The following is a 72,089-nucleotide window of genomic DNA, read 5'->3' as shown; positions in this document are numbered from 1 at the left end:
CACTCCTCAGCCCAGCTCTGCATCATATCTATTGTCAGCATGGTTTTGTCAGGGGCAGGTCACAACTTACAAGTCTTATGGAATCTTTTGAGAATGTGACGAAACACCTTTATGGCTCATTCAGAAAGTATGGAGGCATGGGATACAGGGAAACCTGTCTGTCTGGATATGGGATTACTGGCCCACAGAAGACAGAGGGTGAGGATAGATAGAAATCATTTATCCTGGAGCTCAGTGACCAGTGGTTTTCTGCAGGGAGTGGTTACAGGACCCTCTGCTCTTTATGATTTTATGAATAAGTTGGATGTGTGAGTGGAAGAGTTGGTCAGTAAATTTCCCAATGACACAAAGGTTGGTGGAGTGGTTGATAGTGTGGGGGGCTGTTGTAGGTTGCAACGGGACATTGACAAGACGCTGAGAAGTAGCAGATGGAGTTCCATCTGGAAAAGTGTGAGGTCATTCATTTTAGAAGATTGAATTTGAATGCAGAATTCCTGGTTAATGGTAGGATCCTTGGCAGTGTGGAGGAACAGATCCACAGATCGCTCAAAGTTGTCACCCAAGCTGATCGGCTTGTTCAGAAGGAATATATTGTGTGGGATTTCATTAGTTTGGGGATTGAGTTTTAAAGCCGTGAGGTTATGTTGCAGCTCTATGGAGCCCTGGTTAGACCGCAGTTGGAATATTGTGTTCAGTTCTGGTCCCTTCATTACAGGAAGGATGTGGAAGCTTTAGAGAGGGTAAAGAGGAGATTTACCAGGATGCTACCTGGACTGGAGAACATGTCTTATGAAGAAAGGTTGAGGGAGCTAAGGCTTTTCTCATTGGAGTGAAGAAGGGTGAGGGGTGACATGGCAGAGGTGAACAAGATGATGAAAGTCAGAGATAGAATGAATAGAGAGAGTTTTTTTTTACCCTGACATAAATAGCTATTACAAGGGGTTATAATTTTCTGGTGATCAGCAGATGGTTCAGGGTAGATTTCAGAGGTAGGTTCGTTACATATAGAGTGGTGTATGTGGAATGCACTGCCAGCGGTGGCAGTAAAATTAGATGCACGAGGGACATTTAATATACTTCTGGATAGGCACATGGATGATAATAAAATGAAGGGTATGGAAGTTAGAGTCGTAGAGATGTACAGCATAGAAACAGACACTTCAGTCCAACCCATCCATGCCGACCAGATATCCCAACCCAATCTAGTCCCACCTGCCAGCACCTGGTCCATATCCCTCCAAACCCTTCATATTCATATACCCATCCAAATACCTCTTAAATGTTACAATTGTACCAGCCTCCACCACTTCTTCTGGCAGCTCATTCCATACACGTACCACCCTCTTTGTGAAAAAACTGCCCCTTAGGTCTCTTTTATATCTTTCCCCTCTTTTCCTAAACCTATGGACTTCCCAACCCCAGGGAAAATACTTTGTCTATTTACCCTATCCATTACCTTCATAATTTTGTGAACCTCTATAAGGTCACCCCTCAGCCTCCGACACTCTAATGAAAAAAGCCCCAGCCAGTTCAGCCTCTCCCTTTAGCTCAAAGCCTCCAATCCTGGCAATATACTTGTAAATCTTTTCTGAACGCTTTCAAGTTTCCCAACATCTTTCCAATAGTAAGGAGACCAGAATTGCACGCAATATTACAACAGTGGCCTAAACAATGTGCTGTACAGTCGCAACATGACCTCCCAACTCCTGTACTCAATACTCTGACCAATAAAGGAAAGCATACCAACGCCTTCTTCACTATCCTGGATTCACTTTCAAGGAGCTACGAACCTGATCCTCAAGGTCTCTTGGTTCAGCAACACTCCCTAGGACCTTACCATTAAGTGTGTAAGTCCTGTTAAGGTTTGCTTTCCCAAAATGCAGCACCTCGCATTTATCTGAATTAAACTTTATCTGCCACTTTTTTTAAATCTTACAGTCGGATAAAAGATTGGCATATCATCATGGCCGAAGGGTCTTGTTCTGTACTGTTCTGTGTTCTACGTGTCGTATGGTAAACTGGGTAATAAGCTCAGATCTGTGTAACAGGTTATGACATTCAGGAGGATCTAGTCAACTGTACAGAAAATTGCGCTTGATGGTAGGAGACAGAGGGTGATGGGAGACATGTTATTTTTCTGACTAGAGGCATGTGACCAGCGGTGGAGTGTGTCCCCTGTTGTTTGTCATTTGGAAAAATGGTTTGGATGGGAATATTGTTAAGTAAGTTTTTTGGGTGACACCGAAATTGGTGGTAAACTGGACAGTGATGAAGGGTATCTGTGATACAACAGGATGGACAGTACTGCTGGGATAGTGGGCTGAAGTATAGCAGATGGAGTTTAATTAGATAAATGTGAATTGTGTTATTTTAGTGAAACAAACCAGGGTGGGACTTGTCCAGTTAATGTTAGAGCCTTGGGTCGTGTTGTCAATCAGTGACACAGGTACACAGTTCTTTAAAAGTGGTGCCACAGATAGACAGGCTGGTGAAGAAGGCATTTGGGATGGTTTCCTTCACCGGGCAGAGCATTAACAGTAGGAGTTGGGATGTCATGTTGTATCTGTACAAGACATTGGTCAGGTCACCATAAATGCATTGTTGATCAGTGGGAAGAACTCATCTGGTTCACTGACCTCCTTTTGTGTAGAACATCTGACATTCTAACTTGGCCTGGACAACATGTGACTGCAGACCCACGACAACATGGCTGACTCTGAGCTGTCCTCTGTGTATTTAGCAGTGACACCCACATCCCGTGAATGAATAAATAAAAATACATAGGTCCCTCCCTACCTCTGCAAACCCCTCCAGCTGCAGCAATTCAGATTTGCTTTGTAACACCGTTCAGGTCCTGACCCCTCTCTGTAAGACTCTCACCACCTCCAGCACCTTCACCCCTCCATGTTCCTTTTGTGACATTAAACCTTACACTGATTCCCTTTCCCATTGCCCAACTCCTGCGAGCAGACCCTTTGCAATCCCTTTAACACTTACTCCTAGAACATTCTCTCACTTCAGGATTTTAAGTACTTTTTGGTGATCTTCTCAGCCTCATAATGTAATATGATCCGTTTTGTCCTGAATGAAGGGCCGGTGGGAATTTCTTGCTGAGATTTTGTCTGTTTCAGTGGAATGTTCTTTTCTTGAGTGATTTACACTTCCTTCAAACTGTTCATTTACAGGCACATATTTCAGTCTGTTTCGCCTCTTTACCTTGGTCAGTTCTCATCTCAAACCCATGTAATTGGCTGTTTTTGTTTCCAGTTATAGCTTATCCTTTCTGTGGTTCACTTTAAAACTTTATATTTCTTTAAACTGCACTTTATCACAATTTCCCTGAGGATCTCTCCAGGTGACATTACTCATTCACTAAGTTTGATCACACAATGGTCGCTCTGAGATAGTTATGTCCCTAGCCAGTTGCACAATTTGTTATTAAAAAAAAAACACCGAAAAGGTTTTTTTCTGAACTCCTCTTCCAATATCACTGTTGTCAGTGTGGCTGTCCCAGATGATGTGAATATTGAAGTTTCCCAAAATTATCACAATGTGTTTGCTAAAAAATTCCAATGAGTTCCTGTTTAATGCAGTGATGAGCAATGGAATGTAGTTTGATGGCCTAAAACTGTTCTGCTGCTTGTGTCCTTGGCAAGTAGTCACCAGAATTTACATTCAGACTGACTCTACTTCATGATCTGATGCCAAATGCTTTCACTGTAATGCCTTTGTTATCAATTATTTTTAGCGTTACCCATTTTGCCTGAGTTTGCACAAGGTGGTGAAACATTGAATATTTATGTCCACCTTTTGTTCGCCCTGTAACCACGTCTCTCTGGTATCTAAATCTCTTATCTCTGTGTCAAAAATCCATCTACCTTGTTGAAGAGACATTATCCCATTCCAAAAAAAACATAATTTACTCTTTCCTACATTTTCCTGTCACAACCCTATTCCCTGATGTAGTTAAACTCTGTCCCATCCTGTTCCTTTCTGCTTGCCTTCAGTCACATTCCCAGCTGCTCCCATACTTCACATTTTCTCTTTGCATTTGGAAAGCTCGTTTCACCTGAAGCCTGTCCTAGCATCCTCTGTGTCAGTTTAAAACCCTGTCCCATAAACCTACCGACATGATTGGCCAGGACACTGGTTCTGGTACAGTTCCAGTGGGACCATCCTAATGGATTATTTATTAAATCGGGTATGGGATGTGGGTGTCTCTGGCTGACCAGACTTTCTTGCCCAGCCCTAGCTGCCTTCGCGCTAAGTAACTTGCTCGGCCATTTCAGAGGGTAATTGAGAGGCAAACACTTTGCTGTGGGTATGTCGTGTAGACCACGTGATGATGAGCAGATGTCCTTCACGAAAGGAGAAGTATTTAGTATTTTTGTACATCAGCAATGGTTTCATATTTATTTATGGATTGTTAATTACTATTTTAAAAATTATTAATTTCAAACTCCACCATTTCTGATGGTGGGATTCAAACTCTCTTCCACTGAACATTAGCTGAGGTTTTGGATACATACTCTAGCAATAGTACCACTCGGCCATCACTTCGCCTGCTCACTGGTTGTTCATCCCTGAGCACTGATACATGAAGCTAAACCCATTCTTCCAACATGACTGTGTGATCCTGAAGGCTTGCAGCACTCTGGTGATATCACTCAGTCTCTCTCCATGTGGTATCCCTCACTGTGTGGGTCTAATTGCTGCCTCTATCAGCGCCTCCCACTCTTCCAGTTATTCCAGATCCTGAGCCAACAGAATTCTCCACTCCAGAGAAATGCAACAGCACAACCCAGGGATGGAGTAGAATTTTCCAGATATCTTTGGGGCTCATTTCCATTCTCCATGTGTAACCCTCACTGCATCAGTCTAAGTTTCTATTCTGTCTATTTCTCCGTCTCCTGTAGGTATTTAGCAAGTTCCTTACTCAATCGACCTCCCAATTGCTGGAGGTCTCGTCCAACACCTCATTGAAGATGATTGGTCAGCCAGAGAGACAAAGGGCAGGGAGATGTGGAGTCTTCAATAAATCCTGCAGTGAAGTAAGAGCAGGGAGCAATGAGAGGGCTCCATATATCGGCTAACAGGACATGACATAGATACAGTGCTGGAGGGGGAGCACAGTACAGTACAGACATACCCCAGACTCAATCACCACCTCTACTTTAATTTACGGTGCACTGAGACAGCATGGTGAGTTCATAGCTATTAATCCAGGCCTGCGCTGTCTTAGTGAGCATGAGGACAACAGAGGGGAGAGAAGGCCTCCGACGAGAGGTTGGGAATGCTGCCTGGGATCTTTTTGTTCTGTGTTCTCCCTCCATCACTTTACTAAGACTCACTACTCTGCAACTCTGTGCCTAAGGCATGGCTTGTGCACCAGTGTCTTCAGTCATTTTTAACTCCTATTATAGTTCCTCTCCCTGTAACTACCTCCTTTTCCGATAGTCCTCCACATATTTGAAATGTACTGCATTCCAGACTACCATCCTTATCGCTATAAATTGCCTCAGTGTCTACAACGTGCTGTATTTCGGTACTGTCATCTTCTTTAACTGGATACAGAGTGATACAGCACGGAAACAGAACCTGTCGTACAACTCATCAATGCTCTCCATGTTTCATATACTGAATGAGTCTCATTTGCCTGCGTTTGGCCCTTAGCTCTTCAAACCTTCTCCTCTCCATGTACCTGTCCAAATGTGTTTTCCATGTTGTCATTGTTCTTGTTTCTCCCATGTTCCCCTGGCAGTCCGTTCTGTCTGTGCACCATCCTCTGTGGATAATGTTGCCCCTCAGCTCCCTCTTTAAATGTTTGCTCTCTCACGTCCCGTTTGTACTCTCGAGTTTTGGTCTCCCTTACCCTTGGCTATTCACCATTCTTAGGCCCAATCCTTGTGGCACTCCACTGGTCACAGACCTCCAGTCTGATAAGCAAACCTCCACCACCACCCTCTTCCTTCTACCTTTGAGCCAGTTCTGTATCCAAATACCAATCCTCCCTGCATATCGTGAGATTGAATCTTGCTAATCAGTCTCCCATGGGGAACCTTGTCGAATGCCTTACTGAAGTCCATATAGATCACATCTACCGCTCAGCCCTCTTCAATCCTCTTTGATACTTCTTCAAAAAACTCAATCGAGTTTGTGAGACATGATCGCCCACGCACAAATCTCTATCTCTACTCAGTCCTTCCTTTTCCAAATACATGTAAATCCTGTCCCTCAGAATTCCCTCCAACAACTTGCCCACAACCGACGTCAGGCTCACTGCTCTATGATTCTCTGGCTTGACCTTACCACTCTTCTTAAACAGTGACACCATGTTAGCCGACCTCCAGTCTTCCAGCATCTCACCTGCGACTATCAAGGATACAAATATCGGAACAAAAGGCCCAGTTATCACTTCTCTAGCTTCCCACAGAGATCGAGGGTACACCTGATCAGATCCTGGGAATCTATCCATCTTTATGCATTTCAAGACATCCAGCACTTGCTCCTTTGTAATATGGACATTTTGCAAGGTGTCACCATCTATTTCCCTACATTCTATATCTTCCATATCCTTTTTCACAGTAAAAGCTGATGCAAAATATTCGTTTAGTATCTCTGTCTTTTAAACGTTGCAATTGTAACCACGTCCACCCTTCCTCAGGAGGTTCATTCCACAATCGAAACACCCTCTGTGGAACAATTTGCCCCATGTCTTTTTTTTGAACATCTCTCCCCTCTAACCTTAAAAATGTGGTCCCTCCTCTTGAGACTCCCCCATCCTACGGAAAAGGCAACTACCATTAAATCGGTCTAAATCTCAATTTTTAAAATAAACTTTTATAACATCACATCTCAAACTCCAGGCTGCATTGAAAAAAGACTCAGCCTATCCAGCCATTTTGCAGAACTCAAGCCTTCCATATCCAACAATGTTCTGGTTAATCTCTGCTGAACACCATGCAGCTTAATAATATCCTCCCTATAACTGGGTGACGAGAACTCGACAGAGTAATGCAGAAGAGGCCTCATACATGTCTGCACAATCTCAACATGACATCCCAAATCCTCCACTCAATGGACTGAGCAATAGTCAGGCATGTCATATCCTGCGGTTCCACACACCAATGGTCTCATTGATTTTTAAGGGACACTATTTTGTCTCGAGTTACTCTTTTATTCTTAATCTATTTATACAATCACTTTTGGATTCTCCTTATCATTCTCTGCTGAGGCTATTTCATGTACCCTTTCTGCATTCCTGATTTCTACCCAAAGTGTATTCCTAAAGTCTCTGTGATCCTCAGGGATTCCCTTGATCCAGCTGGCTATACCTGACATCTGCCCCCTTTTCCTTGATCAGACCCTCAACAGACAGCCAATGTTTCCTAATGCTGTCAGCATTGGTCTGCACACAAACAGAAACACGCTGGTGGTGATCACTCAAAATATCTCAGTTTTAAAATATTCTCACTTGCCAGACTTCCCTTTCCCAGCAAATAGACTAGCCAATCACCTTTTGCGAGTTCCTGGCTAATATTATCAAGATTAGTCTGGCCCCATTTTATAACTTGAACCTGTGGACCAGCCCTGTCCTTTTCCATCGCTATTTTCAAAGTAAAAGACTTGAGTCACATTGTTAAAATGCTTTCCCACTCACACCTCAGTCCCTTTCCCGACCTTGTTTCCCAAGGGGAGGTTAGGTTTTGCCCCTTTCTCTTTTCAGGCCATTTACATATTGATTGGGAGTTTTCTGGAACACAATTACCAAATTCCCCCCTTGCAAACACTGAACACTGGCTGTCCCAGTCTAGGTTTGGAAAGTTTAAAACCCCAACCATAAACAGCCCTATTATTATGATTGATATCTGAGATCTCCTGATATGTTTGTTCCTCAATCTGCCACTGATTATTCGGGGTCAGTAGGACAATTGTGTCAGAGTGATAACACATTCTTATTTCTCAGTTCCACTAACATAGTGTCACTGAGTGATCCCACAGGAATATCCTCTCTAGGTCCTGATGTAATGATTCATGCAATGAAAACCCACAACCACGCGTAAACTCTCTTGCCTCCCCTTCGATGCGTCCTGTAGCATCTCCACCTTGAAACAATGAATTGCCACTCCTGTCCCTCCCTCAGCTTTGTTTCTGTAATAACTATACTCTCCCAGTCCCATGTTCCAATCCATGCCCTGAGTTCATCTTCCTTAGCTGTCAGGCCCCTTGCATTGAAATAAATGCAGTTTAATCATCAGTTCCCCCTCCCCCATTTCTGCGATGTTCTTGCCTCCCTTTTCTGCGGAAATTGCTGTTTTTAACTTGTGCACCAACCTCAATCTTCTTTCTGGCCTTATGAATGTTTAAGGTGCAACACCCTGCCGGATTAGATTATAGCGTCTCAAGCAGCTCTAACAATTCGCCCCATCAGGATGTGGGTCCCCCTCCTGCTCCCAGTTCAGGTGCCTTCCCCACCCTGACAACCTGTGCTGACACCTTCAGACATCCAGGGACTTGCCCACCAAGGTCCCGTTTTTACTCTTTTCTCCAGGAGGACCTACCCTTCATGATGCATATCCTTCGCTTATGAGACTTCCCACAGTGCATTACCTCACAGTTATCAGAAGTAAACTCCATCTGCCATTATTCAGAGTGTGTACAACTCTGAGCATGACTAACTTCATCCAGTCTCCCCAACTGTCCCTACCTCTAATTGTCCAAAGAATGCACAACCTCCTATTGCGTTAACCTCCTCCAGTCCCTCTCATGGACACCATCTATGTAAGCTTCTCCTGTTCCTGACTATATTTTCCTCCTGTTCCAATAAACCCTTGTGAACTTTGTGACCTTTTGCAATCTCTGCAGTGGTCTGTATTATCAGTCTCACTGTGCCTGGAACCTGGCTTCAATTCCAGCCTTGGCCCACTGTCTGTGTGGACTTTGCATGTTCTCCCCCTGACTGTGTGGGTTTCTTCCGGGTGCTCTGGTTTCCTGCCATAGTCCAACATTTGCACGATACGTGATTGGCCATCATAGATTGACTGTAGTATTTAGGCAAGTGTGGTTTAGGTGAGTTCACCATGAGGAATGCAGGGTCTATTAGACAGGGTGAGGGATGGGTCTGGTTAGGATGCTCTTTAGAGGGTTTGGTGTGGAATATTGGGCCGAATGGCCTTTTTCCACACTGTGGAGATTCTATTCAGGTTACTGCCCAGTCCTGTCAACCATCCCTGTCTCTTGAACCTTGCCTCATCCCCAATACTCTCCTGGTATTTGTAATCTCCAACAGACTCTAAAACACTCCTTGGCAATGTAAGCTTCTCCAGTCCTGACCACGATCGATATGACTGTCACCTCTTCCTGCTTTTAGAACCCTCCCTGTAACTGTTGACATTCGTTGCATCACTCCCAATCACTGTTCCATCCTGAAACCCCCAAAAACATTTATATCTCTGTAAACTCATCTGGACTGTCTATACTTCCTTTTGACAATCCCGTTCTGAGACTTTCTATACATCAAAAAAGTCCTGAAGTGTAGGTAATCCTTATTATTGTAACCTCCCTTCAGCCTTACAGCACTGAAGATCTGTAGAAGCTCTGTTCAAACCGACAGCCATCTCTGTGGCTGTAATCTGCTCCACTCACCAGAATTCATTCTCTCTGAGCTCTTCTGTAGCCCATTAAACACTCCCTAACACTGTCTCTGTCAGTGTAACCTTCTCCAAAAACACAACCTTCCCTATCTGTGTAAATCCCTACACCAGGCCCTATCCCTATAAGCTCCGTCTAACAATACAACCCTCCATGTTTGTGTATTCACCTTCAGTCCCTACTCACCTCCCTATCTGTGTAACCTTCTCCATGCATTTTTGCTTCAGTCTCTTCAACTGTTCCTGTCAGTGTAATATCTTCTGGACCTGAAAAGTCTCCCTCTCTTTAACATTCTCAGGCCACACAACCTTCACTATCCGTGACCTACTCCTGTTGGAGAACCCTCCCTCTGTGAACTGCTCCAAATCTTCAACTCTCCATAAGCTCCTGTAGTCTTACAGCCCTCCCTGTCTACATAACCTCTTCCAGTCCCTAAAACGCCATCAGTCTGTGGAGACCCTACCACCATCCCTATCTGTGTTATCCTCTCAGGTCCCTGCAACACTCCTGATCTGTCGATCCCACTCCAATGCCTGTGCCTCACTCTGTCCTGTTCCGATAAGACTCATTCACTATGTAACATCCTCCCCTCACTATCACCCACACTGTCAAGTTAAGCTCCTCCTGTATCTTCATCCACCTACCCATCTGTATAACCTTCTCCAGCTCTTCCCCTCCATCTGTGTAAACATCACTCTCTACTCCAACCCTCCCTAACGCAGGAACTTCCTTCTGTTTGTGCTATGCTCCCTTATCTTAGGGTTTAAACTAATTTGGCAGGGGGATGGGATCCGGACTTGTAGTCCAGCAAGTAAGCTAGCTGTGTGTCAGGATGTCCAAGACTGAAGGGAGGCTGTGGAGAAGGTAGCACTGACAGGGACTACTTACGGACACAGAGATGGGCTCAAGTGCGTATACTTCAATGCAAGGAGTATCAGAAATAAGGTGGGTGAACTTAAGGCATGGATCGGTACCTGGGACTACGATGTTGTAGCCATCACGGAAACATGGATAGATGAGGGACAGGAATGGCTGTTGGAGGTTCCTGGTACAGATGTTTCAGTAAGATTAGGGAGGGTGGTAAAAAAGGAGGGGGGGTGGCATTGCTAATTAGAAATGGTATAACGGCTGCAGAAAGGAAGTTTGAGGGGGATCTGCCTCTGGAGGTAGTATGGGCTGAAGTCAGAAATAGGAAAGGTGCAGTCACCTTGTGGGTGTTTATTATAGGCCCCCCAATAGCAGCAGAGATGTGGAGAAACAGATTGGGAAACAGATTTTGGAAAGGTGCAGAAGCCACAGGGTCGTAGTCATGGGTGACTTCAACTTCCCAAATATTGATTGGAAGCTCTTTAGATCAAGTAGATTGGATGGGGCGGTGTTTGTGCAGTGTGTCCAGGAAGCTTTTCTAACGCAGTATGTAGATTGTCCAACCAGAGGGGAGGCCATACTGGATTTGGTACTCGGTAATGAACCGGGACAAGTGGTGGGCTTGTTAGTGGGTGAACATTTTGGTGATGGCGACCACAATTCTGTGACTTTCACCTTGGTTATGGAGAGAGATAGGTGCACACAACAAGGAAGTTTCTACAATTGGGGGAAGGGAAATTACGATGCTGTAAGACAGGATTTGAGGAGCATACGTTGGGAGCATAGGCTGTCAGGGAAGGATGTGGTGGAAATGTGGGACTTTTTCAAGGAGCAGATACGACGTGTCCTTGATATGTATGTACCGATCAGGCAGGAAAGAAATGGTCGTGTGAGGGAGCCTTGGTTGACGAGGGAGGTTGAATGTCTAGTAAAGAGGAAGAAGGAGGCTTACATAAGGTTGAGGAAACAAGGTTCAGACAGAGCAGTGGAGGGATACAGGATAGCCAGAAGGGACCTGAAGAAAGGGATTAGGAGAGCTAAGAGAGGGCATGAAAAATCCTTGGCGGATAGGATCAAGGATAACCCCAAGGCATTCTATGCGTATGTGAGAAACCTGAAAATGACGAGAACGAGGGTAGGTCCGATCAAGGACAGTGGTGGGAGACTGTGTATTGAGTCGGAAGAGATAGGAGAGGTCTTGAACAAGTACTTCTCTTCAGTATTTACGAACGAGAGGGACTGTATTGTTGAAGAGGAGAGTGTGAAACGGACTGATAAGCTAGAAGAGATATCTGTTAGGAAGGAAGATGTGTTGGACATTTTGAACAACTTGAGGATAAACAAGTCCCCCGGGCCTGACGGGATATATCCTAGGATTATGTGGGAAGCAAGAGAGGAAATTGCAGTACCGTTGTCAATGATCTTCTCGTCTTCACTGGCAACGGGGGTGGTACCAGGGGACTGGAGAGTAGCGAATGTTGTGCCCCTGTTCAAAAAAGGGAATAGGGATAACCCCGGGAATTACAGGCCAGTTAGTCTTACTTCTGTGGTAGGCAAAGTAATGGAAAGGGTACTGAGGGATAGGATTTACGAGTATCTGGAACGGCACTGCTTGATTAGGGACAGCCAGCACGGATTTGTGAAGGGTAGGTCTTGCCTTACAAGTCTTATTGAATTCTTCGAGGAGGTGACCAATCATGTGGATGAGGGTAGAGCAGTGGATGTAGTGTACATGGATTTTAGTAAGGCATTTGATAAGGTTCCCCATGGTAGGCTTATGCGGAAAGTCAGGAGGCATCGGATCGAGGGAAATTTGGCCAATTGGATAGAAAACTGGCTAACCGGTCGAAGTCAGAGAGTGGTAGTAGATGGTAAATATTCAGCATGGAGTCCAGTTGCAAGTGGAGTTCGGCAGGGATCAGTTCTGGGTCCTCTGCTGTTTGTAATTTTTATTAATGACTTAGATGAGGGAGTCGAAGGGTGGGTCAGTAAATTTGCAGATGATACAAAGATAGGTGGAGTTGTGGACAGTGAGGAGGGCTGTTGTCGGCTGCAGAGGGACTTAGATATGATGCAGAGCTGGGCTGAGGAGTGGCAGATGGAGTTCAACCCTGCCAAGTGTGAAGTTGTCCATTTTGGAAGAACAAATAAGAATGCGGAATACAGGGTTAATGGTAGGGTTCTTGGTCAGGTGGAGGAACAGAGGGATCTTGGGGTCTATGTACATAGATCTTTGAAGGTTGCCACTCAGGTGGATAGAGTTTGTAAGAAGGCCTATGGAGTATTATCGTTCATTAGCAGAGGGATTGAATTCAAGAGTCGTGAGGTGATGTTGCAGCTGTACAGGACTTTGGTTAGGCCACATTTGGAGTACTGTGTGCAGTTCTGGTCGCCTCACTTTAGGAAAGATGTGGAAGCTTTGGAGAGGGTGCAGAGAAGATTTACCAGGATGTTGCCTGGAATGGAGAGTAGGTCGTACGAGGATAGGTTGAGAGTTCTCGGCCTTTTCTCGTTGGAACGGCGAAGGATGAGGGGTGACTGGATAGAGGTTTATAAGATGATCAGAGGAATAGATAGAGTAGACAGTCAGAAACTTTTTCCCCGGGTACAACAGAGTGTTACAAGGGGACATAAATTTAAGGTGAAGGGTGGAAGGTATAGGGGAGATGTCAGGGGTGGGTTCTTTACCCAGAGAGTGGTGGGGGCATGGAATGCGCTGCCCGTGGTAGTGGTAGAGTCAGATTCATTGGCGACCTTTAAGCGGCATTTGGATAGTTACATGGATGGGTGCTTAATCTAGGATAGAAGTTCGGCACAACATCGTGGGCCGAAGGGCCTGTTCTGTGCTGTATTGTTCTATGTTCTATGTTCTATGTTCTATCTGTGAAACTGTCTCCAACCAAACTTGCTACCTCAATCTCTCAAAAAAGAAATCCAGATTCCACAGCCTCCATGTCTAAATAACCCCCAGAACCTAAGCTTTCCTATATCTATAAACATCTTCAGTCACATTCCTAATGTCCTCGTGTCCTGATATACCTCCCTACCTCTGTAACCCCCACCACCCTCCAGTACCCTTCTGGGGAACACGGCAGAGGAAAAAAGATTTGTAGAGTCTGGACCATATTACGGAGGCAGAATCCTGGGAATTACAGATTTGTTCTAATGTCTGTGGTGTGCAGATTATTGATGAGGACTCGAAAGACAGGAGTTATGACTACGTGGAAAACCACAGTTGAATTAGAGATTGTCAGCATGGGTTTTTGAGGGGTGGGTCATGCCTCACAAACCTTATTGAATTATTTGAGGATATGACAGAATACTTAATGGCTCATTCAGAAAAGAAGGATGATTGGGATACTGGGACATCTGTCTGTCTGGATACAGGATTGGATGGCCTAGAGAAGTCAGAGGATGGCAGCAGATGGACAGTATTGAGCCTGGAGCTCAGTGACCAGTGGGGTTCTGTAACAATCGGCTCTGGGACTCTGCTCTTTGTGATTTTTTAAAATGACTTTGATGTGGATGTTGGAGAGTGGGTTACTAAGTTTGCCAATAACATGAAGGTTGGTGGAGTCGTGGGTAATGTGGAGGGCTGTTGTCGGTTGCAATGGGACATTCACAGGATGCAGAGCTGGGCTGGAAGTGGCAGATGGAGTCAAATCTGGAAAAGTGTGAAGTGATTCATTCTGGAATCTCGAACTTGAATACAGAAGACAGGGTGAAAGGCAAAATACTTGGCTGTGTGGAGGAACAGAGAGATCATGGGGTCCATGCCCATAGATCCCTCAAAGTTGCCACGCACGTTGGTAGGGTTGTTAAAAAGGCATATGTTGTGTTGGCTTTCCTTAGCAAGGGGATTGATGTTAAGAGCCGTGAGGTTTTACTGCATCTTTATAGCATCCGAGTGAGACCACACTTGGAATATTGTGTTCAATTCTGGTCCCATTTTTACAGGAAGGATGTGCAAGTTTTAGAGAGCTTACACAGGAGATTTACTAGTATGCTGCCTGGAATGGAGGGCAATTCTTATGAAGAAAGGTTGAGGGAGCTAATTTTTTTCTGATTAGAGTGAAGAAAGGGGTGGGGTGACTTCGTAGAGGTGAACAAGGTGATGAGAGGCACAGAGAGAGTGAATAGTCTGAGACTTTTTCTCCTATGGCAGAAATGGCTATGATACAGCTGCATAATTTTAAGGTGATTGGAGGATGGATAAGAGGATAGAGAATGGTAGGTAGTTGGATGGACTGCCAATGGTGGTAGTAACATTAGATACATTCGGGACATTTAATAGACTCTTGGATAGACACATGGATAATAGTAAAATGAAGGGTATGTAGGTTAGTTTGATCTTACAGTCGGATAAAAAGTTGGCATAGCATCATGGCCGAAGGGCCTTGGGCTGAACTGTTCTGTGTACTATGTTCTGTGTGGTAAACTGGGTAATAAGCTCAGATCAGTGTAAAAAGGATATGGCATTCTAGAGGAGCTCGTGAACTGGATACAAAATTGGCCTGTTGGTAGGAGACAGAGGGTGATGGGAGACATGTTTTTCTGACTGGAGGCATGTGACCAGCGATGTAGTGGGACCCCTGTTGTTTGTCGTTTGGATGGGAATATTGGTTTCCTGGTAAGTAACCGTCTTGGGTGACACTGACATTGGTAGTAAATTGGTTAGTGGAGAAGATTGTATGATACAACAAGATTAACAGTACTGTTGGGATAGTGAGCTGAAGAATAGCAGATGGAGTTTAATTAGATAAGTGTGAAGTGTTCCATTTTGGTGAAACAAACCAGGGTGGGACTTGTACAGTTAATGTTCAGGCCCTGGGAAGTGTTGTCAGTCAGTGACCCAGGGACGCTGGTACACCGTTATTTGAGTGTGGTGAAACAGATAGACAGGCTGGTGAAGCAGGCGTTTGGGATGGTGACCTTCATTGGGGAGAGCATTAAGAGTAAGAGTTAGGATGTCATGTTGTATCTGTAAAAGGCATTGATTAGGCCACCATAAAAACATTGTTGATCAGTGGGAAGAACTCATCTAACGTCCTTTAGGGAAGGACATTAAATATTCTAACCTGGTCTGGCCAACATCGGACTCCAGACCCACAGCAATATGATTGACTCTGAGCTACCCTCTGGGTAATTAGCAGTGGGGTCAAAGAATGTTTGTCCAGGCAGTGCCACCCACATCCCATGAATGAATAAATAAAAATGCATATGTCCCTCCCTATTTCTGCAAACCCCTCCAGTTGCAATGATACGTACTGGCTTTGTTACACCGTTTAGACCCTGACCACTCTCTGTAACACTCTCACCACCTCCAGCACCTTCACCTCTCCCTGTTCCTATCGTGTTACTAAACCCTGACCGGGCTCCCCTTCCCACAGCCCTCCTCCTGCTAGCAGACCCTTTGCAAACCATTTAACATTTACTCCTAAAACACGCTCTCACTTCAGGATTTTAAGTACTTTGTGGTGATCTTCTCAGCCTCCAAATCTAGTATGATCCCTTATGTCCTGAGTGCGGGACGAGTGGGGATTTCTTGCTGAGGTTTTTACTGTTGAAGTGGAATGTCCTTCTGTTGAGTATTTTACAATGTTCCTTCAAATATATTCTGCTGTCCAATTACAGACACAGGTTTCAGTCTGTTTAGCCCGTCTACCTTGGTCAGTTTTCCTCTCACAAACATGTAATTGGCTATTTTTGTTTCTAGTTGTAGCTTGTCCTTTCTGTGAGTCACTTTAAAACTTTATATTTCTTTAAACTGCCCTTTATCACAATTTCCCAGAGGATCTCCCCAGGTGACATTACTCATTCATTAAGTTCATTACACGGTCGCTCTGCGATAGTTATGTCCCTAGCCAGTTGCACAATGTGTTTTTCAAAGAAACACTGAAAAAAAATTAACCGAACTCCTCTTCCAATATTAATGTTGACTGTGTAATTGTCCCAGATTATATACAAATATTGAAGTTTTCCGAAATTAGCACAATGCCTTTGTTAAAAAATTCCAATGTGTTCCTGTGTAATGCAGTGATGAGCAATGAAATGCTGTTCGGTGGCTAAAACTATTCTGCTGCTTGTGTCCTTGGCAAGTAGTAGCCAGAATTCACATTCAGACTGACTCTACTTCATGATCTGCGGCCAAATGCTTCCTCTGTCATGCCTTTGGTATCCAATTTGTTAGCGTTACCCATTTTGCCCGAGTTTCTGCAAGTTTGTGAGCTATTGAATATTCCTGTTCACCCTTTGTTCGTCCTGTTACCACGTATCTTGGAGTTTAAATCTCTTTCACCTCTGTGTCACAAATCCATCCACCTTATTGAAGAGACTTTGTCCATTCCAAAAAATGCGTAATTTATTCTTTCCCACAATTTCCTGTCACAAATCGATCCGCTGATGTATAGTTTTAGTTAAACTCTGACCCATCCTGTTCCTTTCTGCTTGTCTGCAGCCACATCCCCATGCTGTTCCTATGCTTTACCTTTTCTCTTTGGATTTGGAATGCTCCTTTCATCTGTCCCTGCATCCTCTCTGTCAGTTTAAAGTCCTGTCCATAAACCTACTGACATGACTGGCCAGGACACTAGCCGCAGCACAGTTTCAGTGGGTCCATCGGAATGGATTTTTTAAAAAAGTCAAGTATGGGATATGGATGTATCTGGATAACCAGCCTTTCTTGCCCAGCCCTAGCTGCCGTTCAGCTGAGTAACTTGCTCGGCCATTTCAGAGGGTAACGTTTGCTGTGGGGATGTCATGCAGACCACGTGAGGGTGTGCAGATGTCCTTCTTGAAAGGCGAAGTATTTGGATCTATTGTACATCAGTAATGGTATTCATAGATTGTCAATTACTATTTTTAAAATAATTTATTTAAGATCCCACCATTTTAGATGGTGGGGTTCAAACCTTCCTCCCCTGAACATTAGCTGAGATTTTGGATACATGCTCTAGCAATAACACCACTAGGCCTTCACCTCGCCTGCTCACAGGCTATTCATCCCTGAACACTGATACCAGTGCATCATGGAGCTAAACCTGCTTTTCCTTCATGATTGTTTGATCCTGATACCTTCCTGCACTCTGGTGATAATACTCAGTTTCTCTCCATGTAGTATTCCTCATTGTGGGTGTCCAATTTCTGCCTCTGTCAGTGTCTCTCACTCTTACAGATCTACTCCAGATCCTGAACCAACAGAATTCTCCACTCCAGGGAGACCCAACAGCACAGGCCAGGAATGGAGACTGGGATTTTCCAGATCTCTGTGGGACTCACTGCCATTCTCTATGTGTAATCCTCACTGCATCAGTCTAATTTTCCATCCTGTCTATTTCTCTATCTCCTGCAGGTATTCAGGAAAAAGAGTCTTCCCAACTACTGGGTACTTCGTCCATCACCACATTGAAGATGGTTGGTCAGCCAGAGAGACAAAGGGCAGGGAGATCTAGAACCTTCAAGAAATCCTGCAGTGAGGTAACATCACTCACAGTGAACAGAGCAGAGAGCAGTGAGAGGGCTCCAACCATTGGCTAACAAGACATGACTTAGATACAGTGCTGGAGGGGGAGCACAGTACAGACATACCCCAGGTCAATCACCACCCCCTACTGTAAGTTTTGTTGCATTGAGACAGCATCGGGAGTGTCACAGATATCTATCCAGGCTTGTGATGTCTTAGTGAACATCAGTATCACAGAGGGGAAAGCAGGCTTCCCATGAGTGTGTGGGAATGCTGTCTGGGATCTTTCTGTTCTATGTTCTTTCTCCAACACTGTACATTTACCATGTCTCGTGGACCAGTGTCTTCAATAATTTTTAACTCCTATAACAGTTCCTGTTCCTGTAACCTCCTCCCTTCCTGATAGTCCCTCCACAGATTTGAAATATACTGCATTCCAGACTACCATATCCATGGCTGTAACTTGCTTCAGTGCCTACAACATGCCTTATCTCAGTAGTCTCCTCCTCCAATAACTGGAGAAAGAGCCATGCAGATCAGAAACGGTTCCTTCGATCCAACTAGTCCATGGTGACCACGGTTCCTGAGCGAGTCGCATTTGCCTGCGTTTGGTCCCTATCCCGTCAAACCTTCTCCTCTCCATTTACCTGCCCAAATGCCTTTTCCATGATGGAATTGTACTTTTCTCTACCACTTCAGCGCAGCTCATTCAATATGTGCACCATTCTCTGTGTGGAAATGTTGTCCTCTGGTCGTTTTTAAGTATTTCCTCTCCCATCTCATATTTCTGCCCTCTATTTATGGATTTGCCTACACTGGGGTAGAGACCTTCACTATTCACCCTACGTATACCCCTCATGTTTTAATAAACCTTTATAAGGTCAGCCCTCAGGCACCTACACCTAATGGAAATACGAAGGATAATGATACAAATATCTCTGCCACGGTCCCCACTGTGACTTTGCCTAAACGTTCTGGGATACACTTGTTCAGGACCTACCTTTCCTACCTTTCTCTACCTTTGTGTTCTAAGACCTCCGTCACTACCTCTTCTGTAATGGGGATGCTTTACAAGACATCTATGTTTCTTTCTTTTGTTTCCTAATCTTTGTCCACAGTACTTTCTGACATGAAATATTCATTTCAGGTCGCGGCCATCTCCTGTGGTTCCAGGCATGGATTACCTCATTGATCTTTGAGGGGCCTTATTGTCTCTCTAGTAGCTTTTTTGTACTTGTATGCTGTAGAATGTTTTTGGATTATCCTTAACCTTATCTGCCAAATCTATCTAATTTCACCCATGTTGCTTTCCAGCTTATCCAGCCTCTGTGTTTCTGTCAAACCCTGCAGTATCAGGAACATCTTCGTCAATCTTCGCTCCATTTCCAGTTTCAGAATCTGCTTCCTAAAGCAAGAGGATCAGAATTCTATACAGTACTCCAACTGGAGAACCAGCAATGTCTGATACAGCCGGATCATGATGGACCAACTCATGTACTCAATGCTCTGACCCATGAGGGCTAGTGTGCTAATCTGCTTTCCCCTTCCTGTCCACCTGTGATGCCACTTCCAAGGAACAATGTAAATGCAGCCCTTGGTCTCTCTCCATTCGACAACACTGTCCAGAGCTCTGCTATTAATTGTATTAGTCGTCCCTGGTTTGCCTTAACAAAATTAAACACCTAAATTCATCTCCATCTTTTATTTCTTAACCCACTGGCTCAATTGGTTAAGATCACCTTTGATAATTGTATTCACTGCCCACTATAACTCTTATTTTACTATCCACAAACTTAGGAACAATAATTTATATATTCTTGTTTATGTCAATAATACACATGCCTGACCCCAGCACCAATGCTTATGGCACACCGCTGGTCAGAGCCCTTCAGTCTGCACAACAACCCTTGCCCACCATCCTCTGTCTCCTACTGTCAAGCCCATTTTGTGTTTGTCTTGCTCTCCCTGATCCCATGTGATCCAACCTTACTAACCAGTGCACCACGCTAAACCCTGTCTAAGGCTTTGCTGAAGTCAGGATAGACCACGTCTTCTGCTCTGCCTTCATCCATCTCCTTGGTCACCTCTTCAACAAACTCTATCAAGTTTGAGAGACACCCCTTTGTCTGCACAAAGCTATGCTGACTATCCCTAATCAAGCGTTGCCTTTCCAGATGCATGTAAGTCCTGTCCCGTGGAATTGCTTCCATCTACATTGGCACCACTGACATCAGGCGAATTGGTGTTTATGTCCCCAGCTTTCCGTCGCAGCCTTTCCTAAATACTGGCCCAACATTAGGCAACCTCCAGGCTCCGGGCTCACCACCCGTGGCTGTCAGTGATAGAACAATCGTTGTAAGTTTCTTCCCTAACTTACCCCCAATGACCTGGGATATACTTGATTAGTTCCCAGGGAGTTGTCTAATTTTAATGTGTTTGAAAACCTTCAGCACCTCCTGTTCTCCAATGTGGACTCTTTTGAAAACATCACTGTTTATTTCCCTGCTTTCCAGTGTGTTTTCCACAGTAAGTTCTGTCGTGAAGTGTTTGTTTCGGATCGCACTCTTTTCCTGTGGGTTCACACACTGATGGCTTCATTAAAATTTAAGGGGTCACATTCTGTCCCGAGTTATTCTTCTGTTGTTAATATACTAGTAGAATATCTCTGGATTTTCCTGAACCTTCTCTGCCAAAGTTCTGTCAGTTCCCCTTTAGGCCCTCATGGTTTCCATCTTTCGAGTAATACTACACCCACTATGTTCTTCAAGGGATTGACTCAATCCAGCTGGATGTATATGACATGTGTCCCCTTTTTGTCTTGACCAGCACCTCAATATCCCCAGTCATCCAATCTTTCCCACTTGTGTCAGCATTGTCCTTCACACTAACAGGCATATGCTGGCCCTGAAATCTTAATTTATCACTCTTTTGAGAGAATCCCACTTGCCCGACGTTCCTTTACTTGCAAACAGCCTCCACGAATCAACTTTTGGACAGTCTTGCCTAATACCTTCTGGACTGGCGCAAGGCCCGTTTTGATCTTTAACTTTTGGACCAGGCCTGTCCTTTGCCATCGCTATTTTCAAACTAATAGAATTGTGGTGACTTGGCAAAAGTGCTCCCCCACAAACACTTCAGTCCCTTTCTCTACCTTGTTTCCCGAAGGGAGGTCAGGTTTTATCCCTTTCTCCAGTCGGGCCAGTTACATACTGATTGAGAGAGTTTTCTTGAACACACTGAACAAATTCCTCCCATCCCAGCTGTGAACACTCTGGCAGTCCAAGTCTAGGTTTAGAAAGTTAAAATCCCCGACCATTACATCCCTATCCTTCTTACAGATATCTGAGATCTCCGACATACTTGCTGCTCAATTTCCCGCTGACTACTGCGGGCCTGTAGTACAGTCATATCAAACTGATTATTCATTCTTATTTTTCAGTTCCACTAATTTAGCTTCACTTGGCTATCCTCAGGAATATCCTCTCTCAGTGCTGCAGTGATGTTTTCACTGATCCACTCCCCCTACTCTCTTGTCTCCCCTTCTATCCTTCCTGTTGAATCTGTCATCTGGAACAATGATCTGTGAGTCCTGTCCGTCCCTCAGCTGTGTTTCTGTAATTCCTGTGATTTCTTAGTCCCATGTTCCGATCTATGCCGTGCGTTCATCTGCCTTACCTGTCAGGCATTTTACATCAAAATAAAGCTTATTTCATCAGTTTTCCCTCATTGCCTGCCGTGCTCTTACCTGGTTATCAATTGAAACTACTCTGCTGAAATTTTGCCCCAGCCTCAACCTTCAGACTGAGCCTGAGACCACTGTGAACAACGGCCTCACCTTTCACATCTTTTGCAAACCTCCGAATGAAAACTTCTGCTTTCACATCTGAGTGATTAATGCCCCTCATATGTTCCTCCCCATCTCTGTGATATTCTTCAGTTACTGCATTTCTCATTCTTTATCTCCAGAGCTTCCATTCCCCCTGATCGATATTGATCCCTTGCAGCATGTTTAACACCAGTAGCAGCCTCCAACTCCTCAATGCATCCTGTCCCTATAACCTCCTCAAATACTACAGCTCACTGTCTTTGTAATATCTTCCATAATCTGCAATCTTGTTGATTTCTGTAACCTCCTCCAGAACAGCACTCCACGTCTCTGTGTATCTGATGGGAGTGCTGCAAACCTGCCTTCACAGTCCTCAGTAGCTCTCTGAGCTCCTACAGACCTACAACCCTCAGTATCTCTGGCTCCTCCAATCCCTACACTTCTCCCTGGATCCAGACCCTTCAACCTTCCTTTCCCCCACAGCTCCAACTGTTGTCTATGTCAATGTAACTCCCAGCACCAACGATCCTCCCGGGCTCTATAAACTCCTCCAGCTCCAATTATCACACCCACTGTCTACAATCAGTGCCTACAATCCTCCCTTTCTCCTAAAACTTCTGGAGCTCCAACTGCCACCAATATCTGTGCAATCTCCAGTCCCGACAACCCTCCCAGTCTCTGTATCTCCTGAAGCACCAATCGGCACACCTATCTGAGTAATCTCTAGTCCCTATATTCCCCACTATCGCTGTAATCCTTCAAGACTGATAACCCTGTAAATCTCCTTGACATCATTCAGCCCGACAACCTATCTGATTTCTAACCACCAACAGTGATCTCAAACCACACGAACTCTGTAACATCCTCCAGTCTCTACAACCCAGCTTTTCTCTGTTAGCTTCTCTGGTGTCTGTATTCCCCTTTATCTCCAGTTACAGATCCTTGCTCAGTGAAACAATGTCTCAGTACCGAATCTGTAAGAACACCAGAATCTCAGTGTATCAATAAATTTGCCTCATTTTCTAAATTTTAACGACTGCAAGTTCAACCTTCTCCACCGCTTCTCATCAATATCCCTCCACTTTGAAGACCAGCCTGGTGAACCTTCTCTGGGCTGCCTTCAATGCAAGGACATTTTCCCTCCAGATAGGGGACCAAACCTGTTCACAGTATTCTCAGTGTGGGCAGACTGAAGTCCTCTATAGTTGTTACAATCCTTCCCTATTTTTATTCTGCATTCCCTTTGAAATCAATGACAGCATTCCATTTGCCTTCTCGATGTCCTGCTGTCCCTGTATGCCATCTTTCTCAGATTTATACACGATGATTCTCAAGTTACTCTGTGATGTAGCTTTCTGCAGTTGATCTGAAACCAAGTGGTGACAGCAATAATCAGAAACAGGAAAGTGCTGGAATAAATGGTAAACAATATGCCAGAAATGATAACTGCACACTTGGAAACCTACAGAAAAACGGCAGTCCATCAGACCATCATGTATAGGAGCAGAATTAAGCCATTCGGTCCATCGGGTCTATTCCGCTGTTTGCTTATGACTGAATTGTTTTTCAACCCCAATCTCTCACTTACTCCGGGTAACACTTGATCTTCTCACTCATCAAGAACCGAGCAATCTCTGAGTTAGATACACTGAATCACTTAGCATCCACAGCCGCATAATGCAGTGAGTTCCACTGATCCATCAACCTCTTGCTGAATTAATTCCTCCACATCTCTATTCAGAAGGGCCGTCCCATCACTCTGAAGCTGTGCCCTTGTCCCCTAGTCTCTCTTGCTCGTGGAAACATCTTGCCCCCGTCCACTCCATCCAGGCCCCTCCGTATTTTGTATGTTTGAACAAGGTTCTACGCCGCCGCCGCCTAAACTTCATCAAGTGCAGACCCAGAGACTTCACCTGCTCCTCAGATGACACAAAATTCATCGCTGGGATCTTTCTTGGAAACCCATTTCTCATACCCCTTCACATTCGTTGTCCAGACTCTTAATGTATAATGTGTAGCGTGTCATCCCAAAACTGACCCCTGCGCAGCTCCCTTATCACCCGTTCCCATCGTGAAAAAGACCCCTGTCTTCACACTCTCTGCCTTGTGCCAATCAGACAAATCCTCTTTCCATGCTCAGCATGTTGTTCTGAAACGGAAATTTCATTTCACACCCACTACTGGATTTTCTTTTCTGTCTGGCTGTAAACACCTGAGTTTCACCATTACCTTCCCACCTGTAATTCCCTGTAGAAGGTAGTGGGGAGCTGCCTGCCTGACCCATTGCAGTCCTTTGGGTGTAGGGACAGACACAGTGTTGGGAGGATGGAGCGTGGAAATGTTGGTGTTCCCATGCACCTGGAGCTCCTGTCCTTCCAGGGAATAGTGGTTCCGGGTTTGTGAAGTGCTGTTGAAAGGGCCTGCCTGAATGATCACAAGGCTACTTGTAGATCTTTTATTCCTTCATTCATTCATGAACATGTGCTTTGTTGGCTGAGCCAGCATTTATTGGTGATTTGGGGTTGTCCCTGAGAAAGTGGTAGTGACCTGCCTTCCTGAGCCACTGTACCAGCCGTTGGAACTGTTGTTATCTGGGTCCCATCCAGCAGGCGCTACTCCTCATGTCTGCAACTGCATACAGACAATGCCACTCTCCCTTTCATATCCTACATACTCCCCGCCATATAAATCTGACAGTTCCTCATAATATCTCATCTACTCCATTCTCATCTGTGCTAGAGATCATTGAAATTTATTAATTCTTGTTTAAACTTCTGATCACATGAAATCTCTCCCTTTTAAAATGTGTAACCCCTTCAGCTTCTGGAACACTCCATATAACTGTAATCAATGATAGCACAGGTTCCCATCCTAAATCTCTGTAATTACGATGGTTGTGTGTGCCAAAATGGCACTTTTCATCCTCCTTATCCATCTCAGGACTTCCAGCCCCTATAATCCCAATATTTCGAACGCTCCCATTTTCTGCACCACCACATGTCCTGAGGGTCCTTGAACACCACCAGTGCTCCAAAAGTTTATATTCCCCCAAGTTACTGCAAATCTTCTAACTCTGTAACATCCAACAGTCTCGACTACCATACAACACTTGCTGGCTCTCAATTTGTATTTGTTGAAGTCTCCACATCTCTATAAACAGCACAGAAAAAGCTCTTTTGACTCTACATAGCTCCGTCATGAACAAGCCACTATCTCTCTATTTCCTTCACCTTCTTCAGTGTCTACAACTCTTACTGTATCTTCCAATAACCTGCTTTCGAAACTGCAGGTCTGCCTAGCTCCCCAGATAACCTGTTCCATCCCATACAGCTCGCTCAGTCACAGTAACACCCTCTGCTCTGTCTAATCCTCCTTTTCCCCACTGTTGTCCAGGCACAACAGCGATTCTGTAAGGCAGCTGTGTGGAATGGGATGTTATAAATCTTAGCTGAGGCTTGAGACCTACCATTACCTGGGAGTCACAAAGGGAGGGAACTTGAGAGAGAGCAGCACAGATGGAGAGAATATTAATCAGTAGCAAAGATCCAGGCCGACGAGGACTTGGAGTTGGAGAAGCAGCAGAGCAGGAGGCTCGAAATCAGCACCGAGTCACAGAGGGAGTGACCATGTGACGGAACAACTTGGAGCAGGAGCATGAGGCTAACATAACTGGGAGTTGCAGAGGCAGCAAAGTGGGAGGATATAAATCAGCACTGAGGATCGAGGCCTAATCATCCCTGGGAGTCACAGAGACGGTGACCCTGTGAGGGAGCGGAGCGGAGTGGAGTGGGAGCTGGAGGATTACACGTACCTCGGAGTCACAGAGATAACTTTCTGCTACTGGGACCTGCCTGCACTGAGTTTTGAAGAAGTACAAGAGCCTTTACAGAAAAGGCTGTAAATTCATTGGCAGATAATACACCGTGATTAGCGACTGTCAGTAAATTGATAGAAGTTAGCAAATTTATTTTATCAGCTTCTGAAATAAGGGTTGAACTGCGAAATAAAAGGGAGACGTGAAATTCTCAGCCAATATATACATTACCCTCAGTAAGCCACAGTTGAATAAGGGAGTTAAACATATTGTTTTTTTTTTCGCTGATGTTAACTTAATTCTAAGTAATTAATTAAGTTGCATTTTAAGACATGACAAGACATGTTTGTCAGATGGAAAATATGTTCTGTTACGTTGGGAAATAATAGCCCCTGCTCGTGTCCTAGATGAACACTGGATCTTGGAGCTCAGATCGTGACTAGAGACACTGTGGGACATCTGTGATGCTGAGATTTAGGTGGATAGCACACACGCAGAGTAGATCACCCTGCAGACATGACAGCCAAGAAGAAGAAAAGGAATAGGGGACGAGACAATCAAAGAGAAACATTCAGGGAATGGAAGAATATCCTGATATCTCCCTCCAAATTCAGTTTCCTGGTTTGGAAGTTAATGAAGGTGCGGGCTGTTCAGGGGAGGGCAGTCGGAGCCATGTCTGCGGCACCACAAGCAGCCTGACTGTACAGGAGGGGAGGGAAAAGGAAGGAGGATCAATAGGCACAGGGAAGTCAGGAAATTGAAGAAGGTGTCAGTGTTTCTGTAATTCCAGGATAGTGGGGTTAAGAATATTGCAGGACATCCGTCTGGGGACAATGAGCAGTCAAAGGTCATGTCCATGTTGGTAGGAATGACCTGGGTAGGAAGGGTGAAATGGTCTGGGAATCAGAATTTAGGGAGCTAGGTGCATGGATAGCTCAAATGTAGCTATCCGTTGGTAACTGCCACTGCCGTGTCCAAGTGAGAACAGAACTCGGGGTTTTAGGTAGATGAGAGTGTGACTGGAACGATGGTGCAGCAGGAAGGGCTTCATATTCCTAGGTCACTGGGATTGGTTCTGGGGAAGGCAGCAACTGTACAAACTGGATGGGCTAACGTGACAGAGCTGGGACTGAATTTCTTACGGGGTGTTTGGAAGGGATTGAAAATAACTTGGTGTGTGCTTAGGATACAAAAAGGAATAGTCGAGGAGACTACCAAGATTGTCAAAATAATTGGAGATACAGTTGGCACTAATTTACAACAACAAGTTTAACAGTGGAATTTGGAGTAAGAAAGAAAGCTTTAATCTGAGGTAGTCTGCACGGACATGAATTATCAGAGTTTGGGGAGTTACAAATGCAGGTTGGTGTGTGGAAATCTGATGGACTAATCACTGAGAGCAGGCTCAAGAATGGCAGGAATGGGTGTTAATATGGCTGGGTATAAAGGATTCCAAAATAATGGAAGGGAAGGGAAAGGATGAAGGGTTGACGTATTGGTTTAGATTAGCGTTAGTGAAGGATTCCAAGAGAAAGAGGATCCGTCATGGGACATAATGAATTTGGCTGGAGCTACAGAACAAAGAGTGTACAATTAAACTATGACGTTCCAGCAACCATTGGAAAGGTTGGAAAGAATAAATATGCAGGGTCATTTGAGAGCGATGACTATACTAATGATTAGTTACACTGAGAAACTGAATTTCTCCAGATATTGACTCAGTTACTGTTGGTGCGGATTCATGAGGGGCCAACGCCCCTGGATTACATGAAGGAGAGCTCACTTCAGCAGTATGTGCCCAGCCCAAGAGAACATGTACAGTTGGACCTGGTCCTTGGGAAAGAGGTGGGGCAAGTGGATTCAGTGTCAGTAGGGGAACATTTTGGAGCGCAGCGATCATTTTATTGTAAAGTTCAGGATGATGGTACATAAATGAGGAAAACCCTTGATTATCCAGTTCTCAGTTGTGATCACACTGCAACCCCATCTCATAATCCCATGTCGATCTCACTTGGTTCACTCTATTTAAAGCTACAATTTCACTGGCCTTATGGAAAAGTTCCCAACATCATTCTTGCTCCATTGAAGGTTGCTCTCAGTCAACTAATGTTTCTCATTCTCAATTATTGCATATAAGTATTCTCAATTGTATGCAATAATTGAGAATGAGAAACATTAGTTGACTGAGAGCAACCTTCAATGGAGCAAGAATGATGTTGGGAACTTTTCAACAACGCCAGTGAAATTGTAGCTTTAAATAGAGTGAACCAGTTGAGATCGACATGGGATTATGAGATGGGGTTGCAGTGTGATCACAACTGAGAATTGGATAATCAAATGTTTTCCTCATTTATGCAGGAAGGACAAAAAGGCCAACACAGTGAAGTAGCATTGTGTATAAAGGATGGGATCAGTATTATCGTGATGCTAATTAATTTAGACATTGCTCCTGCCCTCACCCCTCATCCCTACGTAATGATCCTAACAGATATTGGTAACTTTTGAAAACTTCAGAAAATAGCACAGTCTAGAGGAAATCACACTGTCCACTGTCTGCATTGGTCAAGATGTGACATTGTTTTTTAAATCCCTAGTTCTCTCTCCCCGGATAGTTGAGGACATCAAGTACAGATCCAGGCACATTATGAAAATGGTTTGAGAGTTTCTGCCTCTACTTTGCTTCTATGTGTGACACCCAGAACCCGACCATACTCTGGGTGAAATAACAACTTTCCTCACCACTTCGCAAATATTTCAACAAATTACATTAAATATTCACCGCTCATAACTGAGCTCTTCAATAGGAACAAGGTGTTCTCTCCCTTTCTACCCAGGCTCCTGACAATATGTGCACCCCAGTCAAATCTCCTGTCAGCATCCGCCGTTCCAAGTTTTCCTGATAACTGCACTTCCACTGTCACAGGGTGGAGAATCTCCTCTGTACTCTCTCCAGTCCAATTCCATCCTTCCATGTGATGGGGTGACCAGAACTGTACACTGTCCCCAAGCTGTGACTGAGCTTATTATTTATACAGTTCCTGCATAAGCTTCCTGCTCTGAAGTTCCGTATTTTGTCTGATAGAGGAAATAATGCCATTTGCTATATTAATAAGATTATTAATGTTTCAAGCTTCTTTCTGCCCAGACTGACTATATTCTCATTTATTGTGCATTCTTCTCTATTTTTGATTCTCCCAAATGCTTTGCCTTGCACTTCTCTGGGTCGTTTGCTCCATTCACCTGTATCCGATAGTTGCTGTTTTTAAGCAACCTGCTATGGGATCTCTCGTCAAATCCAAGTAAGTCACATGCAGTTACAGGTTAGTGCCTCAAACCGACACAGTCAGATTAATTACACACGATCTTCCTTGCACAAATCCAGACAGATTGTCCTGGAGTCCCTGGGACTTCCTCAGTGACCGTTTATCCACTGTCTCAGAATTCCAGCCATGACCTATTCAGTCAGTCCCTTGCTCCACATTAAACAAAGCTGCAGTGTTAGCCATTTTCCTATCCTACGGCATCATCCCTGCATCCAGTGAGGATTGGATAACGTGGGTAACTATAAGGCTGGGTATTTTCCCCAGCTCCCTTTAACAATCTGGAACATTGTATTATCCCTTTTTTATAAGGATTTGTATCTCCTGTAAAATTCTCCGCTCCAACTTTGTTGCTCCCAATATTTCACACTGCATCCCTATTTTAGTTCAGACAGACAGAGGCCTAAGCCATCTAATGATTTGGTCAAGTCTCATTTTAATCGAGTTTCATGGAGGGTTTCTCTCCACAAGGTGAAGTGCATTTTCTCATGATACCATCTCCAATCTGCCTCATTAACTACCTTCCCTGCCCACGTGGTCTTCCTCTCATCTGACACTAAGTGGATTTTTTTCCCTTCATCATAACAACTGCCCACTGCCTGGATATCCCAGAATGCACCGGCCTCCCTGTTACAGGGGCCATCTTTAAAACGTAAATTGTACTCTTGGATTGTTAATCCGAAACTGGCCTGGACATGGCAGAGGGGGTAAAACTGGGGCTTCACTTTGAGACCAAGCCGCTGAGATTCTGGTGGATGGCATGGTGCACGAAAGGGACATTATCTTCCTCCAGGACTGGCAGGGGAGGCCATGACACTACATCCTGCCAGCTTGGGTGGAGGTTGATCCCTGTGTCAGTGAGATGCCAGCCTTCTTGGTGAATGCTAAGCAGTGTCGGAAGGAGGTCAGTGACCTTCTCCACGACACCATGGTATGTCCCACCATCTGCATTTTATGACCGCGCCCTCACTGTCTCTCTGTTACTACATCAACCCTTCACAAAGGCTCATATTCTTCCACTGTCACTGAATGCAGCACCTTCTCTCGATCTGTACCAGCTGTTACAAACAAATCCACCTCCCTTAATACTGCTTGGTAATTGTCACATTTTGGAAGGAACCACCCCGCACGAGAGCAGAAAGAGCCAAGGGGGCTACCAACATTCAGCTCCTCACCCCATCACAGGGGAAGGATCCTGACCCTAACAACCATGAGAGGCTGACTGACCATGTCCAAGCTGTCAGACTGGGATCTGAGACTCACTGTGCTGGGCACTTTGACTGACTGTGGATAATGATATTAAGCTTCCTGGTTTGTGTCTGTGCTAAACACCAAGCCAATACAGCAGGCGGATGAGTCTCGTAGCTCTGGCTGAGGGGAAACACTGCTGAGTGCAGGGTAAGGCAAGGCAATAATTCTGTAAGTATTGAAGTCAGTTCAAAGTGAGTGTGTACAAACACCGAATGAGCAGCTCAGAGGGACAGTCCATGAGCTGGATGTGTGCCCCTGAGCGCAGTGTCCTTGCAGCAGCATTGCAATGAGAGTTGTCAGTGCAAACCTGAGCTGCAGCATTGAAATATAGAAGCGTACTGTCATTGTGTCGGATATGTGCTGGGATGGCATGGTGAGGCTAGCATGTGTCAGATGACAGCATTGGTGGGTGTGGAGTACATGCAGCTTCTGTCTATGCAGTGTCTCCCGAGATGTTGGTGTCCAAGGTAGAAGGCCGTCGGAGCGAGGGGCGAGATGAAGTCACCAAATTACCAGCACGGACTTTCACATCCAATTCTCCATGTTGAGATTCCCTGCTGTGGGTGGGAGGATAAGTTGTTGAGAGATCCACTGTATGTGGCTGTTGATCATCAGTCATCAGTCAGTCAACATCTTGCCACTCCTGCGCTCAAATCTTGTTTTAAAGAACAATCCAGTACAGGAACAGGCCCTTCATCCCAGCAAGCCCGCACTGACACATGATGCCAGTCTAAAGTTCAAGTAAAAGTTTTTTTTCTGCGATACCTTCTATGTCATTCTATTCCCTACTTACTAATACTTGTGCCAAGATGCCTCTTAAACCTTGCTATATTGGCTTTTTCCCCTCTATCAGTGCATTCCAGGCACTTTCACGTTCTGTCTGGAACAGCAAAAAAACCTTCCCTATCACATGTCCTGAACTTTCTCCCTTTTACCTAAAACCTAACTGTCCTTCTATCTATGCCTCTGATAATTGTGTAAATATCTATCCCGTAGCCCCATAGCCATTGATGCCCACGTGCAAACAAACCACGTTTATTCAATATCTCCTTCTGGCTAATACCCTCCAAACCAGACAACATGCTGGTAAAACGTTTCCATACCCTCTCCAACACTTCCACATTGTTCTGATGGTGTGGCAACCAGTACTGTACACAACATTCGAAATGTGCCTGAACTAAGTTTCCCTACAGCTGCAATGTGACCTGCTAATTTTCATACTGCATGCTCCGATGCATGGCTGCAAGTTTGCCATCAGTCTTCTTGATCACCCTATCCACGCCTGTTGTCACTTTCAGAGAACTGAAAAGATGTACACCTAGATCCCTTCGGATGTTGATGAGGCCAGTAATTTTTCCATCAACTTTATACTTCTCTGCTGCAATAGACCTTCTAAAACACATCACGTCGCAACTGCCCAGATAGTTATATCTGTGTTTTCTCTGTCCAAGTCTGCAGCTGATCTAAATCCTGCTGTATTCTCTGGCAATCATCCTCATAATTTGCAACTCCACCAATATATTTACAGATCTCCAGTTACAAAAGCACTGTTCCACCACGAGTCTGTCTTCTATGATCAGGCAGTTCTCGATCCATCTTACTAACTGACCGCTGATCCCTTCTTCACCTTCACCTTCTGTATGAGCCTACCATAACGAACCATATCAAAGGCTTTGCTAAGGTCCAAACGGCCAGCATCGAGCCCCATGTCCTCATCAATCAATTTTGTCACTTGCTCAAAATAATCAAGTTTGTGAGACAGGATTTTCCCCACACAACTGTGTTGCCTCTTGCTAGAAAGTCTGTACTAGAGTACTGTTGGAGTTGCAGTCATTCACACAAGTGATTATTCCATCATATTCCTGACTTGAACCTTGGAGGATACATTAGATTCCCTACAGTGTGGAAACATGCCCTTCAGTCCAACCAATCCACACCAATCCTCAGAAGGTCAACCCAACCAGATCCATTCGCCCGCCCTACATTTAACCTTGACTAATGCACCTAACACTGTGGGCAATTTGGCATGGCCAATTCACCTGACCTGCGCATCTTTGGACTGTGGGAGAAAACCGGAGCACCCGGAGGAAATGCAAGCAGACACGGGGGGGAATGTGCAAACTCCAAACAGACACCCAAGGCCAGAATTGAACCTAGGGCCGTATGCTGTGAGGCAGCAATGCGAAGCACTGAGCTCTTGATGGTTTTTGAACAGTGGGAGGTATGTCGTACCATGATGGTTACTATGCAGTGGAAGGTATGTTGGGCCGTGATGGTTACTATACAGTGGGACCTAGGTCGGGTCATGATGGTAACTATACAGTGGAAGGTATGTCGGGCCGTGATGGTTACTGTACAGTGGGAGGTATGTCGGGCCATGATGGTTACTGTACAGTGGGAGGTATGTCGGGCCGTGATGGTTACTGTACAGTGGGAGGTATGTCAGGCTGTGATGGTTACTGTACAGTGGGAGGTATGTTGGGCTGTGATGGTTACTGTACAGTGGGAGGTATGTCGGGGTGTGATGGTTACTGTACAGTGAGAGGTATGTCGGGGTGTGACGGTTACTGTACAGTGGGAGGTATGTCAGGCTGTGATGGTTACTGTACAGTGGGAGGTATGTCGGGCCGTGATGGTTACTGTACAGTGGGAGGTATGTCAGGCTGTGATGGTTACTGTACAGTGGGAGGTATGTCGGGCCGTGATGGTTACTGTATAGTGGAGGGTATGTCGGACTGTGATGGTTACTGTCCAGTGGGAGGTATGTCGGGCCGTGATGGTTACTGTACAGTGGGAGGTATGTCGGGCCGTGATGGTTTCTGTTCAGAGGGACGTAAATCGGGCTGTGATGGTTACTGTACAATGGGAGGTATGTCCTGCCGTGATGGTTACTGTACAGTGGGAGGTATGTCGGGCCGTGATGGTTTCTGTTCAGAGGGACGTAAGTCGGGCTCTGATGGTTACTGTACAGTGGGAGGTATGTCGGGCCGTGATGGTTTCTGTACAGAGGGACGTATGTCGGGCTGTGGTGCTTACTGTACAGTGGGAGGTATGTCCTGCCGTGATGGTTACTGTACAGTGGGAGGTATGTCGGGCCGTGATGGTTTCTGCACAGAGGGACGTATGTCGCGCTGTGGTGCTTACTGTACAGTGGGACGGGGGGAGTTTTAGACTCTATGAGCTGTACAGAATATGATTGTTCTGCTGCCGATGAGCCATTGTACCTCATGGATGCATCGTCATTGTTTTCTTAATCTGTTTAAAGTCTGTACCATTCAGTACATGTCATGGTGTGAAGGGTCTGAAAAATATGAAGTTAGCCCTTGTTCCCCATAAGGACTGTGCAGTGAACATTTTTACCGATATATGAAATGGAGGGATGTATCTGCAGCAGGCAGATCGGTGATGATGTGGTCAATTATAGGTTTCCCTATTATTGTTTCGCCATAACCTGCCTCAGAGCAGTCTCGCCGCCACAGGATCCAATATCAATGCTGAGCACTATGATTATATTAGATTTCCTACAGTGTGGAAACAGATCCTACGGCACAACCAATCCACGCCAACCCCTCCAAAAAGCAACCCACTACCATGGCCAATTCACCTGACCTGCATTTCTTTGGACTGTGGGAAGAAACCCTTGGAGACACGGGGCGAATGTACAAACTCCACATAGGCAGTGGCCCAAGTCTGGAATCAAACCTGGGTTCCTGGTGCTATGAGGCAGCAGTGCTAACCATTGAGCCAACATGCCGCCCTATATTGACTATATGTCAAGGAGCTGTCCCACTCTGTCTGGCTGTGTCCTGTCAGTGGGACAGAACACACCACAGAGGATGGTGATGTTGCCTGGGACATAGTCCTGTTCACATAATCTTGCTTTCCAGACAATATCTGATTGTTGCTTGATTAGTCTGTGGGAAATATGCAACAGGTCACTATTACATTTTGTACAGTGAAGTGTTAATATCACTTTATTTCTTACATATTTTAAAATAAACAAAACATCATTGTTTTTCAGTTGAAAGCAATTGAAGTGAACAATAATTGAAATACCAGAGCGCACATTTAACTATTACACAATTCAGTGACTGTAGTAAACAGCCAATTCATGTTCAGTTCAGTGAACACACCACCTTGCAGGCAGCCAAGCTGTTGGAAATGACATTGAGAAAAAACCTACACACATACACAGTTTTACTGGCCCTCACCACGACCTCCAAAACACTGGCCATCTCCAAACTCTGTTCAGAGAGCTTCCTAACTTGAGCTGGATAGTTACTCACACAATCTCTCACAATAGTCTGGTTAGAGACATACCTGAACAACAGGGAGATGTGTGTGGGGCAGACTGGTCAATGGACTAGCCAATGGCGCTCGTCCAGATGCAGTTCAACATTTGTAACAATGACCTGTAGACAACCATGTCTTGCAAGTATACCCCTTCTGGTGTGTCACCCAAACTCTGTAATTCTGTACGTTGGACCCAATCCTGAATGAAGGTGAGATAAAGGTGATGGACTCCTGCAGTACATGGCATCTTACATTGAATCCCTCATAAACCATATACAGTGTATGTTATTTCCACAATGTCAGTATCCAAACATAACTGTGCAGCTCCATTAATGGCTGGCATCATCCCAGCCCAACATCCTTGTGTGTGACTTAGGCTGGAAATCTCTGTGTAAATGTTTGCAGCATTGTTCTAACCATTAACAGCAAAGTCTTTTTACTGAAGGTCTGACATCCTTTTGTAATACGAACTTTTAGATTGTCCAATAAGCACAAAATCCCCCCTTTATTCAGTTCATTTTTATAACAATATGATGAAAACAGTGCACAACTCACAGTATGGAACATTAAAATGATGGGTCACAGTTCCAGACCCAAGACTCAAGTTATTATTACGTGCAAGGACTTTGAAAAAAAGAACACAGAACAGTACAGCACAGAACAGGCCCTTCAGCCCACGATGTTGTGCAGACCAATGATCCTATTGTATGCATCCTCAAATTTCTGAGACCATATCCATGTCACCAATGACCTTGCTTCCACAACTACTGCTGGCAACGCATTCCATGCTCTCACAACTCTCTGTGTAAAGAACCCACCTCTAACATCCCCTCTATACTTTCCTCCAACCAGTTTAAAACTATGACACCTCGCGTTAGTAATTTCTGCCCTGGAAAATAGTCTCTGGTTTTCAACTCTTTTTATCCCTATCATTATCTTGTATACCTCAATTAGCTCCCCTTTTCTCCTCCTTTCCTCCAATGAAAGAAGTCCGAGCTCAGTCAACCTCTCCTCATAAGATAAACCCTCCAGTCCAGGAAGCATCCTAGTAAACCTCCTCTGAAACCTCTCCAAAGCATCCACATCTTTCCTATAATAGGGCGACCAGAACTGGATGCAGTATTCTAAGTGCGGTCTAACCAAAGTTTTATAGAGCTGCAATAAGATCTCACAACTCTTAAACTCAATCTCCCTGTTAATGAAAACCAAAACACCATATGCTTTCTTAACAACCCTGTCTACTTGGGTGGCCATTTTAAGGGATCCCTCTACCTGCCTACCAAGATCTCTCTGTTGCTCCACTCTGCCAAGAATCCTATCCTTAGTCCTGTGCCCAGCTTTCAAATTCGACCTTCCAAAATGAATCACCTCGCATTTATCCAGGCTGAACTCCATCTTCCACCTCTCAGCCCATTCCTGCATCCTGTCCATGTCCCGCTGCAGCCTACAACAGCCCTCTATACTGTCAATGACACCTCCAACCTTTGTGTCGTCTGCAAACTTGCTAAACCATCCTTCAATCCCTCATCCAAGATATTCATAAAAATTACAAACAGTGGAGGCCCAAGGACAGAGCGCTGTGAAACACCACTCACCATTGACTTCCAGGCAGAATATTTTCCTTCTACTACCACTCGCTGTCTTCTGTAGGCCAGCCAATTCTGTATTCAGACAGCTATGTTCCCCTGAATCCCATTCTTCCTGACCTTCGGAATGAGCCTACCATGGGGAAACTTATCAAATTACTTGCTGAAGTCCACATACACCACATCCACAACTCGACCCTCATCATGACCTGCCCCTCACAAAGCCATGTTGACTGCACTTAATCAAGCCATACATTTCCAGATGGTCATAAATCCTATCCCTCAGAATCCTTTCTAACACCTTGCAGACGGTAGACGTGAGACTTACTGGACTGTAATTGCATGGGAATTCCCTATTTTCTTTCTTGAAGAGAGGAATTACATTTGCCTCTCTCCCGTCCTCAGGAACGACTCCAGTGGAGACTGAGGATGCAAAGATCTTCGCAAGTGTCGAAGCTATCACATTTCTCATTTTCCAAAGCAGCTGAGGACAAATCTGATCCGGACCCGGCGACTTGTCAATCTTAATGTTGCTCTTCAGAAGGTCTGTATTGACTTGTTGGTCCAAAGGGCCTGTTTCCTCACTGTAAGCTAAAATGTGCTTTAAAAAGCAGTGTGTGTGTGTCATCATTTTGATTCAAACCTCGACCCTCAAAGCCTCATTTGAAGACCCTTCCAAGATATTGTCCATCCTTTCAGCAATAACTGGCTTGTTAATTAATAAAGCAACACCACATCCTCTTTAACACCCTGCCCTTTCCTGCCTATAGTTCCAGTGCAACAGAGTATTGATTTGTTATCCCTGACCTCCCTCAAATGCGCCTCTGTGACGGTAAAAATGTCACACCTCCACATGTCAACTCATTTCCTTATCGCATCTTTCAGCCTGTCTGAAAATACTCCCAGTTGTTCCCAGAGGATAGTGGGTGAACATTTTGGTGATGGTGACCACAATTCTGTGACTTTCACCTTGGTTATGGAGAGAGATAGGTGCGCACAACAAGGTAGATGTTACAATTGGGGGAAGGGAAATTACGATGCTGTAAGACAGGATTTGAGGAGCATACGTTGGGAGCATAGGCTGTCAGGGAAGGATGTGGTGGAAATGTGGAACTTTTTCAAGGAGCAGATACGACGTGTCCTTGATATGTATGTACCGATCAGGCAGGAAAGAAATGGTCGTGTGAGGGAGCCTTGGTTGACGAGGGAGGTTGAATGTCTAGTAAAGAGGAAGAAGGAGGCTTACATAAGGTTGAGGAAACGGGGTTCAAACAGAGCAGTGGAGGGATACAGGATAGCCAGAAGGGACCTGAAGAAAGGGATTAGGAGAGCTAAGAGAGGGCATGAAAAATCCTTGGCAGATAGGATCAAGCATAATCCCAAGGCATTTTATGCGTATGTGAGAAACCTGAGAATGACGAGAACGAGGGTAGGTCCGATCAAGTACAGTAGTGGGAGACTATGTATTGAGTCGGAAGAGAAAGGAGAGGTCTTGAACAAGTACTTCTCTTCAATATTTACGAACGAGAGGGGCCGTATTGTTGAAGAGGAGAGTGTGAAACGGACTGTTAAGCTAGAAGAGATATCTGTTAGGAAGGAAGATGTGTTGGACATTTTGAACAACTTGAGAATAGACAAGTCCCCCGGGCCTGACGGGATATATCCTAGGATTATGTGGGAAGCAAGAGAGGAAATTGCAGCACCGTTGTCAATGATCTTCTCGTCTTCACTGGCAACGGGGGTGGTACCAGGGGACTGGAGAGTAGCGAATGTTGTGCCCCTGTTCAAAAAAGGGAATAGGGATAACCCCAGGAATTACAGGCCAGTTAGTCTTACTTCTGTGGTAGGCAATGTAATGGAAAGGGTACTGAGGGATAGGATTTACGAGTATCTGGAAAGACACTGCTTGATTAGGGACAGCCAGCACGGATTTGTGAAGGGTAGGTCTTGCCTTACAAGTCTTAATGAATTCTTCGAGGAGGTGACCAAGCATGTGGATGAGGGTAGAGCAGTGGATGTAGTGTACATGGATTTTAGTAAGGCATTTGATAAGGTTCCCCATGGTAGGCTTATGCGGAAAGTCAGGAGGCATCGGATAGAGGGAAATTTGGCCAATTGGATAGAAAACTGGCTAACCGGTCGAAGTCAGAGGGTGGTGGTAGATGGTAAATATTCAGCCTGGAGCCCAGTTATAAGTGAAGTTCCGCAGGGTTCAGTTCTGGTTCCTCTGCTGTTTGTAATTTTTATTAATGACTTAGATGAGGGAGTCGAAGGGTGGGTCAGTAAATTTGCAGATGATACGAAGATAGGTGGAGTTGTGGACAGTGAGGAGGGCTGTTGTCGGCTGCAGAGGGACTTAGATATGATGCAGAGCTGGGCTGAGGAGTGGCAGATGGAGTTCAACCCTGCCAAGTGTGAGGTTGTCCATTTTGGAAGAACAAATAAGAATGCGGAATACAGGGTTAATGGTAGGGTTCTTAGTCAGGTGGAGGAACAGAGGGATCTTGGGGTCTATGTACATAGATCTTTGAAGGTTGCCACTCAGGTGGATAGAGTTTGTAAGAAGGCCTATGAGTATTATCGTTCATTAGCAGAGGGATTGAATTCAAGAGTCGTGAAGTGATGTTGCAGCTGTACAGGACTTTGGTTAGGCCACAGTTGGAGTACTGTGTGCAGTTCTGGTCGCCTCACTTTAGGAACGATGTGGAAGCTTTGGAGAGGGTGCAGAGAAGATTTACCAGGATGTTGCCTGGAATGGAGAGTAGGTCGTATGAGGATAGGTTGAGAGTTCTCGGCCTTTTCTCGTTGGAACGGCGAAGGATGAGGGGTGACTTGATAGAGGTTTATAAGATGATCAGAGGAATAGATAGAGTAGACAGTCAGAAACTTTTTCCCCGGGTACAACAGAGTGTTACAAGGGGACATAAATTTAAGGTGAAGGGTGGAAGGTATAGGGGAGATGTCAGGGGTGGGTTCTTTACCCAGAGAGTGGTGGGGGCATGGAATGCGCTGCCCGTGGGAGTGGTAGAGTCAGAATCATTGGCGACCTTTAAGCGGCATTTGGATAGGTACATGGATGGGTGCTTAATCTAGGTTAGAAGTTCGGCACAACATCGTGGGCCGAAGGGCCTGTTCTGTGCTGTATTGTTCTATGTTCTATTAACGTAAACTCGAATATAATTCCTGGAATACCTTGTACCTCGGCGTTCTTCAGTCATTTCCTGTTTGTTATCAAGCTGCTGAAACCATGAACCACAACTCTAACTCTGGCACTGAATGAATATCTGTGGAATTGTAATTTCTTTTTAAAAACATGTATTCATCAAGTGCAACTTTCCTGAACTGAGCAGTCAGCTGCACATACAATGAGTTTCTGATGGTTAATTGCCCACTCAGTGTGCAGAGGGGACAGCCCTCACTCATGGAGAAACTGAGGACTGCAGTTGATGGAGATCAGAATCAAAAAGCGTGGTGCTAGAAAAGTACAGCAGGTCAGGCAGCATCCAAGGTGTAGGAGAGTTGATATTTCGGCCATAGACTCTTCATCAGTAAGGCATTGGAGCATTCCTTTTTTTTTCATTCCATTATTCACAGAATGTTGTGAACTGTACTTACTCAGGGAGGCAGCACTGTATACTGCACTGAAACAGAAAGCAGTCAATCAGTGGGTTGGACAGCGTGTACAAAAGTTGAAGGGATGTATGCACTGATTGAATGAATTACAAACATAAGGATAGGTAAATCCACTGGGACAGATGGGGTTACCCGAGGTTACTCCAGGAAGTAATGGCGTGCCTTTCGCGATGATCTTTGTGTTCGCACCGTCCACTGGAGCGGTGCCAGCCAGATATTTGGAGGGTGACAAATGTTATTCCCTTGTTTGGGAAAGGCAATAGGGATAACTCTGGGAATGACCGAACACTCAGATTTACATCAGTGGTGGGCAAAGTATTGCAGACGTTTCTGAGAGACAGTATTTGCAATAACTTAGAAAACGATAGTTTGATTACAGATAGTCAGCATGCCTTTTTGAGGAGCTGGTCATCCGTCAGATATCTTATTGAATTCTTTGAAGATGTAAAAAACACATGGGTGAAGGTAGACCAGTAGATGTGGTCAACAAGAAGTTTAGCAAGGCGTTCCCCATTGTAGGCTCATTCAGAAGGTACGGAAGCATGGGGCGCAGAAAAAAATTGGCTATCTGGATACGGGTGTGGCTGGCCCATAGATGATAGAGGGTGGTAGCAGATGGAAAGTATACAGCATGGAGTTCAGTGACCAGTGGTGCTTCACAGGGATCGGCTCTGGGACCTGTGCTCTTTGTGATTTTTATAAATGACTTTGGTGAGGAAGTGGACAAGTAGATTCGTCACATTGCTGGTGACGCGGATATTGGTGGGGTTGTGGATAGTGTGGAGGGCTATTGTAGGTTGCAACAGGATTTTGACAGGATGCAGAGCTGGGCTGATAAGTGGCAGATAGAGTTCAACCTTTAAAAGTGTGAAGCAATTTATTTTGGAATGTTGCATTTGTATAAATAATACAGGGTTAAAAGCAGTATTCTTGTCAGTGTGGAGTGACAGAGGGTTCTTGGGGTCATTGTCCACAGATCTCTCAAAGTTGCCTCCCAAGTTGATAGGGTTGTTCAGAAGGAATACGGTGTGTTGCCTTTCTTTATTAGGGGGATTGAGTTTAAGAGCAGCGACGTTATTTCTTCGCTCTATAAAGCTGTGGTTCAACGACACTTGGAATATTGTGTTCAGTTCTGGTTGCCTCATTATAGTAAACACGTGGAAGCCTCAGAGAGTGTGCAGAGGAGACTTACCAGGGTGCTGCCTGGACTGGAGGGCATGCCTTACAAAGAAAGGTTGAGCGGATAGGGCTTTCCTCCAGCGGTGGTAGTAGAGTCAGATACATTAGGAATATTTAAGAAGACTCTTGGGTAGGCACACGAAAGTTAGTGCATTGAAGGTTACGTAGGTTAGTCTGATCTTAGAGTAAGATTAAAGGCTGGCAAAACATTGAGGGCTGAAGTACCTGCACTGTGCTGTACCGTTCAATGTTCCAAGTTTCATCAGATTGTGGATTCTCATCAGTTGGTGAAAATGTGAGGGAGTGGGGTGTGTGAGGTCAGGAAGGTGGGGCAGGGCGTTAGACCAGTTTTGATGCAATTGTTACATTTACCTGGGTGTCAGCACAGTATGTGTGGTTCTCTAGAGCAGACAAAATCCACCAAGTTCAGCTATTAAAACGATTTTTGGCTTGCCATTTGCTTCTGGTTTCTTCAGATACATTCTGTTGGGTGACCTATGAATTAATATCTGACCATCCACAGACATGTATAATTTTATTTTGATACTGTTGAAAGTAATGGTACACTTATTGGATATAGTTTCAGAGGGTTTACTCTGAGACACAAAATGCTGCAATCGACTGTCAATTGTGAACGTATTCACCCAGTGTCTGGTCCAGGGTGCAGATGTATGCAGTATGGGGGACATGCCAGATGTCATCACCATAAGTAACTTGCGCAATGTGATTCTGATACTCCATGTCCATACATCTGCTCCCTGGGCCAGGCTCTGACTGAGGGTGAATTTGTAAGGCATGGTTCCTGGTCAGTCGCTGGGATCTAATTTAGACAGCATTTGTACCTACACTGTGAGCAGTGATAGTCTGTTGGCTAGTTTCCTCTTGCTCAAGGTGACGATGAGTCTCTGTGAGGGAATGTTTGAATGACTGCCCTGACCCAGGTTGGGAACTCTCTTCACAGATTCAGGACCAGGCCAGTGTCTCTCTGAGAGCTACATGCAGCTGTGAGATCCAGTTGCACTGTGCCCGAATTCGCACTTTTGGAATCCACTTTTAATTTCGGTCATGATGCAAAATAATGGGTTTACGGCCCTGCACAATAATCAGGAGTTTTCCATGTTTGTGAATCGTGCAATAATAAGGTATGAGCTACAATTATTCAACTGAACAATAACTGCATCATCTGTGAAGACAATAAAATTGATTCTATGTTGATGGAATTAAAATATAAACACCGAATGACATTTTATGATACAAATGTAAAGAATGCACATTTTCTTTTGTATCAAAAAAGAACATGTTGTCTGTCTGTGCTGGTGATCACAATTACACATTGAAACTCAGTGTTCAAATGCATACATTGTTGCTCTATCATTTGCAAAATAATTGACATCTGACAAATTGAATATTCAGAGTAAGCATTTGATTGAACAATAAAATAGAATTATAACATTGAAATATAATCAATCGATTTAATTTCTCACCTGAAATGTGTGAGCTTCAGTTATTTGCCAACAATTCTATTAGTTTTAAAATTATGATGGAAAATGATAGACTAGATCTAAAAGTTGAAGTTCTAAATTGGCGAAAGGCCAATTTTGACGGTATTAGGCAAGATCTTTCAAAAGCTGGTGGTGGCAAATTATGGGAAGATAAGCAAACGGCTAGAAAATGGGAAACCTTCAGAAATTAGATAGCTGGCATCCAGAGACAGTATATGCTTGTTAGAGTAAAAGGAAAGGCTGGTAGGTATAGAGAGTGCTGAATGAAGAAAGACATTGAGGGGCTGGTTAAGATTGAGAAGGAGGGATATGACAGATACAGACAGGATAGATCGAGTGAATCCTTAGAAAAGTATAAAGGCAGGAGGAGATTCTAAAGAGGGAAATCAGGAAGGCAAAAAGGAGACATGAGATAGCTTTGGCAAATAGAGTTAAGGAGAATCCAAAAGGATTTTACAAATACATTGAGAACAAAAGGGTAAACAGGGAGAGAAAAGAGCCCTCAAAGATCAGCAAGGCGGCCTTTGTGTGGAGCCGCAGGAGAGGGCGAAATAATATATGAGTATTTTGTATCAGTGTTTTCTCAGGAGAAGGACATGGGCGATGTAGATATACGGATAAATAGATGGTGATATCATGAAAAATGTCCATATTACAGAGGAAGAAGTGCTGGATGTCTGGAAACGTATGAAGATGCAAAAATCCCCAGGACCTGATCGATCAGGTGAAACTTGAAAGGGTTCAGAAAAGATTTACGTGCATGTTTCCAAGGTTGAAGGGTTTGAGCTATAGTTGGAGGTTGAACACGCTGGGGCTGTTTTCCCTTGAATGCTGGAGGTTGAGGGGTGACCTTATAGAGGTTTAAAGAATCATGAGGGGCATGGATAAGGTAAATAGACAAGGTCTTTTCCTTGGATGGGGGAGTCCAGAACTAGAGGGCATAGGTTTCGGTTTGAAAGGGAAAAATGTAAAAGAGATATAAGGCGAATTTCTTTCACTCAGAGGGTTATACGTACGTGGAATGAACTGCCAGAGGAAATGGTGGAGGTTAGTACAATTGCAACATTTAGCTGGCGTCTGGATAGGTAGATGAATATAAAGTGTTTAGAGGGATATGGGCTGAGTGCTGGCAGGTGGGAAGAGATTGGGTTGGGATATTTGGGATATGGGCTGAGTGCTGGCAGGTGGGACGAGTTTGGGTTGGGATATTTGGTCGGCATGGGTAAGTTGGACAGAAGGGTCTGTTTCCATGCTGTACATCTTTTTGATCCTGTGACTGTAATTTAGAAATGACAATAATTTGACATGCACTATCAAATAAATAAATTGTTTATATTATTAAAGTGTAGCAGACAATAAGTTGAAAACTTGCTATTTTTAGAATTAATTATAAAGAATTCAGAACATTCCAACACAGGAACAGACCCTTCTGCCCTCCTAGCCTGTGCTGATCCAGATCCTCCTCTTTTCTAATCCTGCCAACTATTTTCCGAGGGTCTGCATCCCTCTGCTCCCTGCCCATTCATGTTTCTGTCTAAATATATCTTAGATAATGCTATCGTTCCTGCCCCTATCACCTCCGCTCGCCACACATTCCAGGCTGACACTGCCCTATGTTAAAAGAGCTTCACACATATATTTGCCCTAAACCTTTCCCCTCTTACTTTGAACTCATGACCGCGAGTAATTGAGTTCCACAATCTGGGGGGAAAGCTTCTTGCTATCCACCCTGTGTATATCTGTCTTGATTTTGTCGACCTCAAACTTCGACTTTGTAAGGAAAATAGTCCTAATCTACTCAATATTTCTTCATAACCAGCACCGTCCAACCCAGGCAGCATCCTGGTGAAGCTACTCTGTACCCTATTCAAAGTATCCACATCCTTTTGTTAATGTGGTGACCAGACCTATACGCAGTATTCCAAATGCGGCCAAACCAAAGTTCTATGCAACTGTAACATGACCTGCCAGCGATTGTACTCAACACCTTTTCCAATGAAGGAAAGCATGCCATATTCCATCTTGACCACTTTACTGACCTGTCTTGGTGTCTTCAGGAAACAATGGACCCGAACACCCAGATCTCACTGTGACTCAATTTTCCCCAGGCCTTTTCCGTTTACTGTATTGTTCACTCTTGAACTGGATCTTTCAAAATGCATCACCTTGCATTTGCACAGATTGAACTCCATCTGCCATTTCTGTGCCCATCTCTCCAATCTATCTATATTCTGCTGTATTCTCTGACAGTCCCCTTCATTATCTGCTACTCCAACAATCTTAGTTTAATCTGCAAACTTGCTAATCAGGCAAACGATACCTTCTTCCAAATCATTGATATGTATCAGAAACAATAGTGGTCCAAGCACGGATCGCTGTTGCGCACCACTGGTCATAGGTCTCCATGTTGAGAAATCCCCTTCCACTATTACTGTGTGTCTTCTGTTGCCCAGCCAGTTCTCTATCCATCTGCATAAAACACCCTGAAACCCATGCAACATCACCTTCTCCATCAGCCGACCATGGGGAACCTAATAAAACACCTAACCCAAGTCCCTCAATATCTTCTCCAGCAGCTTCCCTACCAATGATATCAGGCCTGCCGGTCAACAATTACCTGGATTATCCCTGCTATCCTTGTTAAACAAGGGGACAATATTAGAAATTCGCCAGTCCTCCGGGACCTCACCCATGTTCAATCATCCTGCAAAAATATATGTTAAAGCCCCAGTTATTTCTACACTCACACCCTTCAGTAACCTGTGGTTGATCCCATCCGGACTTGGGGGCTTGTCTACCTTAATACGTTTTAGAATATCCAAAACTTCCCCCCTCTTTATGTCGATTTGACCCAGAGTACTCAGAGATCGATCCCTAACCCCAGCATACGTCATGTCCCTCTCCTTGGTGAATACAGATGCAAAGTACTCACTAAGAATCTCACCCATTTTCTCTGACTCCATGCATAACTTTCTTCCTTTGTCCTTGTGTGAGCCAAACATTTCTTTAGTTACCTTCTTGCTTCTTATATATGAAAAGAACTCTTTTGGGATTTTCCTCAACCCTGCTTGCTAACGATATCTCATGATCACTTTTAACCCTCTTAAGTCCACGATTGTGAAAAGAAAATAAACATTTGTTCGTGCGAGTGGGTATTCAGATCTTTTCAAAGTGTTTTGTGCCAAAAAATATTTGAAGTCCGTCTCAGTCCAAATGAAAAGCAAGAGAAGAAACCTCTTGGGAAGAGGAATTTTCAGCCACTATTCCCCCCAAAGTACTTCTGAGGTAATAAAGAATGAGGGTTTGCAACAAGGGCACAACAGTAACTATGGGTGGTTTGAACATGCAAATTGGCTCAATTAATCAACTTGACAGTGATATCCTTGAATAAAGATTCATAGAGTGTATGAGATTATTTCTGAGTGCAGGACGTCATGGAACCAACCAGAGAATGGGACGGCATGGTGGCTCAGTTGTTAACACAGCACCAGGGTCCAGGTTGGATTCCAGACTCGGGGGACTGTCTGCGTGTAGCTTGCACATGCTCCCCCCTGTCTGTGTGGATATTCTCTCACAGTCCAAAATGTGCAGGTCATGTGAATTGGCCATGCTAAATTGCCCATAGTGTTAAGTACATTACTCAGAGGGAAATGGGAATGGGCGGGTTACTGTTCGGAGGGTCAGTGTGGACATGTTGGGACGAAGGGCCTGTTTCCATACTGTAGGGATATAATCTAATTTAGATGTGATATTATGTAACAAGAAAGGATTGGTTGACTCTCAGGCTATGTCCTTGAATCATTTCTCTCCTAACAGTGGAGTATTTTCCCAACATCTACTCTGATCAGGCAACCAGTGTTCTGTATGCTTCTATTAGAGCCCACTTCATCCTTATAAACTCCAGCGAGTATAGACCCAGACACCTCATATGTTGAGCTTTTCATTCCTAGGACCATTCTTATGAAGTTCCTCTGAACACGCTCAGCGGTGGTACATCCTTCCTGAGTTATGGGGCCCCACACGGGACACAATACTCCAACGTGGTCTGACTAGAGCCTTTCAGAGAAGTGGAAGTCCATCCATTCAAGTCATCGCAAAAGAAATATCATCACTGTATTTGCCTTTCTGACCAGACGGGCCACCTGAAATAATAATCTTACAATGGACAATAGTAAATTGTTACAAAAATGAACAATGATTGAATCATGCTGGGAAGTAGAACTCAGCCTTGACCAAACTCTCTGTGCTCATCCACATGCTGCGGAATGCAGACAGGCTGCAGCTACCCAGAGATAGTTTGCAAACAAGCCTGACAGCTACAGACCCTGTAATACACACCTGAAGTTGGACCTGAATGGGACAATGGAATGTCACCCTTGGGCCATCAATGTGACAAACCCAGGTTGGATCTGATTGATCAGGGTAAATGAACCTGATCATTCCATTGGCAGATCCTCCATAACTTCCCAAAATGCGTGAAGACTTGGGAGGATAAGAATCACCATAAAACCGCTCGGAGAGTGGTAACTCGAGAATAACCACTGAAAGAGAACACACCTACAAGACCGTCAGATGAACAAGAGGACTTCATGAGGTGGAATCCAGTCAACTTCTGATGGGGTGGTATGTGATAATCCAAAGCTAAGTTAAACCATAAGATAGATTATAGTGTTTTTCATTACTTTATAATATGTTTTATTGTTCTCATATTAATTGTGTTCAATAAACAAATATCATTGTTTATAAGAGCTGACTCAGTTCCTTTGCTGAATATAAGATTTCAAACACAGTGTGCAGCAGATACAGCACCTTCCTAACTACTGACACAACCTTCTCATTTATCTTGAGACAATCCTGATTGGAAATCGCAACACTCTGCACTTCAGACTTCTGAATTTTCTCCCCAGTTATAAAATAGTCCATGCCTCTCTTCTCTCTCCTAAAGTGCATCACCTCGCACTTGCCCGAGTTATACTTCATCTGCCACGTCTTTGCCCACTCTCCTACCCTGTCTGAATCCTTCTGCAGCCTCCCTGCCATCTCAATGATACCTGTCCCTATGTCTACTTTTGAGTCATCTAAACACCTCGCTCGAATGCCCTCAGTTCCGTCATCTAGAATGTTAATGTAAAAAGTAAAAAGTTGTGGATGCCTTGCGGAACACCAGTTGTCATTGGCTGCTAACTTGAGAAGGACTCTTTTATTCCCACTCTCTACCTTCTGCAAGACAGTCAAGTTTCTGTACACACTAGTACCTTGGCTATGACACCACGGGCCCTTATCTTACTCAGCAGCATCCTGTCAACGTCCTTCTTGAAGTCCAGATACACAGTATCCATTAGGTCTCCTTGGTCTAACCTGATTTTTATCTCCTCAAAGTATTCTAACAGATTCATTAGCATGACCTCCCCTTGATGAAACCATACTGACTTCGCCCTACTTCATCATGCACCGGCAATTATTCAGAAATCTCATCCTTCGCAATGGATTCCAGGAACGTACCCATGACCGGGGTAGGCTAATTTGTTTGGAATTTTCTGTCTTTTGCCTTATTCCCCTTTTGAACAGGGTGTCAGCGAGATTCAAGATGGCGGCGACCCAGTCGGTCTGAGTCTGAAGAGTCCTGCACAAGACTCAGGCAAAGTGGGGTACCCACCCTCACCTCACCTGCTAAATTGCTAAAATAGTTTTTGCCCAGCATCCTTGGCCATTCCACATCAAACGTTAGCAGTCTGATGATTTTTAAAATGACCAGAGGTAAAGGCTCTCGCTGTTCACAAAAGATAGGGACTTCTTCCCCACTACCCCTTAGCAACAGAGACGTGGCGTGACCTGCTGGGGCGAGCCTTATCTCGGAGCTTATTAAACTCCGAGAGATGATTGATGCTTCCAGTGAAGAGACCAGTCCAGGTTGGAGTCGATCTCGGTCATGCTGAAGAAATATGATGGAGAGATTGAGATACTCGGGCAGCGTGTCGTGGTGGGGCGGGGCAACGGGCCGCAGCCTCCGAGACTACCGCTGAGTCATCCATGGGTCAGGTCTGGGCTCTGGAACATCGAGTCTCGACCTTAGGTGAACATATTGACGACCTCGAAAATGGAGGTCATCGGAAAAATTATTCGATTGCTGGGCCTTCCCGAACGGGAGGAGGAAGGGCAGCTTGTTGATTTCCTGGAGCAATGGCTCCCACAGCTGCTGAAACGGGAGTCAGAGCTGGGCTGGTTGCAAGTTGAGCAGACCCATTAGGTTGCTGTGCGCTGGGTCGTGTTGGACCAGCGCCCCTGCCAGGTCCCATTTCAACTTCAACATTAGAGGGAAAAACACATGCTGCTGGAGTCCACCAGAGACTTGGGGAAGGATCCCCATGCCAAGATATACAGGGGCTCCAGGATGATCTTGTTCTCTGCCTGTGGGCTGCAAGAGGAAGGCATTTGATGAGGTGAAGAAGCATCTGAGGGATTTAAATATTCAATAATCTATGCGATATCCGGCAATGCTATGCTGCAGTTATAGAGGATGTGTATATGACTTCAGATCACTGGAAAAAAGTAAAAGAATTCCTGAATGCTCTCAAATAGACTGCAGGATTTGAACTGTATGGATAATGACATTATTTTGCCCCTCTTTTCTTCTTTTTTTTCTTCCTCCTTTCTTCCTTTTTTTCTCTTCTCTATCTTTCCGTGGTGGTGGGGGAGGGGGAGTGCTCATTCCTTATCCTTTCTATGGACTCTTTTCTATAGCTCGTGCAGTTTATTTGATTATTGGGAGACGTTTCTGAGTTTTTTTTTGTATTTGTTTGCTTATTACTTGCTGGGATTGTAATTTTGTAATTTTATATATTGTCATCTTGTTGTTTTGCTAAGTGTATCGAGGTGTTGCTGTGGTGGGGGGGGGGGGGTGGGGTCGCCCTACTTTAACTTCTGTCTTATAAGATGTTGGAATTTAATTATTCTAATTTGTAATTCCCGGGCCGAGGGCATGCCTCTGGCTGGGAGATATTGTGGTGGGATTATTGGAAGGTAGTAGTGCCCTTTGTGAACAAGGGGGAAAAGTCTCCTTTTCAGTATGTTTTATGTTATTTGTATTTAGGAATAGTTCTTAGTTGTTTTGATTTTGCTGTTTTAAAGACTGTTTTATGTGTGAATCATTTTTGGTTTTTATTCAATGTCTTTTGGGTGGGGTTCTTCCTCCTGGGGTTTCTCGGGTTTGCTTGGACTATCGTGGCTAGTCATTCGCTTAGGTGGTGCACCTGGAATGTCAAGGGGTGCCACTCATTAATCGAAAGGGAAAATATATTATCAAGTCTTAAAAAAAGAAAGGGTGAATGTAGCCCTTGTACAGGAGACACATCTACTTGATAAGGAGCATTCGGAGCTGCAACTGGGTGGATTTGGCCAGGTGTTCTTTTCATCTTTCAGCTCAAAAAGTAGGGGAGTTGCCAGTCTTACTGGGAAGAATCTTCCCTTCCAAATGCGAAGCCAGATAAAAGAAGAGTCTGGCTGATATATATTAATTAAAGCCCTAATATATTGAGAGTAATATGCGATTTTGGATCTCTATTGCCCGCTGGTGCACCATTTAAATTTGTCATGGAAGTGATCTCCAAGTTGGTGGCTCTTGGGGTGTGCCACACAATTATAGGGGGAGATTTAATTGTATCATCGACCCAGGGGTGGCCAGAATACCTAAGGTCTCTGTGGGCATATCTTTGAGATCTAGGCAGTTGGCAGATCTGAGTAGGGAGTTGGGGCTGGTAGATGTGTGGAGGTGTTTTCACCCTCAGGGTAGAGACTTTACTTTTTATTCTAACCCACACATGTGTCATACAAGAAGCAATATGTTTGTGTCCCCTCGACACATTTGAACTCAATATTGTTTTGTAAAGTAGGTAATATAACAATTTCTGAACGTGCCGCAGTATATATGGAGGTTAAGGCTAGTGAGGACGAGATAGCTTCCCGACATTGGCGTATGGACCCTTTCCGACTGAAGGATAGTACTTTCGTAAAATATTTCTCGCAGGAATTTGAAACCTTCTGGGATATCAACTCAAACATGGCCAGTAACCGTTCGGTGATGTGGGAGACTGGTAAGGCATACGTGCGAGGCTTGGTCATCTCATATTCTGCAACCGGAAAAGACAAAAGAGAGAACAGCATCGGCTCGAGGCTCGCATGAAGGCGGCCGATGCAGCGTATGTGGATAGACCCTCCATTCCAAAACTAAAGCGGATCACAGCCCTTAGGGCAACTTTGAATTCCACACTTACTCAAAGAGCAAAGAGGGAGATATTATTTGCGAAGCAGAGATTATTTGAATACGGTGACAAACCTGGCAGGTATCTAGCATACCTTGCCAGGAAAGAAAAGGCTCCACAAGCCATTACGTCTATTAGAAAGAGTGCTGGAACCCTGACTTGTGATCGTGAAATGAGCAATGCGGCCTTTGAAAGTTCTGTTTGAAATTGTAGAGGTCAAAGGGCTGTGAGGATAGAAAGAGTAAGATAGAGTCTTTTAAAATAAAATTTGGCCCTCCCGGGCCAAACCTTGGAGCAGGTATTGTTCTTGAATGCCCCCCGGCAATCCAGGAAGTACAGGAGGAGGTAAGGCAGCTCCAGGGTGGCAAAGCGCCCTGACCAGATGGATTCCAGGCTGAATCCTATAAAGAATTTATTGGGGAATTGGCCGGGCCACTTATAAATATGTATAATTATTCACATAGTCAGGTCTGCCTCTCGCCTTCTCTGAGAGAAGCAAATATCTCTCTCATTCTTAAGAAGGGAAAGGCCCCAGATGACTGCTCTTTGCATTGACCTATGTCCTTGTTGAATGTGGATTTTAAAGTTCTCACAAAAAGATTGGCATTAAGACTGGAGAGGGTTTTACCATTCGTTACAAAAGAGGACCAGATGGAGTTTATACAGGGTCGCAGATCAACTAATAACATTAGAAGAGTCTTAAATATGCTATAAGCCTCCCAGCAGGGAGTGATACTGGGATTGAAGCAGAGAAGGCATTCGATCGATTAGAATGGCCATATCTCTTTTATGCACTGGAACGGTTTGGTGTTGGAGAGGTCTTTACTAAATGGGTACCAGTATTAATTAATGATCCCTAAACAGCGGCTTAAGTTCGGATAGCGGTAGCATTAGGAGACGTTGTTGTCAGGGATGCTCTCTCTCACCATTATTATTTACGCCAGTAATTGAGTTGTTTGTGGAAGCTATATGAGCTGACCCTAATATAACGGCTCTCGAGTTGGATCAGGCAAGCACAAAATTACTCTCTATGCAGATGATGACCTCCTTTTCTTAAATGATCCATTGACATCTGTGCCCCGCTTAATCCAAGTGGTTAACTTATTTGGCATATTCTCAGATTATAAAATCAATTTTATGAAATTGGAGGCCATTGCACTGGGAGGTCTTGCCAGTATATCCAATTTTTCGGACGCATCCCGTTTCCCCTTTCGGTGGTCATTGGGAGGTTTTCTTTACTTAGGTATTTTTAATACTCCGGCATTTGGTCAGCTATATAAAGCCAATTATACACATTTAATAGAGAAAATAAGATAGGTCCTTCAACGCTTGGAAGACCTCCCGAAACCCTGGCTCGATAGAATAGCTTTGGTCAATATGAATATCCAACCTCGCCTGTGAGAATGTTCGCTTTGATGCTGCCGAGACAGGCGCTGCGTTAGCTTTATGGTTGGCTTGGCTCCGTTATGTGGAGTCAGAGACGGCCCCTTATTAAATGAGAAAAGCTGCTGTTTCCACAAGTAAAGGGTGGGCTGGATTTACCGGATTTCAGGAGGTACCAATTGAGGTCTCTATTGTCCTACATAGCTTATTGGGTCTCTTGTGACCCACAATCTGGTTAGATATGATGCGTCCCAAGCAAAATATCCACTCATCAATCTACTATTTATGGACAAAATTACAGTTGTTACGATCATTGTAAAAGTCCTACTTTATTTAATATAATCAAAGCCTGGAGGATAACGTGACAGGATGAGGGCAACCTACAAAAATCCTCCCCTATACCCCGATAGTGGGAAGGTTGGAATTCCAGCCAGGGCTGACTGATGCATATTCAGAACCTGGGAGTGCAAAGGTATCTTCTGTTTGGGAGACCTGTTCAATGGGGAGGTCATGATGTCCTTCAGACAGCTCAGAAATTTGAGCTGTCTAGTTAATATATTTTTCAATATTTTCAAATACGAGACTTTATACAAAAGAAGACCACACTGATAATTAATCCACAGAAATTGGATACGGAAATGAGAGTGCTTCAGCCGATGGGTCCGCCCGCAGTCAGTACTCTCTACCACAAACTATTTAATAAGGTATCAATGGACAAGGAACGGTTATATAAAACCTACATTCAAGTATTGGGGATGGAAATCTCCTTAGAGATGTGAGAGGACGTCTGGGAAAACGCCAGGAAGAATTCTATCTGTAACAGAACTCAGGCTATCCAATTCAAGGTACTTCATTGGGCTCAGATGGCACCTGAGTGACTTGCAAAGCTCAAGGCAGGAGCATCTCCAATGTGTCCTACATGCAGAATAGAAATTAGTACTCTCGCGCATTGTCTGAGGACATGTCGTAAGATCCGCATGTATTCAGACAGAATAGCGAATGCCTTGGCAAAGATTTTGGGTACAGAGATTGGGTGGGACCCAGTGCCTCTACTTTTGGGCTCCCCAAATTTCCCTTCTTTGGATGTATACGGGAGGAAATTATTCATTATCCTTTCCTTTTGTCCGGGGAAAAACATTTTAGTGAATTGGATATCCGAAGGTCCCCTAGGACTTTGCATTTGGCCCAGGATAGTCATGGAATATATCCCCCTTAACTTCCTTACGAATATTGTGCAGCAAAAGACGGAATTATTTTATTGAGCATGAAAGCCCTTTTTGAACTACATCGACACAGATATATCAGCCACATTGTTCAGAGTCTTTGCTTAGCCGTGAGCATGGTTCCGGCTGGTTCGGGGACCCCAGCGAGGAGGAATCCTGTGTCAATACGGGTTCTGTTATGACTTAATATAATTTTAAAACATATGTATCTAGTTATTAATTTACTTATTTATTTTCTTTTCTACTTTTGTTTATTTTTAGTAATGGAGGATATGCTATTTTATGGTTTGCTAGTTTGGAGAATAGATTAGTAGTTTGCTTTTAAATTCTATATTGGCGTTGTTATTATATTGTAAAGCAGAATACACCAGATTGTACTATTATTATAATTCTGTAAAAAAATTCAAATATCTTCTTTTTATTAAAAAAAAACAGGGTGTCACTTTCACAATTTTCTCGTCTTCTGGGATCCTCCCCGATTCCAAAGATTTCTGGAAGACACCCAATAATTTCTCCATCCAACTTATTTACCGATTTATTTTTTCAAGCAACTTCTCCTGATCAGCTCTGCCGCCTCACTCTCTTGAATTCTTGTGATTTCATTCATGTCTTCCGCCGTGAAATCTGACATGAAATAATTATTCAGTTTCTCATCTATTATTTGTTCCACACTACTATCTCACCAGCGTCATTTTCCAGTGCCCCAATAACCATTTCTGCTTCTCTTTTTTGCCCTTTATATATCTAAAGAGATTCTTACAGCCGTCCGTTATATCACTGGATAGCTTATCTCCGTCCTTATTTCTTATTTTGTTCGTCTTTCTAAGCTTCCCAATCCTCTGGTTTCCCATTATCATTTGCCATGTTATCTGCTTTCTCTTTTGCTTTTACCCTAGATATGCATTTCCCAATTATCCATGGATGCCTCATCCTCCCTGTACAATGCATCTATTTCCTCGGGATGAATCTTTACTGTGACTCCTAAATCGCTCTGAGAAACTTCCGCTATTACTGTTCCACTGTCTTTCCTGCTAGGCTCCTCTCCCAGTCAATTCCACCCAGCTCCTCCCTCATGTCTTTGTCGGTGCCTTTATACAGCTGTAATATTAACTCCGATTCTGCTTTCTCCCTCTCAAATTGAAGTTTAGGTTCAATCATATTAGGATCACTGCCTCCGAAGGGTTCCTTCACCTTAAGCTTCCTTATCAAGCCTGTCTCATTGCACAACACTAAATCCAGAACGGCCCGTTCCCTTGTTGCCTGAAACGTAAGCTGCTCCAAAGAGTCATCTCGTAGACATTCCACAAATTCCTTTCCTTGTAAACCACCACCAGTCTGATTTTCCCAATCCACCTGCATATTGAAATCCCACCACTCACTGTAAATTTGCCTTTCCTAGATATATTTTCTATCTCCTGGTCTATCATGCGCCCCAGTCCCTGATTATGATTCAAAGGCCAGTACATTACTCCAACTCTGGTTTTACACCTTTGTGGTTCCTCAATTCTACCCACAGGCATTCCACACCATCCGACCCTACTTTGAGTAATGGGAACTGAGTGATGGGACTGCAAAACACTTTAGCTTTATCTCAAATTGATATTTTAGACATGGAGTAAAAATATTTCATTTTAAATTACTTTGAAATGTAGCCACTGCGTTTCTTTGACCAAATAGTCTGTCTGTATTAGGGAAGAATACAAACTGTTGAAACTGTTAGAGAAGGAAGATATGAAGAGGACACAACTCTATAAAGAGGTATAGGTTGGAACGAGTGAACAGGCAAGTATTTGTCTATGGAACATAGTAGGAAAAATGTGCCTGTGCTCAAAGATATTGGCGGATTGAATGGAAACGTAATGTATTTTTTCAGTGGATAGATTGGCGTTAGGCACAGAGAAACCTGGCACTTGGGTTACAAAATAAAAACTTTACATGTTCATCAAATTTGTAGAGAGGTAAGATAAATGTTGAAACTTTCTGAAACAGAACACATTTTAAAGTAGGGGCGATTTTCTACAGATCTACAAGGTAGTGGTGTAACCACATCGAGAGAGCGATGGCCACAATGGTATGAAATGCAATACATAGAAGATTCACTCAGCTGACCCTGAGAGGAGCGTTTATTTATGGAGGAAATCTTGAGTTGACTGGCCCTGGATCTGCTGGGCTTTAGGCGAACGACATGTAATTTTGTTTAACCCCAGAATATTCCAAGTAGTCTTTCAGGATGAATTCTGAAACAATGTTTCAGCTTGTATCAGAGATTACCATGGAGAATGAAGAATATCTCTGTTAATCATCTCATTTTGTTGTGTCTTTGTGTCTTCCCAGAGAGCGATGGAAGATAAGACATTGAATATTCCTAAGGCAGAGGCAGGCAGATTCTTGACTAAGAGTGACGCACTAACGTTGTAAGGGCAAAGGAGGAATGTGTGATTGAGGTCACAATCAGATCATCCACGATCTTATCACATGACGGAACTGTTTTGATTCTTTACTCCTTATGTTAGTTTCTACATTTCTGTTGTCTTTAGATACTGAAAAAACGACACGATTGTCTTGAACACGAAGACTTTTCCTTTTAGATTTTTGGGGACAGCTTTCCATATGTGACTTTTAAACGGCACTCAAAAGCACTCCGGAAATATTCATGATGTTGGGTCGAATGGAAAACTCGAATACAGCAGATTCCTTCCAGTTGTTCTTGTGAGGTGCGTTTCATTACAAAGCCAGCATTCTGTTGACACTGTTTAAATTCTATTCAGTATATGGTGCTAGACCCCTGGCGTTTTTGTGGTGCAGGAACACTAACAGGTATGTTACAAAGCGAGAAACGGGGTTCTTAACAATTCGATAGTGAAGGGAGAATGATATATCCTGATAAATCCTGTGTGCCCTTGGAGATTGTATTCCTCACTATTTGATGCTCACAAGCTGTGGAAATAATGAGACTTCATTCTCTGTTTCCAACAATTAAAGTGGTAGACTCATATAGCATACAAACAGGCCTTTCAGCCCAATACATCTATACCAGCCAGAAAACACCAAACTACATTATTCTCAGTTACCTGAAGATCTATAGCCCACTATTCCCTGGAATGTTTCGGTTAAATGCTGCGTTACCTTGTTTCTGTGCCCTGAGCTTTTTCTCTTTCAATATATGCTCGAAATGATTTCACAGAAATAGATCACATAACTTCAATGACAGCGACAAACTCATCGGATCAATAAGATGTCCTCATTGTTTAATAATTATTTAAAAATCGAATTGTCTTTTTAGTTTATTTGGGATTTTAATGGAGTTACACCAGCATTAATTTCCTTTGAGACATTCCAGTCCAATTGGTTTTGGTCCATCCAAGTGGCTGTTGAGAGGGAGTGCCAGCTGTGCATTTTATGTGCTGGTTTAGCTGGGAGTAAATATTACTGGTGGTGGATGGAGTGTTACACAAGTCGCCATGTGGTGAGGAACAGCTCGGAGGAAAACGAAATCTTTGTCAATGCGAATATGTGAGAAGGAATTTATTATTCTTCAGAGAAATAATAACCTTACACGAGAAGCCTATACAATAATGAAGCGAAGTCTGTTTCTATGTTATTGCTGTCCTTAAAATAACTGTGTCAAACATCTGAAATAATGCTGATGCTGTCGTTGGACTAGCCTGTGAATTAACATGGATGTTTTTAGAAATGTATGGGCTGTCTTAGGTTGAGTAAGTGTTGATACTACATGGGACGATGCTGGTTTGTAATCTTGCCACTTACTGAGCACAGTTCGAAGGAACGAACGGACAAGTCTCATTGGTTGCTGCTTCAGAATATATCAGAGCTTTCATGGCTGCCACCACATGAAATCATGTATTAAAGACAAGGCCCATTGAGTCTGTACCATTCAATGCGGATACAAGTGCTTCATAAAGTTTGTGAGATTTCCTTCCTTATCACACCTCTCAGGCAATGCATTCTAGACACAAACCATCGTCTGGGTTCAAACTGGATTCCACAAATCCTCTCTGCATGTCTTGGCTTTCATTTTTAACATGCTCCCCCTTGTTTTTGACCCTTTGACTCAGGGGAACCGCTGCTGTCTGTTCACTCTGTTCATACTTCACATGCTCTTATACACCTATGTCAGGTTCACTTTCCTCTCACAGTGCACACAGGTTCAGTACATTGACCATGCTAAATTACCCATCATGTGCATCTAGGTGTGTTATCTATGGGAGACGCAGGGACCGGTTAGGGGGCGGGTTAACCATGGGATATGCAGGAATGGGGTATGATGTGGGTCTGGGTGCAATGCTCTGTAAAGGCTCAGTGTGGGCTCGAAGGGCCAATGTCCCGTACAATAACAAAACCAAAGGTTAAATCAAACAAAGAAAGATACTGAGGTTCTGGACCAAAAGGAAACAAAGTGCTGGGGAAACGGAGTAGATTTGGCAGCCTCTGTCGAGAGAAAAACAGAGTTAACATTTTGAGTCCACTCACCATGCATCAGACATGAAAGCAGCTGGGAAATAGCGTAATATGTGTTGGTGGATTGTGTTGAATATATGGAGAAATAGAAACATAGAAAAGTATAAACAAAGGGACTGGATAATCAGCTGCTATGGAAATAAATTGGGTGATCATTTTCATTTATTTTTTATCTTTTCCCAAATTCCTGAGTATCATGCCCATGTAGATATAGAGCCAAGTCCCTGTTTCAAGGGAGTTCTGTCCCCTCTATCTCTCCATGCTTGGCGTAGTCATCTTCTTGTCTTTATTAATGGGACATGGGTGTTGTTGGCTGGGCCAGCATTTGCTTCTCTTTCCGAGTTGATTTAAGAGACTGCTGGGGAACTGTACCTCTGAACCACTGCACTTCGACGTGCTGTAGACTGGCCGTGCTCAGGTCTGTCTGGTTTCACTTCTTTGAGACCTTGTAGTGCATAACTGAATATCAGACTTGACCAGTGCAAAGAGCATTTGAGAGTCTACCACTGCTGATGGTCTGGAATCACATGGAGGCCAGACGAGTGAAGATAGCAAATTTCCTTCCCTGAAGGACACTAGTGAGCCAGATGTTCTTAATTTTTACATTAGATTGCTAATTCCAAATATGTTATTGAATTCAAATTCGCGCGTCTGATGTGGCAGGATTGTTGTCCAGGTTTGGGTCATTACCTGGGAAAGGTATACCATTGGGAAATATTTGTGGAAATCTCAGAATTTGTAATCTAGAGAAAATACCGCTACATCCCATCACCTCCCCAGCATCTCCACCATCAATAGCGGTGTTGCTGTTATCGTGACTGAGGTACAGAAAATTGTGCAGTTACATTGTTAACTATTTCCATGGAGAGCAGAAATATTCATATTTCAGAGATGGCACAGAAATGTATCAGTTTATCAGCGAGGAATAGAAACAGAGGAGAGGTAGGCATTTTATACATTGAGTGCTGTACCATATATGTAAGTATTGACTTGCACCTGACATTAAAAAGTCAGTGTAGGTTCTTTGGATGTTTTCTTGAAATTGTGTTGTCAGCTGCTGCATACATACAGGGAGACCAGGGAACCTGGTGTTCATACTCTGTGCAAGGTGTGGGGATAGATCTTACAGTGTATCTGGGTCTGCAGAGACTGCATAGGGAGGAGCAGGGCACTGCACTGTCCTTACTGGGTTTTCCACAATTATTTCCCAATGGTATACCTTTTCCAGGTGCAAAGAGTGAAGCCAGTTTATTTCAACAATGAGGAGATCACAGAGCTGTGAAGTCTCACCCTAGGGAGAGGACTGTACTCAAAATGTCCATCAACCATTTTGTATCTGGAACTTGTCAGACAGGAATGGGGGACATATCCATTATGCCAGAGTCTCACATATTAACGAGGTGACAGACGCCATCTCTCTCCAGTCAGGTGAACGTATTGGATCTGTCCAAACAGAAGACACAACAGAAAATCTTTTTGGAAGATTTGGGAACAGAGTGACTGCGAAAGCGAGGAACTTCAGGAAATTTAGAATTAGTAAAGTTTAAGTACTCGAAAAAACTTATTGAGTTGAAGTTTGGTAAGCTGCTGGACCAGATGAGTAATGAGTTTAGATGGCGATAGAGATAGGGTTGGAGAATTGAACTTGCTGGATAGCTCTTTTCAGAGCTGGTTCAGACACGATGGAGCAATGGCTTTCTTCTTTCCTGCCTTTTCCTTAATTATATGAGAACCGTCGGAGCTTTATACATTATGTAAAGGATTCTGCATACTAGAAAACAGCTCTTACGACCACGCATATTTAAAATAGGATGGAGGGTGAAAACAGAAAACCAACTGGGGGATAGGTTTATGTCACGAGTGAGGAAACTATAAGCTTTTTTTTTGTAATTAATCATAAATAGATCATTAGAGAACAATGATATGATTGAGCAGCATCAACCTAGAATCAGGACAGGAAATCTATCTTTGAAAAACATACTGCAGTTTATGGAGGATATTGTTTGTGACTTCGACGAGTGAGAACTAGTGGGAACGGTGTATTTGTATTTTCAGAAGAAGGTTGACACGGTTGCACACAGGTGAGAGAAGAAAGTTACAGTCCTTGTGTAAGGGGAAGGTATCCTGCATGGATTGAGAATTGGATGATGGAGAGAACACAGAGACTAGGGTCCTCCTTTGGACAGAAGGTCACGACTGATTGGATATCACATGCATCAGTACTTGGAACACCGCTATTTTTAACACAAAGAAGTTATTTGAATGTGAACAACACATACAGTCCTTTTCATGTAATTATTAGAAGGTGAGAGGTTGGGAAGAGCTTTTTGCAATAAAGGACCTCGATGTCCTTAGTCATAAGTCACGAACAGGATTCATGCAGGGCAGCCATTAATCAGGACAAAAAATGAAATGGCAGCCTTCATTACAAAATGAATCATGTGTCGGAGTTGTGGAGTATTGTTGAGGCAGTATTTGGGCTATTGTGGACAGACTTTCTCTCCTTTATAAATCAATGATCTCCTTGTCACAGAGGCAGTGCAAAGCTATTTTATCAGAATAATCTCTGGGATGATGGTAGCATGAAGAGAGCGTGAAGGAAATGGATGTTTAATTTGTAGCACGGTGAGAGAATAAGAGTTGACCACAATGAATCTTGAAGATCATGGATAAACACATATTATTTCCATTTAAAGACACTGCTGACATGAGAAATTTCATTTTCCCCATGATACGTGCTTCTTGGACGTTTATGTAGCTCTGTGGAGCTCCCATGTTGGTTGAGAGACTGCTTCAGGCTCTGACTGAACTCTTACCACCTCAATGTGCAAATGGCGTGAGACCCTGCACTGAGCGTCACATTGTTCACAACTCTGTCAGCAGAGACAATGTCTTACTTCTGAAAGAGTTAGCCATTCCCAATAGCTTCTGCCCTCCATAGAGAACACCAGTCTACCTTCTCAGAGATGAAAGATGCTTCCTTGAGACTTCACATGAAACATTTGTCTTCTCTCGTCACCGTCAGCAAACCAAGTTGATGTATCAATTGTGTACCATTAACAATGGAGCCAGGAGGAACAACTTGGAGCAGTCTATCCGTGCAGTCCCTACTTCATTGGTTTATCATGTTGGGGCGTCTTTAACATCCTCTTATTTCTGTACAATGGGCATGAGGGGCTGAATGGCCGTCTCCTGGTGTCAGTGGAGAAGCTCAAGGGCCTGAGTGGGCAAGCCCTGGCTCATGTTCAACAGCTCAATGTGTTTGACTGGGCTCCTTCTCTTCCTGTGGAAGAGGCAGGAGGGATTGAATGGGCTATCCCTATTCTTATCCAATAGTGTTGATGGACTGAATGAGCTCCTTACGTACCTGTGAAGCGAGCTTGAGGTGCTGATTGAACTCTTCCCTTTACTGTAGTATTGCACCGTGTCCAGCAGTACTGTTACATAAATGTTACCGACTTTCTAACAGCACAAGCCTGAATGATGCCCGGGTCTTGCTGCACACGGAAACAGGTGCTGAGGGAGGATACATAATTCTGAACATTGTGTGATCTCCTTTGACCTTCCCCACTTCTGAGCTTATGATGGGAGGAAAGAAATTGAGGAGAAACTGAGGAAGCTTGTGCTGTGGATCTCCCGCAGAGATGTCCCGGGACTGAGGTGGTGGATATCCAAGAACTACAGCCATCTTCTTTGTACTGAATCACTCCAACTGGTGGGAAGATATCTCCTGATATCCATTATGTTCCATTTTCTTCAGGTTCCTTGATACCATCATCAGTCAAATACGGCCTTGTTATCAGGGCCAGTAATTTTTTTCTGGTGTTCATATATTTCGTTCATGTCAAAAGGTCACGCTGTCAAAATGTGTGCGGTGTTTCCTTCTCACAGAGGGGAGTGACCGTCGGCACGTCTCTATTCCAGAGAGGTAGGGGAGATAGATTGCTGAGATACTTGAAAGACAAGGTGGATGGATGTTTGACACGTCAGGCACTGCGGGGGTTGGGGCCGAGAGCAGATCAGCCATAACCCTTTTTAAGGGAAAGGCAGGCTGTCAGAGCTGAATGACCTCTCCTGCTTCTTTTGTTGTTGCATTCTGTTATTGGAAATTTCATCGTTATTATTTTTCTGGAAGTCCTGTGAAGGAATGTTGTAGTCAAAGTGACCAGAGGATTTTGTGATTACTATCTGGGTATAGTATGGGGGCCTTATTCACTTTGAATCTAGGTCTACAACATGACCAATAAATTGAACCAGGGGAACTTCTGTAAAGAAAGAGGAGGGGACTGTTTCACAGTAACACCCACTGTTTTCGCAAGAACGTTTCCAATCCACACCAAATCATGTCTGACTGTATTCAGGGGCTGAATGGTCACCTCGGTTTCTGTGCACCAGGTAGTAGGAACAAGTGGTCTCCAACTGCTCTTGAGTAGCAGGTTGAGGGGCTGAATGGAATGGGGCAATGTAGAACTGAGAAACAGATGTGGGTCCCTGTCCCACCAGGAACTAAGATTGTGACTGATCAGATTGCAGTTCCAGTCCAACGTTCCCAACTGCAGATCATTACCTTTGAGTCACTTTCCTGTCAAATATTTAACTAACACATCTTTAAATAAATGCAAACACATAGGTACCACAAAGCTGTGGGGCAGACAATTCCCACTCAATGGCCTTTTGAGAATTCCTCCTTATCCCTGTTCCTACCAAGGTTGGAGAGTCATTGTTACTGTTTCTAGTCCCACTCCTCCAGAGCTCACGACAAATGATCAGTGTAACTAAGTGTGTGATATTGTAAATGATATCCGTCTCAGACTAGGTCAGGTTCAGTGTTAGGAACAAGTCAGATAGGTTTCCCCAATTTTTAAATATATCTAATCTAAAACCAAAGCAATGTTTTTTCGAATTACGATGGATACATACATGATATACAATTTGGACATTGACAATATGGTACATCAACATTTATTTTCTATAAATCTGAGACATAGAAACATTCACACAAACACACACACACACACACACACACACACACACACACACACACACACACACACACACACACACACACACACACACACACACACACATCTGAAGACAGAACAGAAAAAAATGCTCTGCAGAATATTAGTTCGGAAGAGCTTTGTCCAAAATAACAGTTAATTTCATGACAAAAGCAAAATTGAAAATGTTTCAATTGTTATTCTGCCTCAGAAGTTATTCTGCCTCACAGAAGCTGCTAGCGCTGGGATTTCTCCTGGAACATTTGGATTTGGCTGAACACCCTTTGCTGCAGTCAGTGGAGAGATCCCAATGAATCTTCAGCAGGAACCCTCAAAGATGGCTGATTGGTTTTCAGCTCTCATATGTTGCTGTAGAGAAGTACAAGTAGATGGAGCAATGGTTGTTTACTTCTACGACAGGTTACATTTTCTCCCTCTCTGATCTGAAACATGCAATAATGTGACCCGAACACCAACCTCGTCTATATCAGGTCTGGTTGAACATTTTCCTGATTGCATGACTCCATCCCTGTTATCCGCTCCATTTTGAAATGATTTGTAATTTGTAATTTGAAGGCATGTTTATGTGCGTCTGCATAATTTTTGTACAATAAATTTTTGTCTTCATAGTACCTGTATTAAAATGAGTATGTTGTTTTCTAAAACTGAATTCTTAGTTTTGTTCTCTCATCCATTAGCTACGCCCCAATAAACTCTCTTCATGGTCTTATATGGTTGAATATGAACATCTCTCATTCTCAGGCATGAAGTGCTCTGACCTTGTAGAGGCCATGAGGGGCATGGAGGCGGGGAATAGCCAAGGTTATTTTCCAACGCCGGAGGAGTCCAAACCAGAGGGTACAGATTTAAGGTGGGAAGGGCAAGATTGTAAAGATACCTGAAGTGTAATAGTTTTATGCAGCGGGTAGTGTGCGTATGGAATGATCTGGCAGGGTAACAACAGCATTTAAGAAACAATGAATGGTGTACGAATAAGAAGGGTTTATAGCACTATGGGTCTAATGTTGGCAAATGGTACGACATCAGATTGGAATATCTAGTCGGTGCAGATGAGCTGGACTGAAGGGTCTGTTTCCGTGCTGTATGAAACTACGATTCTATCTGGCCTTCATTCGAGCAAAGAGTAAAGTGAAATATGTGTAAAAAGTTTCTAAAACAATTTCATATATTTTCTTTCAGTTTAGGGTTTCATTACCACACACAATATATCCGATGCAGTCTCAGCATTGTCTTGGACACATGCAGTAAAACATCCTGATGATTATACCCAATAGCTTTTGCATGAAACAGCATCATTCGCTACACTTTCCAAATCACTTGCTGAATCTGCTGACTAGCTTTATGTGGCTCATTTACCAGAACGTTCAAATCCCTCTGTATCAATGAGTTCATCGATGTTTCTCCATTTAAGTAGGTTACTGTTATTTTCTCTGGTCAACACAGCACTGACTTCCCTTAACCCACATTATACTGTTTTCTGCCAAGGTTTTGATCACTACCCTCCCCTGTCTGTATCCCATTGCAGAGTCTCCAAGTCCAGTTAAATGACTATCTTGGTGAATGAGATAATTAAGCTCCAAGCCAATCAGTCCTCACCACCAAGTCATTGGTATTGATTGTAAATAGTTGATAATCTCCCCTCTGATTCCTGAGACACTCCACCAAGTTACAACTTTACAACCTGAAAATAATCATCTATCCCGAATGTTTATTCCCAGATAGTTAACCGGGTTTCCCCTGTTGCTGGGCAGAAGTCTGGAAAGGTTGGATGGCCTCATCTTACATTGTGTAATGTACTTAGTGGGCTGAATGACTTCAATCTATTCCTGCATAAATCCTTAGAGGGCAGAGTGGTCACATTATAATGATGCTGACTGGCTCAATGAGATCTTTCTTTACCCCTGTAACATTACGGAGTGCTTGAGAGAACAACAGATGCCTTAGGAGCAACAGCTGGCCATTCAGCCCCTCGCCCCTGCTGCACCATTCAGAATGTGCATTGTTGATGTGATTGTAACTAAATATCCCTTTCCTGTCTGTTCCTAATAAACATGGATTATCTTGTTCATCAAAGATCTATGGAGCTCAATCTTGAGTGTTTTCAGTTACCCAGTCTTCACTGCTCTTTGGGCACGAGAACACCACAGATCACACAACCCGAAGGAGAAACAAACATCCCTGTCTCAGTCAGAAATGGGAATGCCCTTATTCTAAAAATGTGTTCCTCTCAAACCAATCACCAATCTTTTGACATACAAGGAGTCGACAATGAGAAACAGATATCAACCTCTCAGCCCCTCAAACTTGAGCACATTCCCATTAAATTTCTAAATCAAATACTTAGCCAATTCAGCCTCCACTGGCCACGTGGAAAGACAATTCCAGGCATCACAAGATCAAATGAGCAATGAACCCTGCAGCAGAATTAGACCATTCAGCCCATCTTGTCAGTCATGGCATTTGATCGCAGCTGAAATATTTCTGAATCCCATTCTCCTGCCTTCTCCGACTGATCATTGATAACTTGTTAATAAAAATAAGTGTGTATCTCTGTATTAAGGGCAGTGTGTGCCTGTATGTGGGGCAATGTCCGTGTGTTTCTGTGTAAATGTACACATCTACGTGCGTATCTCTGTGGGCATGTGTTATGTGTGTTAGTGTCAGTATCTCACTTTGTGTGTATGATTGTCTGCATCGATGTGCAATGTTGTTTTTGAAGTAGATAGATTGAAATTGGGATCAAAGTCTCCCTCCTCCACACTCTCTGTCTGTTCCTGTAGTTCATAGAGTTCATAGAATGTCTACAGTGTGGAAACAGGCCCTTTGACCCAGCGTATCCACACCGACCCTTCGAAGAGTAACCCACTCAGACTCATTTCCAAACTATCCTACGTTTACCTCTGATTAACGTCCCTAACTGACACATCCATGAGCGCTATGGACAATTTATCTCGGCCAATTCACCTAATATCCACATCGTTGGACTGTGGGTGGAAACCTGAGCACCCGGTGGAAACCCACGCAAACACGGCGAGAATGTGAAACTTCACACAGACAGTCGCCAAAGGGTGGAATCGAGCCTGGGTGCCTGGCACCGTGAGGCACCAGTGCAAACCACTGAGTTTTATGATTAGATTCTTGCAATACCTCCCACTGCTGGCCTCCCCGCACCACTGCATCAGTGGCACAGTTTTTAACTCTCTGAGAAGATAATAAATCCTTTGCTGTGAATCTCTCAAATTGCACTGCCGTTTGATTTTTCAAATAATATCTTTGGAAGAACAGAACAGTTTTGTCTGATACTAAGCAATGTTGTTCCTGCGTCAATACCAACACCACTGGGCCATTTTCGGGACTTTTCAATACTTTCTCACATAATTTTTAAGCACTGAAAGTCACAGAATGAGAAATAAATTCACCTCATCCCCTGACAAAATGGTTCACTCAGTGGTAAGCATTTCCATTCTGACAGGCCCAAGCACATTTGCAACCTTCCAGCTACCAGCATTGTGTATGTGTTTTGGGGTGGTTTGGGGGGGGGGGGGGGGGAGGTGTATGTGTTGATGGTGCTGACAGTTTGGATGGTGATGTGAGCTGCTGCCCTCTCTCCCACCCAGATGAATCTTTGAAGGTTATCACCCTCTGCCGCTGTCACTGCAGTATTGTGGGGAGGCCAGTTGAGGGAGAGATTGTGTCATTTTAAACACTGCAGACACTGTCAGACTTGCACCCATGTATAGATACTCACAGAGTCAAATGCAGACACACAGGTAAATTCGATGCGGGGGGAAGGGGGAGGTTGCAGAGATGGATTTTGGGCACTCCACCACCCGATTTCGCTCTTTCAATCCTATTCCGAGCTGTTTCTCCTGGAAGAGGAGAGGGTTCAGGTGGGGGCGGTGGGGGGTGGCGGTGTGGGAGTTGGTGACGTGTCCAGAGGGAGTCAGTAAACACTGTTGTATCCGTGCGGCTTTAATAGTGAAGGAGCTATAGTAGAGGGGAAAGAGAGTGAGAGAGAGAGGGGGGAAGGTGCTGCATGCTGTGTGGTGAGCCAGACCATAATCGCTGGGTCTGGCGATGGGTCCTCCTCTGGGAGGAGAATGGTCCCCCTCTGTACTAGACAATCCACCAGGACCTCTGTGCCCCTATCGACAAACCGTGGTGTAATTGCCCCTTACCTGCCATGCTCAGGATAAATTGTGCAGGGCAGCTTTAACCCGGGAAAACTCAACGATGTGCCTATTGGCCTTTTAAAGATGGCACCAGTGCTAAGGATCACGGAATACCAAAGGGAATGCTGGTGATGGTGAGTACCTCCAACTTTGATGGGTGGGAGAATCGGGCTTGTATTAAAGGAGAGGGACACCATCGGGTGGGCTGGATAGCTAATGAGGTGAGTCCGATAAGATAGCACCAGGAAACGAGCTCAGCCTCGTGCAGACAATCCCTCTGTCACACTCAATGAAAATGCCACTGGAACAAATCATTGTTTGGTTCAACCCAATGAGTCGAAGACTCTGCTGACCCCAATCCTAGTGACAACCCTGCAGCTGCTTGACCAATGCACTCAATCACAGAGAAGGAGCTAAACGTCACCTTATCCTTGGGAAATAAGGCAATGGGAGGGGGTGGTTGAAATATCAGTGGAGGAGCACTTTATGGCAAGTCATCATAATTCTATCAGTTTTAAAAGAGAGATGGAAAGGGATGAAGCAAGTGTAAAATTTAAAGTTCTAAATTGTTGAAAACCAATTTTGATGATATTAACTAAGAATGCTCAAAGTTGATTGGGACAGATATTCGCAAAAAAGGGGGGTTAGTTGAGAAGTGAGAAGCCTTCAAAAATGAGATGTCAGGAGTACAGAGACGTTATGTCCCTGTTAGAGTGAAGGGTAAGGCTGGTACGCGTAAGGAATGCTGGAGGATTGGAGAAGTTGAGGTTCTGGTCACGGATAAAAGGGAAGCATATGTCAGGTATTGACAGCAGGAATTGAGTTTTTTTTTCTTAATTCATTCACGGGATGAGGACGTCCCTGGCTAGGCAAGCATCTATTACCCATCCCTAATTTCCCAGAGGGCAGTTAGCAGTCAACCACATTGCTGTGAGTTTGGCGTCACTTGTAGGCCAGGCCAGGTCAGGTAAGAATGGTAGTTTGTTTCCTTAAAGCATGTCAGTGAACTAGATGGATTTTTCTGAAAATCGGAATGGTCATCAATAGCCTCTTAATTCCTGATTTAAAGTGAATCACTAGAAGATTCTGAAGGCAACAAGAGTATACTTAACAGGGAAATTGGGAGCATAAAAATGGGACATGTGATAACTTTGGCAAATAGAGTTAAGGAGAATCCAAAGAATTTCTACAAATACGTCAAGGTCAAAAGAGTAACTGTGGAGAGAATAGGACATCCTTAAAGATCAGCAAGACTGCACATGTGCAGAACCACAGGAAATGGGGGAAATACTGGACGAATATTTTGTATCAGTATTTACCGTGCAGGAGAATATGAAAGCTAGAGAACTTGGGAAATAAGTAGTGACATTTAGGAAAGTGTCTGCATGACAGAAGGGCTGCTGGAGGTCTTAAAACATGTAAAGGGAGGAAAATGTCCTGGCTTTTATTGGATGTACGCTGGAACTCTGTGGGAAGCTATGGGAGTGATTGCTGGGCCCCTTGCTAACATCAATAGCCAAAAGTAAAGTTCCGGAAGACTGGAGGTTGGGTATCGTGGTGCCACTACTTAAAGGATTTAGAAGGTAATAAGGAAAAGCTAGTGACCCTGACATCAGTGGTGGGTAAACTGTTGGAGGGGATTATGGGTCATCGGATTTTCACGCATTTTGATAGGTACCGACTGATTAGGGATAGCCAACATAACTTTATGCAAGCAATATTGTGTCTCACTGACTTGACTGAGATTATTTTGAAGAAGCGATTAAAAAGATTAATTAAGATAGAGTGGTGTACATTGTCGATATGGACTTCAGTAAGGCGTTGAATAATTTGTGCATGGTCATATGTTTAACAAGGTTGGTTCATATGAAAGTCATTTGGATGCAAAACTGGTACAAAGGTAGGAGGCAGAGGGTGGTGGTAGAAAGTTGTAGAATCCTGGAAAAGGTTTGCAATGCTCCCCGCTGCTGTGCAGATGGTCCGGTTTATGGAGTAATCCTCTAGCACGGCCGGCACAGCTCACCATCTTAGCCGTTACCTTACCCCAGTTTATGGTGTCTGGGCTGGTTCTCTGAAGCAGATTCAGAATTTGAGGCAATGGACCATTCCAGCAGATCTGGCAATGTCTTTATTCTTTGTTTGCATTCTTGTGAATAGGCCCACTGTTGTCTCATTTATCCAGTTATTCCAACGCCCCCCCCCCCATCTCCTTATCCATATTTTCAGCAAGTTATCAGTTAATAAGTTCTTTGTTTTTTTTTCTGTATCTTTCGCTGGCCTTAGTTTTTGACTCCCTCCTGTATCGATTGCTGGCATTGTGAAGCTCGGAAACAGTGAAATGTTATGTGTCAGGCTGTTGTTGACTTCCCGAGGTGTCCCAAGTGGTTCTCCATGGACAGGGGTGTTCCAGCAGCTGTGACTCAAGTGTTTGAAACTTGGTATGCGCCTGCTCACGGAACGCCTCTGTTTGTCTCTCTCAGTTGATCGTGCGGTCAGTAACATGAGGAGTATAATGGTACAGGCATCTAACTTGGAGCTGAGGGGCTTCTGACTGACTCCTGTTATTGAAAAGCTAGTGGAGTGGCTGGGGATGGATTGCTGGAGGTTGTGCTGTGAGCTGCCTCAGACATTCAGGGAGAACTTAGGGTTTGCTGACACAACTCTGTATGGAGCATGGGGACTGTAGTTACAGCATCTGGGTATGTAACATGAACAACAAATGGAGCAGAGGCTACACAGCAGTGAAGCTCTGAAACCACGCAGTGAGTGTGTGTGGGGGGAAAGGGATTTGCTGTATCTGTCTGTGTTTTCACCTGGACAAGCACATACTCTCACTCTCCCCGTTACATACACTGATGCACACTCTCCCTATTTGCTCCACACACACACTCCCTCTCCTTCTCTCAAATGCACACATGCGCACTCCATTCTGTCACACGCATGCATGCACTCTCTCCATCCTGCACCCACACACACACTCCTCCTCACTCTCTCTCACGTACATAGAGTGTCTCCCTCTCCCCCCCTTCACTCAGACAGTCCCCACTCTCCTACGTACGCACACACACGTGTGCACATATAAATCTGCGGGGTGAAATTTCATTTGCCCATTTGTATTTGCAGATGCATTTTATTTTGTTCCAAAAACATACAATATGTAGACAGTCAATGTGATATTTTATAAACTCCTACTTTGTAAATAAAACCAGTCTGACTCCAGATGAAGAAACAGACAGCGTCCAAACAAGGTCTCACGCTTAGAATACATTGTCTGAAAACAAGTGTTACTTCATTTACATGAAGGTATTTCCAGGAGTGACTTGAAATAAATTCTGTGATTTGCATAATAATCAATCAAACTTGCATCTCCATTCTAACTGATTAGGTATTTAAGAGCCATCTTAGGTGTGTACAATTCATGTGCACAACTTGGACAACCCTTTTAAATTTTCTTATAACTTCTGTGTTTAATGTCTTCCTCCCTCTTACACCTGATGAAGGAGCAGCGCAATGAAACCTTGTGTTTACAAATAAACCCATTGGACTCTATCCTGGTGTCATTTGATTTTTGACCTTGTCCAAACCAGTTCAAAACCAGCGACTCCATATCATGGTTTTTAATGGTTAGCTAATCCTCTCCCCTGGCAAGTAAACTGTTCCTAACCCCATGTGTCCTTGTCTTCCATATTAATATTTTGCGAGGCACGTTATGCACTGATGTCTGGAAGTCCAGGTATAATATGATCCCCATTATCAACCTTGCTTGTAACGGCTTTTTAAAAGAAAGTTAGTAAAATCATTAAAACATGATGTATCCTTCATGAAATTATGTTGACTGTGCTGGATTGTGGCTTGACCTTTGAAATCTCCTGTTATTAATTCCTTCATAACGGATTCTAAAAATTTGTCTTCAATCCCAATAGTTTTCTCACTACTTTTCATTCCCCAGTGAAGTTGGTTATTCGAAGTCCTTCCCTTTCTGTAACCTCTATATTCCCTTTCACAATTCCTGTGTAGCAGGTACAAGGCTGTGAAAGATCTGCTCGAATTTCTGTGGAAGAGGCAGGAGTAGCTGATTGGACTCATTCTGATTCTGCATTACACACCCGCTTTGCTGAATGTGCTCCTGCTGTTCTGACATTATAGTCTCAATGGACTTGCATGTCCTCGTCCTGTTACTGACCAAGCCGCTCAAGATCACAATATCCACCTCCTGTCGCTCAATGAGAGGTTTGGGGAATTATGGAATCTCCCCAGTCAAATGTCACTTTTCAAGGGCTGAAATATTTAGGGACGTTGTGTTGCCCACACTGGGTAGCTCAGTGGTTAGCACTGCTGCCTCACTGTACCAGAGATCCCAGTTCAATTTCAGTCTCCAGTTTCGTCCCACAGTCCCAAGATGCGCATGTTCGGTGGCTTGGCCACTCTCAATTACCCATAATGTCTGGGAATGTGGAGGATAGGGGCATCAGTCTTGGAAAATGCCAGGTTATAAAGATTGGGTGGAGTGGGTGGGGGGGATTGGATGGGATGGTCTTCGGAGGATCAGTGAGGAGTTGATGGGCCAAATGGCCGGCTTCCACACTGCAGGGATTTTATGATTAACATCTTTGTTGCAGAAATCAGTTGTGGGAACAGTCTTTGAATTCATTCCAATATCCTTTCCTCAGTGAGGAGATTAAATCTGTGTGCACTACTCCAGATGTGATCTCACTAAGACACTGTACAGCAGCACCAACACTTTACCAGCCTGCTGTAAGTTTACTACGAAGGTTAGAGCAGTCTCAGCTCTCTGGCAAGTACACAGCATTGTTGAAAGGCCATTGTCTTTCTCTACTCCACCAGCATAAAAGGAGATCTGATGATAACGTCACAATGACAATTGAGAAGAACAGGTACGGTGTGGCGAGATGATATAAATGTTAAGATATACCTCACCAACATCTCACCTGAATCTACCAAGAACCTCCCCCGAGCCCATGTCACGAAGACTCCACAGAATCTAGTAAGGGGAGCTCAGAAACAACAAGGAGAAGCAAACATTTATCAGAGTTATATATCAGAGTCAAAATTGTGATACAAATGTTGGGTATGGTCCAAAACAGGAAATTAGACATACAACTTTGTGGGTACTGCAATAATATTGGGCAGCTTCAAGTTACATCTAAA

The sequence above is a fragment of the Chiloscyllium punctatum genome, chromosome 16, assembly GCF_047496795.1.
Source record: "Chiloscyllium punctatum isolate Juve2018m chromosome 16, sChiPun1.3, whole genome shotgun sequence".
Classification (NCBI taxonomy): domain Eukaryota; kingdom Metazoa; phylum Chordata; class Chondrichthyes; order Orectolobiformes; family Hemiscylliidae; genus Chiloscyllium; species Chiloscyllium punctatum.
Note: the sequence above shows the minus strand (reverse complement) of the source record.